This window comes from Lathyrus oleraceus, chromosome 7 (assembly GCF_024323335.1).
Source record: "Lathyrus oleraceus cultivar Zhongwan6 chromosome 7, CAAS_Psat_ZW6_1.0, whole genome shotgun sequence".
Lineage (NCBI taxonomy): Eukaryota > Viridiplantae > Streptophyta > Magnoliopsida > Fabales > Fabaceae > Lathyrus > Lathyrus oleraceus.
In genome coordinates, this window is record NC_066585.1 from 154,398,350 (window position 1) to 154,470,438 (window position 72,089).

At 37.9% G+C, this 72,089-nt stretch overlaps 2 protein-coding genes across 4 annotated transcripts; both read right to left on the reverse strand.

Moving 5' to 3' along the window:
* Positions 1-9,784: 9,784 nt before the first annotated feature.
* LOC127105758 (uncharacterized) lies at positions 9,785-12,577 on the reverse strand. Its single transcript, XM_051042960.1, has 9 exons — positions 12,438-12,577; positions 12,075-12,322; positions 11,780-11,991; positions 11,252-11,687; positions 10,935-11,142; positions 10,728-10,835; positions 10,506-10,655; positions 10,349-10,418; positions 9,785-10,039 (listed from the first exon to the last, which is right to left on the reverse strand). Exons 2-9 carry the CDS (start codon positions 12,305-12,307, stop codon positions 9,969-9,971), a joined length of 1,488 nt encoding a protein of 495 aa, XP_050898917.1. The 5' UTR covers positions 12,308-12,322; positions 12,438-12,577; the 3' UTR covers positions 9,785-9,968.
* Positions 12,578-28,607: 16,030 nt separating this feature from the next.
* Positions 28,608-44,182, reverse strand: LOC127105067 (E3 ubiquitin-protein ligase UPL1). Of its 3 annotated transcripts, none has more exons than XM_051042233.1 (15): positions 43,921-44,182; positions 42,613-42,708; positions 42,285-42,491; positions 34,078-42,036; positions 33,668-33,979; positions 32,945-33,146; positions 32,288-32,846; positions 30,970-32,107; positions 30,649-30,795; positions 30,289-30,369; positions 29,868-30,093; positions 29,651-29,790; positions 29,357-29,463; positions 29,078-29,247; positions 28,608-28,987 (listed from the first exon to the last, which is right to left on the reverse strand). In XM_051042233.1, exons 1-14 carry the CDS (start codon positions 43,951-43,953, stop codon positions 29,145-29,147), a joined length of 11,310 nt encoding a protein of 3,769 aa, XP_050898190.1. In that variant the 5' UTR covers positions 43,954-44,182; the 3' UTR covers positions 28,608-28,987; positions 29,078-29,144. The 3 variants fall into 3 exon arrangements, with proteins under 3 accessions (XP_050898190.1, XP_050898189.1, XP_050898188.1); XM_051042232.1 differs by having other exon boundaries at positions 28,608-28,984; positions 32,288-32,849; XM_051042231.1 differs by having other exon boundaries at positions 32,288-32,849.
* Positions 44,183-72,089: the final 27,907 nt, after the last annotated feature.

Below are 72,089 nucleotides of genomic sequence, written 5' to 3' on the forward strand. Positions count from 1 at the left end.
CAGACTATTATAGTTATTCCAAGCAGCATTGTCAGGTTCAGTACCATGATGGAATACCTCTCATTCCGAAGGGATTTCAAGACATTGTCCCAGTTGAGTGAGTTCCATAGAAATTTCCACATTCTTGACCTTTGCAATAAAAGCTAAATCTCCAAATTCATCTGTTCCGAACTTAATAGAGGAATAAAACTCTCTTATCATATCTGGGTAATAATCTCCCATATCTGAAACTAGTTTGTCTACGCCAGAGTTTCGCAGCAAGGTTTCAAAATTAAAACTGTGAGACGGAAAAGCTCGAAAATTAACGTATTTTACCGACATTAGAGTCTGAGTCCGGACAGCATAGCTTAACCGCCTGGACTTTACACTGCCAGCTTGTTGCTCTTGTTGAGAAGTCTATTCACCCACTTTCTTCTTTCCCTTATCTTGTTTAGGAGGAGCCATGGAATTTTGAGAAAGTTAGGGTTTTGGAGGGGTTTTCTGGTTTTTAGTTGGATAGGGAATATGGTGAGCTGATAGTGAGAGTGTTGTAATAGCTTTGAATGATGAATGGTGATAATGGAGCTAGTTAGGGTTTTGGAAGGGGAGAAGGAGGGTTTTGGTAAGGAAGATGAATGAAGCTTGGAGAGAGAGAGCTTAATGTTTGAAGTGATTAATGAAAAATTGAATAAATAAACAATAAGCACTTAGAACACATAAAGTAGTGAGTCACGTGTATTTTTTTAAAAGTAAAATAAATTTCTGGAATGAACAGTGTTAATCGATTACTTAATGGGGAGTAACCGGTTACACATTGTGCAAAACGCGTGAGAAAACTGAAAAAGTGCAGGGTAATCGGTTATCCATAAGGGAGTAACCGGTTCCACAGAAAGGAAAAATGTGATTTTAGACAAAAAACTTCAGGGTAACCGATTATCCATAGGTGAGTAACCGGTTACACAGAGTGAAAATTCGTGAGTTTAGGCAAAAATGTACAGGATAACCAGTTATCCAAAAAGAAGTAATCGTTACACAAAGGCAAAAAAACAACACAAAGAAAAAATTTCAAAAGAAAAATTTCACAAAATTAAGAAGGATTAAGAACTTGTGTACCTTGGCCTCATGTATAGTGAATAATTGTGAGATAGTTATATGTCACCTTCATCCAGAATGCCAAGTTCTCTTCGAATCTTATAGAATGGTTCTTTTGTGAGCGGTTTTGTGAAGATACCAGCTAGTTGATTATGAGTATCGACAAAGGTAACTTCGACATCGCCTTTAAGCACATGATCACGAAGGAAATGGTGTCGAATGTCTATGTGTTTGGTCCTTGAGTGCATGATCGGATTCTTTGTGATATTAATCGAACTTGTGTTGTCGCATCGGAGTGGTATGCATCCAAGATCGATTCCATAGTCACTTAATTGTTGCTTTAGCCAAAGATTCTGTGCACAGCAACTGCCCGCTGCTATGTATTTTGCTTCAGCCATACTAAGAGCAACACATGCTTGTTTCTTACAGGACCATGAGACTAGAGCATTATCAAGTATGTGAGACGTTCCACTAGTACTTTTTCTATCTATTTTACAACCTGCATAATCCGCGTCAGAATAACCAATTAATTTACAAACACTACCTTTAGGATACCATAATCCAACGTTGGTTGTTCCCTTGAGGTACTTCATGATTCTTTTGACCGTCGTGAGATGTGACTCCTTTGGATTTGCTTGGAAGCGAGCACATAAACACACGTTAAACATTATGTCAGGACGGCTTGCCGTCAAATATAGTAAAGGACCAATCATACCTCGATACTTCGTGATATCAATTGACATACCCGATTCGTCTTGATAAACATACGCTCCGGAGCCCATTGGTGTTGACATTGCTTTACAACCATCCATTTCAAATCTCTTTAGCAGCTCTTTGCAATATTTTGATTGGTTGAGAAAGATTCCGTCTTCTAGTTGCTTGATTTGCAATCCAAGGAAGTAGTTCATCTTTCCCATCATAGACATTTCAAATTCACCTTGCATTATCAACGCAAATTCTTCACATAGTTCTTTGTTGGTTGAACCGAAGATTATGTCGTCTACGTAGACTTGAACGAGTAAGGTATTCCCTTTTATCTTCTTGATAAATAAAGTCTTGTCTACTTTGCCTTTTTCAAAACCTTTTTCACATAGAAAATTGCTTAGACGATCATACCACGCCCTTGGTGCTTGTTTTAATCCATAGAGCGCTTTCTTCAATTTGAATACATGTGAAGGATGCTTGAAGTCTTCAAAGCCCGGGGGTTGTTTGACATAGACTTCTTCGTTGATGTAGCCGTTTAAGAAGGCGCTTTTGACGTCCATTTGAAAAAGTTGAAAATTCATTGAACATGCGTAAGCAAGTAATAAACGAATAGCTTCTAACCTTGCAACCGGAGCGAAAGTTTCCTCAAAGTCGATTCCTTCTTCTTGATTGTACCCTTGAGTGACCAATCTTGCTTTGTTTCGAACAATTATCCCATTCTCATCAAGCTTGTTCTTAAACACCCATCTTGTTCCAATGATGTGTTTACCACTTGGTCTAGGAACAAGTTCCCAAACTTGATTTCTCTCGAATTGGTTTAATTCTTCTTGCATAGCAATAATCCATTGATCATCTTCTAGAGCTTCATCAATTTTGGAAGGTTCTATTTGCAAAACGAACGCCATGTTTAAGCATGCATCCTTGATATTCAATCTTGTAGCGACACCTTGACTAATGTCGCCAATTACTTTGTCAATGGGATGATCTCTATGAGTCCTTCATTCCTTAGGTAGATCATTTTCATTTGACTCTTGTTGAATTGGTGCTTCTTGATTCTTGTTTGAAGTATCTTCTTTAGGAATTTCTACAAAATCATCATCATCATCACAAACAACAATTTCCTCTTTCGATGGGTTAGATTCGTCAAACTTAACATGCATGGATTCTTATTTTATTATAAATTTTGTATGCCTTACTTGTAAGAGAATAACCAAGAAAAATACCTTCATCCGATTTTTCGTCGAACTTACCAAGGTTGTCTTTGTCATTGTTTAGGACAAAGCACTTGCATCCAAAGATGTGAAAGAAAGAGATGTTGGGTTTCCTTCCTTTGAAGAGTTCATATGGAGTCTTCTTTAGGATAGGTCTTATGTTAACTCTATTGCTTATAAAACATGTCGTGCTAACCGCATCCGCCCAAAAATACTTAGGAAGATTTGAGTCGCTAAGCATTCTTCTTGCGAGTTCCATCAATGACCTATTCTTTCTTTCAACTACTCCATTTTGTTGTGGAGTCCTTGGAGCCGAGAAGTTGTGAAATATTCCTTGATCTTCGCAAAAATCTTCAAAGGAGGTATTCTAGAATTCTCCACCATGATCGCTTCTTATGGAGGCAATTGTTAATGATTTCTCATTTTGAATCTGTTTTGCATACTTCTTGAATGCTTTGAATGCATCACTTTTCTGCACTAAAAAGAAAGTCCAAGTATATCTAGAATAATCATCAACAATAACTAAAGCATATAAGTTACCTCCGAAGCTTCTTGTTCTTGATGGACCAAATAAGTCCATGTGTAACAGTTGTAGTAGCCTATAAGTGGATACCACATTTTTGGATGTGAAAGTTGACTTGGTTTGCTTCCCCTTTTGACATGCATCGCAAAGTCTATCTTTGATGAATTTTATCTTTGGAAATCCAATGACAATGTCATGTTTTACTAACTTATTCAAGTGCTCCATGTGAATGTGAGCAAATCTCTTATGCCATAACCATGAGTCGTTGTTATTTGCCACAAGACACTTAACCTTCAAAGAAACATCGTCAAGGGAAATCATGAAAATATTATTAATTCGCTTACCTATAAGCATTACCTCTTGTGTGACTTCGCCTTCAATTAGGCATTCATCTTTTGTGAACCTTATTTTGAATTCTTTGTCACAAAGTTGGCTTATGCTTAAGAGATTGTGCTTTAGTCCTTCGACATATAGCACATTTTCGATGGATATGAAATTTGGTGCACCTACTTTGCCTATGCCAAGAATTCTTCCTTTGTTGTTATCTCCATAGTAACATAACCCTTGGCCTTAAGCTTTAGATCTGAAAATTTGTGCACATCACCGGTCATATGCTTGGAGCACCCACTATCCAAATACCAAAGATTTGTTGTGGCCTTCAAGTATACCTACAAAACAAAGTTAAGTTTTGTTAGGTACCCAAATTGCTTTGGGTCCTTTATAATTAGTACCTTTTTCAACCCATACATAATGCCCTTTTGCTACACTAAAGTTTCTAATGTAGCAAGCATTAGGTGTATGGCCAATAATACCACAATAAAAACATGTTGGTTCAAAATTGCTTTTATATCTAGGAACAAATGACTTTTTCTTTGTAAACTTTTTCTTTTCAGGATGTTGATGCACAACTTTTGGTGTGTTGACTCTTTCTTTTGGAGGTTGATCCTTAGGCCTTACAAAGGTAGTTTTACTTGTACTTGGTTTAGAAAATTTGGAGTAACCAAGTCCACTTTTGTCATTTGAGTAACTTTGTTGGCTAAGAACCCCTTCCAAACCAATTTGTCCTTTTTCAAACCTTTCAATGACTCTTTTCAGTTGGACAATTTGGAACGAGAGAGACTCGCACTCTAGACATACAAAATTATTCTTTTCACTAATCATCTTTTGTTTCTCATTTTCAAAACTTTCAATCTTTTCTTCTAAGGAAGAAATTTGTTTCTTTTGAGATGATATAGTTTTATAAAGAATTTTGCATTCATTTAACAATTCATTAATTGCATCTTGTGCATCATCATCAAAAAGAGAAAAATTATTACTAACCTCTTCTTCATCATCGGAATGATGTGAAGCCATTAGCGCCAAGTTTGCACATTCCTCGCTATTTGATCCGGATGAAGAACTAATTTCATTGTCCTCCCATGCAAGATATGCCTTTTATTTTTGAAGTCCTTCTTGCTCTTGAATCCTCCTTTCTTTGAAAGTTTTGGACATTCCGGCTTTATGTGGCCTTACTTTCCACATTCGTAGCATGTTACATCTTGCGTAGATGTGGTGGCCTCCTTCTTTCTGAAATGTCTATTCTTTTTAGCCTTAAAGGATTTATCATTTTTGTTAAAGAACTTACCGAGCCTTTTAACAAGGAGCATGAAATTCTCATCTTCCTCTAATGTGTCATCATCTTTGTCTTCTTTTGAGTCTACCTTCAAGGCAATCCCTTTAGATTTCTTTTCTTGGCTTTCATGTTTCTCAAGCCTACCAAGTTCTAACTCATGTTCTTGAAGTTTGCCAAAGAGAGATGTTGACGTCATTGTTGAAAGACTTTTCTTTTCGGAGATAGCCGTCACCTTCGGTTGCCATTCTCGAGTCAATGATCTTAGTACTTTAAGATTGAGATCGTCATTTGTAAATGTTTTTCCGAGAGCAATCAAGTGGTTTGTCAAGTGAACAAATCTCTTTTGTAGCGCCACGATGGATTCTCCGGGCAGCATTCTAAACATCTCATATTCTTGACTTAATGTATTCAACCTTGATCTCTTTACTTCGGCGGTGCCTTCATGTGTCTCCACTAAGGTGTCCCATATTTCTTTTGCCGACTTGCATTGAGATATGTGGAAGAACTCATCCATGCTTAAAGCATTTTGAAGAATGTTTATTTCTTTATTTTCATTTAAGGTTTTTTTCTTATCATCTTCATCGTACGAACTCTTTATCTTTAGAGTACCAACGCCATTGATCACACTCGTAGGATTATGTGGACCATCTTCAACGGCTTCCCATATGCCTTCTCCTTGGGATTCTAAATGTGCCTTCATACGGATCCTCCAAAAATCAAAATATTCTCCAGAAAATAGTGGTGGTTTGTTACTACTTCCACCGTCTTTAAAAATCGGATTCGTGCTTGCGGAAGCCATGCGGATCTTTTAGGAACATGTTACCTATAACCTGCTCTGATGCCAATTGTAAGTTTAAGGAGTGCCTTAGAAGGGGGGGTGAATGAGGCACTTAGAGTATTTTCCGGATTTTTGACGGTTTATGACTTTTACTTTCTGAGTTGCTTATGTGATGAAAAGCGGTAAAGAGCGGAAAGTAAAGAACACAGCGATGTATAGTGGTTCCCCTCACAGATTGAGAGTACTCCACTCCCCTTTCAACACGAAAGAGAATTTCACTATAATGTTAGATTCCTAGATAAGACACCTTAAGGTCTTTCTATCTATTCTAACACACCAAGAACAATCCTCTTGTATTTACAATGTTTAAAGTCCAATCGAGATTCAATTTCTCACAAATGGACCTCTTGTATCCACACACCGGATAACAAGGATAACACCTTACAAACCTATCCTTAACAATCCTAAGAATAAGTTGTAATCAAAGAATATAATTATGAATAATTTGTATAAGATGAGATAGTTGAAAATTGAAGTATATCAATTAAATAATTGATCTTCTCCTTTGTAACACTCAAATCTCACAATAATTGTACAAGTGTTCTTTGTATGAAATGAAACTATAATGCTGAAAATGGAAGTTTATGCAAGGTTTCACTCAAAAGAAAATTTGGATGAACACTTAGAAAGTTTGAGAGAATGTGTGTAAATGATTTAACTTTTTTTGCAAGGAGGTGATTTTGAAATCTGAAAAATGATGTTTATATAATGTCTAAAACACCTCCTCAAATGAATGCAATAATTCAAAGGTTGTCATGTTTCATGATGAAGAAAACATAAGAGTTTCTATTAAGAGATGCATACATTTTTCATTTTGGATCAGTGGTAATCGGTTACCTTAAATAGGATAACCGGTTACATGCATTCAACGTTTAAAAATATATTTGAAATTTGCTTGAGGTAACCGGTTACCTTAAATTAGATAACCGGTTACATGGTTCCAACGTTACAAAAATATTTGAAAATCACACAGAGTAATCGGTTACTCTAAAGCTGATAATCGGTTACTCTTTCACAATTTTGAAAAATAACTTAAAGAGTGAAGTGCGGTGGTTTGTTTGATGCATAAAACTATTTTCAATGATTATGGCATGAATGCAACATGTTATGAACACTTGTATAACTATCTAGAGTTCAAGTGTTACCTTATCCATTTGAAAGTCAGTTCTTCATGTGATTCATCAAGACTTGATCATATGTTGGAAACTTCATACACGAGATTGAACCTTGATCAATCTTTTTGTTAATCTGACTTTAGCTATGTAGCAAGGTTTGTCGTCATCAAAATATCTGAGAAGTCATGTCTTCACAGTAAATAGTGGAATTGGTTCTCCTATTGGTGATTCTCTTATGTTTTTTATACTTGTGATATAGATTCAAATGATTTATTTATTGTTTTTTATGGACTGCAATATAGGAATTAAATGGTCTAGAATGGGGTTGAATGGACCCGTCTCTTTAACCATTTTTAAAAATTTGTTCTTATTCAAAACCAGAGTTAACAAAAACATAAGTGGCATATGGAAGTAAAATATAACAATCGATATGAAAGATTATAACAATCGAATATCCATAATTCAATCAATATTCAACATATCTGAGATGAAAAAATTTGTTTTGACAAGCAATTTTATTGGTCATAATACAATTTTGTGAATATATCAAAGATTGTTTAATTCAAAATTAAAGTCTTTAAGATTATGCTCAAGAAATAGAGTAGTCATTGAACTAGATGCATCACATACCTAACCTTATATGATAAAATACTATAAGCAAGATAAAAAATCTAAATGACATTTTAAAGATGAATAAATTTAAAGCATGTGATAAATGCAAAAAAAAACATTTAAAGAGATAGGAAAAAGAAAAGTGTACGTCAGATGTATAGTGGTTCAGCTCATTCGTCTTCGCTAGAGCTTTGTCCACTCTTTAATGGTTTCATCATTGAAAATTGTAAGATCTTCCACTATTTTCAAAGTTAATATGCAAGTATTTTGGTACAACGGATGATCAACAATTTGAACATTACAAGTCGAATGCTTTAGCCAACACATATCTAAATTGATTTTCTCTACTCAAACTGCTAATATTTAAGATTTTAAGTGATGTTGATCCAACGATCTTAGATACAATAGTCATGCTTCAAACCTCTGTTATACACCAATCTGTATTCTAACCAACTAATTCCTTGTCTGGGATTGTTCAACACAAAAATTATTGGACAACTCCAAACTTCGTTCTAAGACAACCTTTACTCAGATCCACCAAAGTATTCGATGGAGTAACGAGAATTCTTCTCTTGTTGGATAATCACCATCACATGGCATAGACAAAAAGCGATTATTTTTCCTGATACACACAAAAAAAAAATCACAAAAAAACATTAGATTCCCTAATGTACCTTGGATCTACCTCTCACACTCAACCTTTAGAGTTGAGCACCACAATAATAATTTTTTGGTACAAGGATGAAGATGATGAATGATATCTAAAAAATCTTACACAATACAACTAAAATTTTAGAATATCAACATTCTAACGAAGTTTTTCTCAATTTTGAATTAAGGAGAATTTGTGTTTGTAAATAGAATAACTCTCATAGTTTTTCTCGAGTTTTTTTGAAAGTATGAGTGTGGATCTCAGTATATCTCGCTTTGGAATAATCTCATTGTGAGACTTTTTTTTCTCTGTGAATACCCCTTGGCCAATTGACAAGGTTAACCCACTAACTCACTTGATAATGAATAATGACTAACTGTCTTCCTCATTAATTGATCAACCTTAGAAGGAGACACTAAAAGGTTTTAAATATGTGCTTGAGGTTAGGTAAAAAAAGATCAAGAATAGACAAAATAATTTGAGTCAAATCATGAGGTTACGATTTGAATCAAAGAAAGAAATGATTTAAATCAAGGTAGTAAAACAAGAAATTTTACACTTTGATTTAGACTAAGACTTATGATTATGATTCGAGTCAAGATAAGGCGTGATTTGAATCATAGTTGTATTTTAAAATATTCTAGATTGTCATGATTTGAATCAAAACTTCTTGTGATTCGAGTCAAGGAGTGTTGTGAGTCGAATCGCACACATCCCTGACTCAAATCAGGTTGACATAGTCAAATTCCAAATTTTAGTTAGATGGTTGATTCGAATCACCAAAAGGTCTTATTCAAATCACCAAAAGATATGATTCAAATCAAGCCTCACAAAAAACCTCGATTTAAATTTTTTAATTTGTGATTTATGCTACACTCAACACTTTGACTTAGACCAAATTATTTAGGCTAAAAATACATTGTCAAGAGTCCAAAACTAATTGATGCCAGTGTGGCTTAAAGGTACAAGTTTAATCAAATAATCGGAATAAAAGAATTACACACAAATTACAACAAATTAAAAATAGTAGAGTTTTATTAGCTTAGTCTTATGAGAATCTCATTATTTGTTAAAGAAATAATGGAAAGTAAAAATTGGGCCTAAGTTATGAGTGAGAAAATGAAAGATTAGCTGAAAAATGATACCTAGATACTTGTTGAAAGGCAAATAGTTCGTTAAATGCAGATTGATTTATACTGTAAAACACAAATCAAATGAGATTTTTGGTCGTTACAAAGCAAGTCGAAAGATTATACTCAAAAATAAAGTATTGATTACAATGAAACACCTACACACTGAGAGATAAATATTATTCAAATCTTATCTTCTTTTGTTGCTTACTCTAGATGGGCCTTATAATAGTTTGATGTTAAATTTGTGTTATTGCATGAAAACTAAGAGGAGAAAATGTATAAGGAGATTCTACCGAATTTTAGTTCCATGGATGAAGCCAAAGCCAACTAGATGTGTTAATTATTGTTGTCTTCTATTTCCTTTTTTTACACCAACACCTTCCCTTGATTTCTATAAATCCTGACCCCATAAATTAGCACTAACGAATTTCTCAGAATCATGTAATGTAACATATCCAGTCACCATGCCAAATGATAAATCAAATATTCAAGAACTCTATACTGATCTGGTACAAAATTTATTCCGGAGCGCTTCTTCCAGTTTACGGAAAATTGCTGAGAATGCTCCTGCAAAGAGAACAACACACAACAAATAACTTATTCACTCATTCTAGAGGAGACATTGCCTTTTGAACTTAACCATTTCAAATATCAATTTATCAATACCAGAAACTGGTTTACAATCAGACCGACATTTTTTTTAATGCAGATGAAACCCATGTTCGAAAGCTTAAGCATTTCACTTAGCCAAGAAGGACGACTCAGCAAACACATGGTAATAATACATTCCTCAAAAGCTATTTCTAGAATTAGTTATACTCTAAAATGCTACTAAAATAATGAAAAACAGTTGGGGGAAAGCAATTTGGAGAAAACCTGATAATGGGCTGTTCTTATCTTGTACTGAACCTTTCACCAACAGTGTCCCAGGGATTTGCTGAAAAACCTGCAGATTGGAAAGAAAATCACCTAATATCAACATGAATCTGCCGAGTAAAATTATTTTTTAAGCTGGCAAAAAGTGCAAGCATACCGATATACGAAGGCCTGATCTATCACAAGAGATATTAACACTTGATCCATTAGATATATTCGTCTCTGTAGGTTGATAATCAGTGGATTGATCGATAATGGGCATTTCATTCTTCAAGATTGAATTGCAGTCATCTTTTGTTGCCACAACCTATCAAAATTGCAATCACGCTTAACAGACATCACAATGAAATTAGATAAGAATGTGAGAAACTAGCCTTACATCCACCGTGAAAGAGGAAGTGTTCATAGTGCAGGAGAGACCATGCAAGGAAAAGTAAGACTTGACATCTTCCAACACATTAATGGCCCCATCCTTGCGTTGAAGACCCTGCAAAGTAAATTTGCATAATAACATAAATCAATAGGATCAATGATAGAGTTTTGGAAAGAGTGTAGTGCTAGCATTGCTCAATGGTAGATACTAAACCTCAAGCATGAAGGACATGGTATTCTTGTTTGGCAAAGAAATCGATGACTTCTGCTGCACAATAGGCAAGAAAGACCAAGCAAGCCCCCATCGGGATGTCCTGCCCTGGACAAATTCAGTTGTCTTCACTACAGTGACTCCAACTTCCCAAAGTTTTGATGTAAGAAACTTGAGGTTTGATTTTCTACCTATCATTGAAGTGAACCACCTATGAACACGCATTGAAATAAATGAGCACAAATTTAATTTAATACAAGTCAATATCAACACATAAACATGAGAAGCAGAAACGCTACCCATATACAAAAAAACTATACCTAAAATTATGCTTCAGTTGAGTACTATCTTCAATAATGCGAGTAATGAAGGCCTTCTCACCACCAGACCAAACCATTTCTTCAGAAGTACCACCACAAGCAGTTTTGGGATTAAGTCCCGCTTCCTCCAAGCTTTCAAAAAATGGAGGATTACACATACAAAAATCAAACTTCTCATCATCCCTAACTACACCGACAAGTATGGGAGGTCTGTGATAATTCTTACTCTGACATGAATTCAACTCAAGAGGCAAATCCAGTAAAGGCTCCACCTCCGTGCCACTAAGGACCGGCTCTTCATCCTGCAACAACCCTTCCACACAGGAAGTAGTTGCACTTGCATTGCTTTGTATCCTCCTAATTTCAATCAACTCAGAAACATGTGGATTACTGTTAACATTTCTCTCCGCCCACTCAATTGCAACATCAGTTACATCTGCACCCAATTAAGCAAACTTCAAAAAAATCTAATTTTTATTATATTTTTTCACATCAACCACAAGATAAAAACTAAAACAACATACACACCTGAGCCTACAAAACTCCATCCCAAAAGGGATGCACCAAGAAGTGGATAAATGCAATTGGCTCCAGTTCCTATATCAAATCCTCTGACCTTACCATCATCACCCCATGAAACGGTATTCGAAATGATGTTAGATGAGAGAAGATCTTGAAGCCAATGAATGTAATTAGACCTATTGGGTACAGTGGGACAAAGCTGTCCATCAGGAATCCACCTAGTAAAATGCAAACACAAGATGACCCATTATGGTAAATAGATTTTTTTTAGGTTAAGAATCACTATGAAATGGAAAAATACCAGTTGAGAGAGTGATCATGGAGGAGTAAGACACGGGTGAGTTCGCGAGTGGCGTTGAAATCAGTCCAATCGATTCTAGGGTATCCGTTATGAGAGAATTGAACAAAAGGTTGGAAGGATGGGTAGAGAGAAGCTAAATGAGCGAAATCAGGTGGGTTTTCAGAGTACTTGTTGTTGGGGTGAATGGTGGGTCGATTTTCTTGTCTCTTTCTCTTTTTGTTTTTGCTTCCCATTTCTCAAAATCAAAGCTTTTTTGGATTGAAGAAAAACAAATAGTGTATGTCAATGTGCTGAGAGAAAGGATTTATCAATGGCGAAAAACAAAGAGCGGAGTAGTATATGAGAATTTAGAGAGAGAAGTACTAGTAGTAGAGTGTAGCGACAACGGGAAGATGAGTGAAGAGTGAGATCGTCCACCACAATCACCACCATGAGAAGAAGGTGAAAATTGGTCGGTAAAGGGAACCGGTGACAATGAGAGGGTAGTGGAGTAGTGGATTATTGGATTTTTTTTTTTTTAAAATTGATGATGAACTATAAAATCTAAATTAATTTTGTGTTCTTCAATTAGATTTTTCTTTTTCTTTTTTTAAATTGATGATAAACTATAAATCTATTTAATTGAGTTTTTTTTTATATTTAAATATCTTTTGGTATTTAAAAATTGATTTTTTTAGTGGAATAATTTTTTTAGATTATACTAGTAATTACTAATGATTTCCTTCTTTTTTTTCTCTTTCACACCACTCTTTGTAGTTTTTTTTTCAATGTTATGTTTATTTTTTGTATTTTTATATAAAAACTATTTAATTTATATAAAAAAATATTTCATATTATATAGTAAATTATTTTTTAAAGTAGTTTAGTTATTGAAAATTATTTTTTAAAGGCGAACAAATGGGATATCGAGGATTCGAATATGCATCAATACACTTAATTTTTTGTCGAGTTATAAATTGAATTGATTTAACGGACCAAATCACTTTTCTTTCTATTAAGTATTTTATTTATACTTTGTCTCAAAATAAATATTTATTTATAATATTAATATAAAATTTAATATTTTTTTATTACTATACTCTTATTAATTATCTTTATTTATAGTTATTACATAAATCGATGAAAGTGATTTAAGAATTAATAATGACAATAGAGAAAAGAAGAGAGAGATAACGAATAATATTTTGGATGCCATAAAGAAATTCTAAATTTATATGAAAAACTTGTGATAAAAATTTGTGACATAATACTAAATCAAAGAAAGATTTCGTCTTCAAGATGTTATCAAAAACATCTTCATGTTAGATAAAATTTTAATTAGGATGATTTTCTTTTATAAATAAAATACTTTCAAGCAAAGGCAAGTTATCTCTAACCTTTAAATTTGAAATACTATGATGCACGGAGATAAATTCCAAATTAGAAGAATGTAAGAAGGTCTGGTAGCTGATTTTCAGGAGGTTAGTTGGAGGAAAATATCATCTGGTAATGTTACTAGACCCAGAGCATTATTCACCTTGTGGATGGCCTACCATGAAAGAAAGGTAACCAAGGATAGACTTGTTAGGTTTGGTATGATAACAAATGACAATTGTTATTTCTACGAGGATAGAGAGACATTGAATCATCTCTTTTTCCAATGTAATGAGCTAAAAGAGATTTGGAACAACATCTTGTGTTGGTTGCAGATGGGCCATTCTCTTGGTATGTGGAGTGATGAGATCAAGTGGATAACTGGCAAGAGTAAAGGCAAAGATTGTAAAACTAGTATCCTCAAATGTGTTTTTGTAGAGACAATCTATGAGACACGAAATTACAGGAATTCGATCAGTTTTAGGAAAGACCCTAATAAGAGCACAATAGGATCCAAAATCATTGACATTATTGTGTATAGATGTTGGGTAAAACTGAAATTTAGGAAGTTCATGGGTAGACTTATGATGCCTTAATAGGGTGGTCTTGTGGTTGGTTTGGTTTTCTTGTTCAGCTGGATCTCCCTTTGGGATCGCTTCGTTGTAATCATTTTTTGGTTGAAATTAGGATGATTAATATTTAACAATTTTTTCCATTTTGGAATCAGAAATGGAGAGAAATGCAAAAGCTGCGACGGAGAGAAGCTTCCGATGAGGTGGAGAGAGAGGTGTATCTACAAGGTTAGCATTCTAACGCTAAAGTAAGTATGTGAAAGAGTAGAGAGTATTCAAATTGTGTTTGAAACTTGTTGCCTGATTTGGCGTCATTCCCTATTTATAAAGGAGAGAAACAACGGTTTCGCTATCTTTCAGGCGTGGAATGTGGGGGGCTATTGGATACGCTTGAGGCGTAAATCTATCGTAATAAGGTATATGATAGTCCTATGATAAGGAGAAGATTCCAGAAACATAACTATGTAGTTGGTCTAGAGGCTTTGACCTTGAACTGGTAATCTGAAGGTGGTTGGTCTAAGAGAAATATGGTGGGTCCAGAACAGTTGTCCCCCAAACCCTTATGCTTGAGTAGTAAGGTGAGGGTTTAGAGAATTTCACACTCGACGATCGATCATCCTTATTTCTGGCTTCACTGCTTAGAACGCCAAACGTCTATATAGGACTGTCATTATTATCATTCTTGAGAACTGAAACACTTGAGTGTTATGTGAGAGGGATACAATCTTTGATAAGTCATCTTTCATTTTGTATTGCCATAACATAAGTCTAGGAAGACCTAGAGGTGTTTTCACTTGGATCTTTCTTTTCTCCTTCTTCTTGAGCGGTTATCTCTTTCTCTTTCATCATTTTGTTTTCTTTTATTTGAGAAAGTTAACGCAATATGGATAAGAGATCGCGGAAGAATGTAAAAGGGAACCAGAATGACTCAACATTTCCATGGGAAATGTTGATATTTGTAAATATAGTGTTAAGAATATATGTATATAGAATAGTCTCACATCGACTATATCATGTAATTAGCTGTAATATCTCTATATATAATAAAGTCTTCGTGGTGCTTTTCAAAATTCACGGTTTATTCAAATGTCTCTTAGTCTCTTGTATTTCAACATGGTATCTAGAGCCTGCTAAGAGGTAATTCTTTCTTCGTCGTGCTATACCCGGTTGACCCACTATCTTCCAGTGAGATTTTTTTTCAAACCGTGTCATCACTCCGGTTTGCCTCTCACTTTTCAAAATTCTCCAATAACCATCTGACTTGCCTCCCTCCGATCCGGCCGTTACCCTTTTTCCGCCACTGATACGCGCGTCTGGCGGCCAATTCTGGCCGTTTTTCCGCCAGTCTACTCGCCTCTCCCCACCCGTTCCAGATCCGGCCTTCATTTTACTTTCTGACTCACAAAAAATGATGCTCTAATGCAAACAGCCCCGATTTCACTTTGTTATTTTTTTGTCTATGCCATGCGAAACACTAATTTTGGTTTCAGTGATTCGCTTAGCAAACTTCTGCTTATCCCATGTGAAAAGTTAATCGCCTGATCTAACTACAACATATGGGTTGGTGCTGTCAAGATATGGTTTCATGGTCAGGGATATGAAGATCAATTAACCACAAAAGTGGATATTGTTCTTGCATCCAAACTTGCTAAATGGAAGCAAACAGTTGCATCTCTTGGCAATAATAATAATCGCTTTCGAGGAGGTTCATCCAACTCCAAACCTCGTCCCAAGTGTGACCATTGTAACCGGCTTGAGCATACTATTGACCGTTGTTGGAAGTTGCATGGCAGACCTCCACGTCAGGTAAATGCAGCTCAAACCGGTCACCCAGACACTCTGCAGACTTCACCTTCTCTTCAGAACTCTATGCCAAGCTACGAGGATTTTCTCAGGTGGTGTCAGACTGATCAGAAATATGGTTCCACCGCTTTGGTTGCACACACTGGTAATCCATTTGTTTGCTTCTCTCACTCATCTCCTCTTGGTCTTTGGGTCCTTGATTTTGGTGTGTCTGATCATGTTACCGGTGATAAAAATCTTTTATGTTCCCTCTCTACATCTGGTTTCTTACCTATTATAACTTCTGCCAATGGTTCTCAAAATTGATCCAAAGGGATTGGTACTTTTCAAATTCTACCTTCTCTCTCTGTTACTTATGTTCTCTATGTACCTAATTGTCCATTTAATTTATTTTCAGTAAGCCGTTTAATTCGTCCTCTTGATTGTAGTGTCACCTTCACTAATAATAATGTTACCCTGCAGGATTGGAGTTCAGGACAGATGATTGGCGTTGGATGTGAGTCTCAAGGCCTTTATTACCTCTCAGTGTTATCTCGGACATGCTCATCCAAAGATTTTTCACTCATTATCCATGCTCGATTAGGTCATCCCAATCTTTCCAAACTACATAAGTTGGTGCCAAATTTGTCGAAGATATCTAATTTACACTGTGAATCGTGTCAGCTAGGGAAACACACTCGTGGTCAGTTTCCCAATCGAGTCAATAAACGAGCCTCGTCCCCTTTTGCTTTAGTTCACATTGATGTTTGGGATCCCTCGTACTGTTTATACTCTTGAGTCTAGGTATTTTGTCACCTTTATTAATAATTTTTCACGTTGCATGTGGTTATTTTCAATGAAGAATAGATCTGAATTATTTTCTATTTTTTAACAATTCTATTAAGAAATAATAACTCAACTCTGTGTGTTTATCTGTACCTTAAGAAGTGACAATGCCTGTGAATATTTATCCCAACAATTTCAAAATTTTATGTCACGCAATGGTATTCTCCATCAAACATTGTGCCCGCATACACCTCAATAAAACGAGGTAGCCGAACGCAAAAATCGGCATCTCGTAGAAACCATTCGGACCCTACTTCTCCATGGTAATGTTCCACTTCGGTTTTTGGGGGATGTTGTGCTAACTGTAACACCCCGAATATTTTGGATTAATTTAAATATTATTTTAATAAGATTATTGGAAGGAAAAAGGAATTATTAAATAATATTGGGAAATATTATTATTGATGTTATTTATTTTAATATTAATTAAATAAATAAAATAAATGGAATATGAAGAGTGGAAGGGTAAAAGTGGAATTGGATATAAGAGGCCAAAGTGAGAACTCAGAAGTTTTGTCACGTATTTTGCCTCAGAGTCAGAGAAAGAGAGGAACCGCTGAAGAGAAAGAGAAGGAAGAGGAAAAGGCCAAAGATTGCTCAGAGCTTCCTTCAATCCAAAGAGGTAAGGGGTCTGAATCTTATTAAACGTTAATATGCGAGCAATTTCGCGATATCTGTTGGATCGTTGATAGATTTTGGGAATTTTAGGGATATTGGGAAAGTTGGGGTTTTTGAGGGAAATTATCCGATCTGTGAGTTTTGTGACGTTATATGTATTGTAATCGAAGTATGTTGTGTATATATAACTGTTGAATGTTGATTTTGGATTGTTAGCCGTGTGGTGTGAGTTATAGCGAGCAAAGAGGCAAAGCTGCGCTGGTTTTCGTAGCAGGGGAGTTCTGTTCGCGCGCGTTCGCGGCGCGAAGCTCAGTTCGCGGCGCGAACTGAGCAGGATTCAGAGGAGTTCTGTAATTCACTGTTCGCGACGCGATCCTTCGTTCGCGGCGCGAACTGAAGCGAAATTGATTATTCGCGACGCGAACCTATGTTGGCGGCGCGAACTGATAAATCCAGAATCTGATGTTAATGAGTTTGGAGTACGTTGAGTTGCGAGACTCTTAGTAGGTCGCTGTAATTGTATTATAACAATTAATAGTGATTATATGATGGTGTATGAGGTGTTTATGATGATTACATGTTGAATGTACATGTTTAATAATAAATGTGTTATGTAATGATGTGAAATCGATGAAATGTTGTTGTTGTTTTGTTGAGTTGTATATCATGTTATTAATGATGATGATAACATGACTATATGATGTTGTTGTTGCTATGATGATTATGATGCATGTTTGATGTGCATGCATTCATGAAAGGCCGATGCCTAGTGATGAACGGACTGAGTTCCAATGATGATGTTGACTCCGGGCTTGTTGAGAGGCTTGGTTCCTTGCGGGAACTCGGATTCTATGGTGGTGAATCTGGGAGTGGTGATCCTGTAGTGGTCACAAAATGGGTATACCGAGTCGTGTTGAGTCATGCATGGGTGTGTGCATTGCATTTGATATGTTGTTTTGCTGATGTTCATGAGTATGTTGATTATGATGATTACGATGAGCTGTGTTGGCATAGGGGGAATATATTATGTTTATATTTCTGTCGTTATATTATTATTTAATAATGTAATTCTCACCCCTTCTGCATGTGTTTATGTTCATCTATGATGAGCAATGTGCAGATAAAGAGGAGTAGCTATTGTTGAGGTTTGAAGAATAAGTGTAGAGTTATTCTACAGAGTCGAGTCAAATGCTCTGGTCATGTGACACCGGGGTTATGGGATTCGATAGAGAATTGATTATTATTACGTTGTTTATGATGACTATTATGTTGAGATGTTTGTTGAGACGATAATGAAACATTATTATGAATTGTTATATGTTGAAAGATTATAATTGTGTTGTTGTCCGCTGCGAAGTTTTTATTTTAATAAATAATATGTTTTATGTTGTGATATGATAAAAGTGTTATGTTGTAAGAAATGTAAACTCTTCTACATGTTGTACTCTGATAATCTATTTAATTATGTCGTTTGGGGTAGAAGGGTGTTACATTAGTGGTATCAGAGCATAGTCAGTCCAGTCGAGTCATAATGTGATGTTTTCCCTGTTGGTCGATTAGTGTAAATGACACTGTCGATATTTAACGGTTGTAGTGGTGTCGTGCAGAGTATGGCTGGAGAAAATGACCGTGCGATTGCTGAGGCTTTGGCTGCTATGGCGCAGGCTATGCAGGCGCAGCAGAATCCGCCGGTCGACGAGTTTAAGAATTTGGGAAGGTTTCTGAAGAATAACCCTCCTACATTCAAAGGGCGCTATGATCCAGATGGTGCTCAGATTTGGCTGAGGGAAATTGAGAAGATTTTCCGGGTGATGACGTGTACTGAAGCACAGAAGGTGCAGTTTGGTACGCATATGTTATCTGAAGAGGCTGAAAACTGGTGGGATAATACTCGACAGAGAATTGAAGTACCAGGTGCTGAGATGACTTGGGAAAGGTTCAAGACGGCCTTTCTGGAGAAATATTTTCCTGCTGATGTGCGCTGTAAGAAGGAGATGGAATTTCTAGAACTGAAGCAGGGTAACATGTCTGTTGCTGACTACGCTTCGAAGTTTGAAGAGCTGGTGCAGTATTGTCCTCACTATAATAATGCTGATGCTGAGGGATCCAAGTGTGTCAAGTTTGAGAACGGGTTGCGTCCCGAGATCAAACAAGGCATTGGTTACCAGGAGATTCGTAGGTTTCCTACATTGGTTAATAAGTGCAGGATATTTGAGGAAGATAGCAAGGCTAGGACTGCTCATTACAAGAGTCTTAGTGAGAAGAAGAATAAGGACCGTGGTAGTCCTTATGCATCTCCGAATGGTAAAGGTAAGCAGAAAGTGGTAGATGAGAAGAAGCCAAGTGGGGGAGGATCTTCCATAGCTGGTAAATGTTTCAAGTGTGGCGAGCCAGGCCACCGTGCTGATAGCTGTACCAAGAAAGTGCTGAGATGTTTCCGATGCGGTCAGACTGGTCACAGAGTTACGGAATGTAAGGATGCTGGTCCGACATGTTTTAATTGTGGCGAGAAAGGCCATATCAGTTCGCAGTGCTCGAAACCGAAGAAGGCGGCTACTGCAGCTCATACTACTGGTAGGGTGTTTGCTCTGAGTGGGGTTGAAGCTCCTAAAGAAGATAATCTGATTAAAGGTACTTGCTTGATTAATAATGTTGAATTGCTTGCTATTGTTGACACTGGTGCTACTCATTCGTTTATTTCATATGAGTGTGCAACTAGGATTGGTATGATTATGTCGTCCCTAGGCGGAAGTATGGTGATAGATACTCCTGCTAATGGTTCTGTGAAGACTTCTGTTGTCTGTCGAGGTTGTCATTTAACGATCTTTGAGAGAGAGTTCGTGGTTGATTTGGTGTGCTTACCCTTGCACCAAATTGATATTATTCTGGGAATGAATTGGCTAGAATTCTATGGCGTGTCTATCAACTGCTATAGAAAGACGGTGCAGTTTTCTGAAGTTGGTGAGAATGATGAGGCAAGATTTCTATCTGCTAGGCAGGTGGGGGATTTTGTGAAAGATGAAGCCCAGATATTCGCTTTATTTGCGTCTCTGCAAGCGGATAAGAAAGTAGTGAGTGTAGATTTGCCTGTTGTCTGTGAATTTCAGGATGTGTTTCCGGAGGATGTAAGTGATTTACCTCCAGAACGTGAAGTCGAATTTGCCATTGACTTAGTACCAGGTACGAGTCCAGTGTCGATGTCTCCTTATAGAATGTCGGCAACTGAATTAGTTGAATTGAAGAAGCAGCTTGAAGAATTGCTTGAGAAGAAGTTTGTGCGTCCAAGTGTTTCTCCTTGGGGTGCACCAGTATTGTTAGTGAAGAAGAAAGAAGGTACGATGAGGTTGTGTGTTGATTATCGGCAGTTGAATAAGGTGACTATCAAGAATCGGTATCCATTGCCGAGGATTGATGATTTGATGGACCAGTTGGTTGGAGCTCATGTTTTCAGTAAGATTGATTTGCGGTCGGGTTATCATCAGATTCGAGTGAAGTCAGGGGATATTGCGAAGACTGCTTTCCGTACGAGGTATGGTCATTATGAATACACTGTGATGCCGTTCGGTGTGTCTAATGCTCCAGGTGTGTTTATGGAATATATGAATCGTATATTTCATCCGTACCTTGATAATTTTGTTGTGGTGTTCATAGATGATATATTGATATATTCTAAGACGGAAGAAGAGCATGCAGGACATCTGAGAATTGTTCTGCAGGTGTTAAGAGAAAAGAAATTATATGCAAAGTTATCTAAATGTGAGTTCTGGTTGAAGGAAGTGAGTTTCCTTGGCCATGTGATTTCGGGTGGTGGGATTTCTGTTGATCCTGCTAAAGTTGATGCTGTATCACAGTGGGAGACTCCGAAGTCTGCTACTGAGATACGTAGTTTTCTGGGGTTAGCTGGTTATTATCGCAGATTTATTGAGGGCTTCTCTAAGTTGGCATTGCCGTTGACGCAGTTGACTAAGAAGGGTCAAGTGTATGTATGGGATGCAGCTTGTGAAGCGAGTTTTGTTGAGTTGAAGAGGCGGTTGACCAGTGCTCCAGTGTTGATCTTGCCTAATCCTGGTGAGTCCTTCGTTGTTTATTGTGATGCTTCTTTGATGGGTCTTGGTGGTGTTTTGATGCAGAATGGTAAAGTTGTAGCTTATGCTTCTAGACAGTTGAAAGTTCATGAGAGGAATTATCCTACGCATGATCTAGAACTTGCAGTTGTTGTATTTGTGTTGAAAATGTGGAGGCATTATCTGTATGGTTCCAGATTCGAAGTGTTCAGTGATCACAAGAGTCTGAAGTATCTGTTTGATCAGAAAGAGTTAAATATGAGGCAGAGAAGGTGGTTAGAATTACTGAAGGATTTCGACTTTGAATTGAGTTATCATCCCGGTAAGGCTAATGTAGTTGCAGATGCACTGAGTAGAAAGTCTCTACATATGTCTATGATGATGGTTCGGGAGCTTGAGTTAATTGAACAGTTCCGTGATATGAGTTTGGGTTGTGAAGTTTCCGCTGATAGTGTAAAGTTGGGTATGCTGAAGTTGACTAGTGGAATTCTGGAAGATATTCGGAATGGTCAGCAAGTTGATGTCGCTCTAGTTGATCATATTACTATGGTTAACCAGGGTAATGGTGGTAATTTTGAGATTGATGAGAATGGCATCCTGCGATTTAAAGGTAGAGTTTGTGTTCCTGAGGTGTCTGAATTGAAAAAGAGTATTCTTGAAGAGGGCCATAGGAGTGGATTGAGTATCCATCCAGGTGCAACTAAAATGTATCAAGATTTGAAGAAGTTGTTTTGGTGGGCTGGTATGAAAAGAGATGTTGCTAAGTTTGTGTATGCCTGTTTGACTTGTCAGAAGTCAAAGATTGAGCATCAGAAACCGGCAGGTATGATGCAACCTTTGAAGATTCCTGAATGGAAGTGGGATAGCATTTCCATGGATTTTGTGACGGGATTGCCGAGGACGGTGAAAGGTAATGATTCTATTTGGGTGATTGTGGATCGATTGACTAAGTCGGCGCATTTCTTGCCGATGAAGATTAATCACTCTTTAGAGAAGTTGGCAGGGTTGTATATTGAGGAGATAGTGAGGCTGCATGGTATTCCATCCAGTATTGTGTCTGATAGAGACCCCAGATTTACTTCTAGATTTTGGGAGAGTTTGCAGAAAGCGTTGGGGACTAAGTTGAGGTTGAGTTCAGCTTATCATCCTCAGACTGATGGTCAGACTGAAAGAACTATCCAATCCTTAGAGGATTTGTTGAGAGCTTGTGTGTTGGAGCAGAGTGGTTCTTGGGATAGTTATTTGCCGTTGGTGGAGTTTACTTATAATAATAGTTTTCATGCTAGTATCGGTATGGCTCCATATGAAGCATTGTATGGTAGGAGGTGTAGAACTCCATTGTGTTGGTATGAGTCAGGTGAGAGTGTTGTACTCGGACCTGAGATTGTGCAGCAGACGACTGAAAAGGTTAAGATGATTCAGGAGAAAATGAGGATTTCTCAGAGTCGTCAGAAGAGTTATCATGATAATAGGAGGAAGGCACTTGAGTTCCAAGAGGGAGATCATGTGTTCTTGAGAGTTACTCCGATGACAGGTGTGGGTAGAGCTTTAAAGTCTAAAAAGCTTACTCCGAGGTTTGTGGGTCCGTATCAGATTTTGAAGAGAGTTGGGGAAGTGGCGTATCGGATAGCTTTACCGCCGTCGCTTTCTAATCTGCATGATGTGTTTCATGTATCTCAGTTGAGAAAATATATTGCGGATCCTTCGCATGTTGTTCAGGTGGATGATATCCAGGTGAGGGATAATTTGACCGTTGAGGTGTTGCCAATTCGGATAGATGACCGAGAAGAGAAGACCCTGAGAGGTAAGAAGATTGCTCTAGTGAAAGTTGTTTGGGGAGGTCCAGCTGGTGAGAGCTTGACTTGGGAGCGTGAAGATCAGATGAAGGAGTCGTACCCGGCTCTATTTGCTTGAGGTATGTTTTCGAGGACGAAAACTTCTAAAGTGGGGGAGAGTTGTAACACCCCGAATATTTTGGATTAATTTAAATATTATTTTAATAAGATTATTGGAAGGAAAAAGGAATTATTAAATAATATTGGGAAATATTATTATTGATGTTATTTATTTTAATATTAATTAAATAAATAAAATAAATGGAATATGAAGAGTGGAAGGGTAAAAGTGGAATTGGATATAAGAGGCCAAAGTGAGAACTCAGAAGTTTTGTCACGTATTTTGCCTCAGAGTCAGAGAAAGAGAGGAACCGCTGAAGAGAAAGAGAAGGAAGAGGAAAAGGCCAAAGATTGCTCAGAGCTTCCTTCAATCCAAAGAGGTAAGGGGTCTGAATCTTATTAAACGTTAATATGCGAGCAATTTCGCGATATCTGTTGGATCGTTGATAGATTTTGGGAATTTTAGGGATATTGGGAAAGTTGGGGTTTTTGAGGGAAATTATCCGATCTGTGAGTTTTGTGACGTTATATGTATTGTAATCGAAGTATGTTGTGTATATATAACTGTTGAATGTTGATTTTGGATTGTTAGCCGTGTGGTGTGAGTTATAGCGAGCAAAGAGGCAAAGCTGCGCTGGTTTTCGTAGCAGGGGAGTTCTGTTCGCGCGCGTTCGCGGCGCGAAGCTCAGTTCGCGGCGCGAACTGAGCAGGATTCAGAGGAGTTCTGTAATTCACTGTTCGCGACGCGATCCTTCGTTCGCGGCGCGAACTGAAGCGAAATTGATTATTCGCGACGCGAACCTATGTTGGCGGCGCGAACTGATAAATCCAGAATCTGATGTTAATGAGTTTGGAGTACGTTGAGTTGCGAGACTCTTAGTAGGTCGCTGTAATTGTATTATAACAATTAATAGTGATTATATGATGGTGTATGAGGTGTTTATGATGATTACATGTTGAATGTACATGTTTAATAATAAATGTGTTATGTAATGATGTGAAATCGATGAAATGTTGTTGTTGTTTTGTTGAGTTGTATATCATGTTATTAATGATGATGATAACATGACTATATGATGTTGTTGTTGCTATGATGATTATGATGCATGTTTGATGTGCATGCATTCATGAAAGGCCGATGCCTAGTGATGAACGGACTGAGTTCCAATGATGATGTTGACTCCGGGCTTGTTGAGAGGCTTGGTTCCTTGCGGGAACTCGGATTCTATGGTGGTGAATCTGGGAGTGGTGATCCTGTAGTGGTCACAAAATGGGTATACCGAGTCGTGTTGAGTCATGCATGGGTGTGTGCATTGCATTTGATATGTTGTTTTGCTGATGTTCATGAGTATGTTGATTATGATGATTACGATGAGCTGTGTTGGCATAGGGGGAATATATTATGTTTATATTTCTGTCGTTATATTATTATTTAATAATGTAATTCTCACCCCTTCTGCATGTGTTTATGTTCATCTATGATGAGCAATGTGCAGATAAAGAGGAGTAGCTATTGTTGAGGTTTGAAGAATAAGTGTAGAGTTATTCTACAGAGTCGAGTCAAATGCTCTGGTCATGTGACACCGGGGTTATGGGATTCGATAGAGAATTGATTATTATTACGTTGTTTATGATGACTATTATGTTGAGATGTTTGTTGAGACGATAATGAAACATTATTATGAATTGTTATATGTTGAAAGATTATAATTGTGTTGTTGTCCGCTGCGAAGTTTTTATTTTAATAAATAATATGTTTTATGTTGTGATATGATAAAAGTGTTATGTTGTAAGAAATGTAAACTCTTCTACATGTTGTACTCTGATAATCTATTTAATTATGTCGTTTGGGGTAGAAGGGTGTTACACTAACTGCATGTTACCTTATAAATTGCATGCCCTCATCTGTCCTTAATAATAAAATCCCTCATTCAATCATTTTTCCCAATTCTCCCCTTCACCCAAATCCTCCCCGAATCTTCGGGTCCACGTGTTTTGTACACAAACTCTCTCTTGGTCTTGATAAATTATCAGCTCGATCATTAAACTGTGTCTTTCTTGGTTATCATTGATCCCAAAAAGGTTATCTTTGTTATTCACATACTTTACACACGATACCTCATATCGACCGATGTTACCTTCTTCAAGTTTATTCTATATTTCGAGTCCAGTCACGTAACTCCAAAATCCATTCAAGAAAGTACCCCCACACATTTTTCGGCAGTTATTAATGTCCCGACTACCATTATCCTTCATCAGTCTATGGCTCCTGGCCCCTCCACTTCAAGCATATCAGCATCGTCAACCAAAGCCTGTCGTCCTTGTCCCTGAGGTCATACATGTCCCTGAGGTCATTGTAAACTCTTCTCCGATGCCTCCGCCATCACCGGATCTGATCCTGCAACTTGAGTCTGATCTTCTGATTGCCCTTCGAAAAGGTATACGTCAAACACGAAATCCTTCTCCATATTATATTGATTTATATTATCATCTTCTTTCCTTTTTGCAGTATACTTGTTTGTCTTCTTTGTCTTCTGTTTCTATTCCTAAAACTTCAGGTGAAGCATTATCTCACCCCGAGTGGAGGCAAGCAATGATTGATGAAATTTATGCTCTTTAAAGCAGTGGTACTTGGGAGTTGGTTCCTCTACCCCATGGGAAATCTTTAGTAGGTTGTCGTTGGCTTTATACAATGAAGGTTAGTCCATATGGTAAGATTGATCGATTTAAATCTCGCTTGGTAGCCAAAGGATACACTCAGATTTTTGGATTGGATTATAGTGATACCTTCTCGTCTGTAGTTAAGATGGCATCTGCTAGACTTCTTCTAGCCATTGCATCCATTCGACATTGACATCTTCATCAACTTGACATTAAAAATTCTTTTTTACATGGTGATCTTGAATATGAAGTATATATGAAGCAACCACATGGGTTTGTTGCTCAAGGGGAGTCATCGAATATGGTGTATAGGTTATACAGGTCTCTTTATGATCTTAAGCAATCTTCGAGAGCTTAGTTCGGCAGATTCAACACCGTAGTACAACAATTTGGTATGGTCCGTAGTGAAGTTGACCATTTTGTTTTTTATCGTCAAATCCCAAGGGTGTATTTATCTTATTGTGTATGTAGATGATATTGTCATAACTGATAATGATTAGTAGGGTATACTCCAGTTAAAACAACATCTCTTGAATCAATTTCAAACAAAAGATCTTGGTAAACTTCATTATTTCTTGGGTATTGAGGTAGCCCAATCTAAAGATGGTTTGGTGATTTCTCAACGAAAATATGCTATGAATATTTTGGAAGAAATATGTTTATTGAATGTTAAACCAGCTGATACTCCTATGGATCCAAGTGTCAAACTACTATCTAATTAGGGGGAGCCTCTATCTAACTCAAAAAGGTATAGGAGATTGGTTGGAAAGTTGAATTATCTCACAGTCACTCGTCCAGACATTTCTTTTGCAGTTAGTATGGTAAGTCAGTTCTTAAATTCCCCTTGTTAGGAACACATGGATATTGTTATATGAATTCTAAGATACATCAAATATGCTCCAGGAAAAGATCTAGTGTATGAAAATAAAGGACATACTCAGATAGTTGGATACTCTGATGTTGGTTGGGAAGGGTCACCCATTCATAGACGATTCACATCTGGATATTGTGTACTTGTTGGAGGAAATCTTATATCCTGGAAAAGTAAGAAACAAAACATAGTTGCAGGATCAAGCATCGAGGCAGAGTATAGATTGTCACTGCATTGCACATTGCTTCAAATTCAGTCTTCCATGAGAGGACCAAACATATTGAGATAGATTGTCACTTTGTCAGAGAGAAAATTGAGTCAGGTGACATCTTCACAAACTTTGCCAACTCTAATGATCAATTGACAGACGTGTTTACAAAATCTCTACGAAACCTCATAACTAATTATATATATAACAAGCTTGGTGCATTTGACTTATATGCTCAAGCTTGAGGGGGATTGTTGATATTTGTAAATATAGTGTTAAGAATATATGTATATAGAATAGCCACACATCATTATATCATTTAATTAATTGTAATCTCTATACATATAATAAAGTCTACGTAGTACTTTTCAAAACACACGCTTAATTCAAATGTCTCTTAGTCTCTTGTATTTCAACAAGAAGGTTCTATATATTCTTCTATCGTGTCTGTTTTTGCCAAGGAAGGCAACATAGATAAAGTTTTTCTTGAAGTGGGAGAACCATTGCATTAGGGTTCCACCATCCCTACTGAGGAGGATAAAATATGCAACAAGTATGGCGATTACAACATCCCCTTTATGTATTTCAATGGTGCAAATCCCTCACTTCATTTTAGGATCTCTGAGGACATACTTCTCGTTGATCTTAAATCCAAATTGAATAGTCTCCTACAATATTTAAAAAATCGGAGAATTGTCAAACTCGAGTACTGTTCACCTTCAATTGACAGCGAAGGGAAGATAAGTTCATCATGCTTGACCTAAAGACTGGTGATGATTTGAAGGTTATGTGGAGTACCTTTTATCATTACTCGACGAAGGTTCTAATTGAAATGGATACGACGATTCAAAGATCAGTCAAAAATATTATAAAAATGTTGTAACGTCCTAAATCACTCATTTGAAATGACATGTATTTATGTAATGTTTATCTAAGTAATATTTATTTTGATGTTAATTTATGTTGATTTTCCATTCAATCATTGTTGTTTCTCCTTTTTCCTATTTTAAACTAATATAACATATTCTGGAGATGTATTTCCGACAAGCTCGTGTCATTACAATCATAGCATATTATGGAGATGTATTTCCAAAAAGCTCACTGATTAATAAACCAAAGAATGGTACGGAAGTATATCTCTGAATCAACCCCTTATACGTACAGAGATTCATCTTCAGACCAATTTTTTTATATCTCTGAATCAACCCTTTATACGTACGGAGATTCATCTCCGGACCAAATTTTAAGAGAATAATAATTTCTCAGCAATTTCGTCTGAAGTGTATGTAAAAAAGATACGTTCGGGAATACATTTATCTCCATCTCCGAACACCGTAGGAGCAACCCCTAAATTAAATTAGGCAACCATTTCCCTAAATTCAGAATACTGACTTCATTATCACACCAAAGGAAAAACGGCATGTTAATTGGTGCATCAAAATTGTCCATGATGCTAATTACTTAATGGGCACCATGATATAATTGCAAGCCTTACATGTTGACATAGACTCATACAAAAGAGGGGGGAAATGGAGTATTATTAGAATATTATTATAAATAATGAATCAGATTATTAGAGTATTATTACGGCTGTATTGCAGCAAAGCAAAACTATGTGACTGTTCCATCAAGCCATCACTGGTTCTATGCACTAAATACGCCATCTTTTAAACTCCTCTTTGATTATAGAAACCATTTCTTTCTGGAGAAAAATGTCAATTATGTACTCCAGAATATGTACATTCTCAATCTTATTGGAAAACTGTAGACCTACTTAAAGGCTATTTGGCCCTACATAATACATATAAATTAATATTTGGTGCATGTTTCAACAGCCTGCCGCTGTGCTCCATTGTCAATTCAAAAGCTCTCAAATCTGGGCATGGCAGAATGATACAAGAAAAAAACAAAATTCTAGCCACTTTTACTGCTGGAGCATCTGAATAAATCAACCTCCTGCATCAGAGAATGTCTCATTGTGATGCTATGCTACCAATAGAGCCTTTCCTCGACAGGATAACAGCCCGGATGATCTCCCATCTTCTAAATAAACAAAGAGAAGATAAATGAGATTTTTAAGGACCAAGATTATTTGAACAAAAAAATAGATTTATGAGGAAAGACATGACTGACCTATAGATGACACGTCAAAGTCATGAGGGCAGAACTGCTGTACAAAAACATTATATAAAAATATGGGTCAGCCAAAACCAAACCCTTCACTAGCCTCATGGATGGCAAGTAATAAACGGTCTTGAAGCTGTTCCTTAGAGGTGTACTCAGGAAGATCTAGTTGATTGAAGCTGAAGAGCAATAAAACGAGATAAGGTATTAGGATGAATGAAATTTAAAGTGCCGAGCTAATGTAGTTGTAGTAAGTAACCCTTTTAATATTGAAATATAATTTCTCACCAAGTATGAGCTGATGGAAGTCGATCAGGAGCCCCATATGCCTTGTGAATCTGAAACCTTTGGGGACCAGAGATACCTTGCAAGGCTTTAAAACCCTCTAAAGGAACCTGAAAAGACAAATTAAGAAGGCACTGTCGTTATCAAGGGCATTTAAAAGATATTGCTTCATACAATACAATTACAGGTATGTGTCAAACATGATTACACGATTTCAATATAAATTAAAAAATTATCAATTGGCAATATTGTGAGCAAAATTAAATTAGTATGAGTACAAATTTCTGAGAAAACTACCTTTGACGTTCCGGTCACAAATTGCAGTAATCTGGCCATGTCTTCCTTGTTGAAAGATTTGACCACCTCCCAAAACCACTGAACAACATTTGATGCCACAGTGTAGCCTGTATACTCAGTGTTTGCCTTCAAATCTTCCACTACAAGGAGAATGACATTATTCAGACATTTCATAGAAAATTAGAACTTACTTTAACTATGTAAGAAACCAACTCACAATCAATTTCTGGAAGACCACTTATGAGTAGCTCAAGCTCTTTGTCATTAAAGATTGATATTAGTTCTCGTGGTACCATTTCATTAAAACCTTCTAGAAACGAATTGATTTGAGGACGGATGGCATTTGTCAAGAGATGTTCAGCAACAAGGTCAACATACTCATGCTTTGTTTCTTCTGTAACCCTTATGTTCCTTCCTCCAGGTTTCAGCTCATAATCAGTGACCTATTTCACAATTCAAGGAGGGATGGAAAATGCGATAGTAAGGATAACTCAAAGGAATTTATCATGGGCACATACATTTCAATCACCTCAACAAAAAAAAATGCCAATGGTCGCATTAAAGTTTTCAGAAACTTTTGTTGTAAGTTTTGCTTTTATGCAAAAGACAGGTAAGACCAAAATAAAATCTTCACTTACCTCATTTTTCTCATAAAGTATGAGTTTTTCTTCATCGGCGTCCATGCTAAATGTCAAGTCAGGAATATCACTCACATCATTCTGGTACATAAGAAAAAATATATTAGACCAAAAACAATACATGCAGAAAATAAGTGCACCATGAACTCAAATAAAATTTTATGGCCATTTTCAGCACATCGTTGAAGAGACTACCGAACAGAGTCTATACCGCTTATAGTAATAATAATAGTATCCATACCATAGAGGATAAGAGTTTAGGAGTCACCTCTCAATACAGTGATTGTGATATAATTCTATAATACGTGTGAATTCAAGATAAGTGCTTAAGCTTGGGCAATATTGTAAATCAGTACTCACCTCCAACATCCATTTCAAATTCTTATAGTAATCAGGATCAACCGCTTCAATGTCATGGTATGTAACCTTAACACCAAGTATATGCTTATAGAAAGACCGGGTAAAGTAAACATCCAATAGTTGTCCATCAAACAACGCCTTTCCCACCTGCATGTAAGATCATAATGACAATTGTCAAGGAACAACTAAACCTGAAAACACAAGATGTAATGAGACTTTTTCATTATATTTCTGAAATTTACCCCCATTTGTTTTTAAACTAGGGGGAATATCTACTTTTTGGGTCTAAATACAAACAACCCTAATAGTTAAAGTGCATACCACTCGGCCCACAAACTTGAAGTATGAGAGGTGTTCAGTCTGGTAAACCGAGTTAGGGTTTGGTTGGAATGTTGCATTGTTACCCACTGTTGTGAAAAGTAAAGCACCCTTGTCAAATATGACCCTTGATAGTAGCTGATACCATTCTCTGGTCAGACCACCAGCATCAATACCCTCTTCACCTTGAAATTGCACATTCAATCGCCCCTTAAGATCCTGAGTAGGACGCATCCTTAATTGATTATATGAGTCCTCCAAAATGTAAGCTCGCCTTACACTTATACGCAGCGGCCCAGACAATTGGTGGTCATGTTGTTGCCTGATTCTTGAGCGAAAATGGGCTCTCTTGTTATCAAAGTCAATCAGTCTTGGTGCCTTAAGCATCATGGACAGAGATTTCTCCAACAGACTAGGATTCTGTCGAATGAAAGCATTCGCAAGTCGGCGATGCTTCTCAGCAAACCTTGTAAATGTAACAGCACCATCCGGCTTTCGCTGTGAGTCTCCACAAAATTTTCCACTTACTGAAGCTGAACAACCAGCAGACTCCTTGACTTCTCTAGCAGTTGCATTGTCATGGTCATGCTGCGTAATAGATTCGTTTGCTTGTAGCTTTTCACACAAAACAAAGAAAGCCTCAATAAAAGGCAGGAGTCTTTGTGTCCCAGGAGGAAGAGGTGGTGAAGTAGAGGAACCATGCAAGTTCTCAGCAACATTTATGTTTGGCATGTTAGGAGAGAAAGAGCTCTGGCCAAGTTGTATCTCAGCTGCACTAATACAATTACTCAGTTCTTGCCACAGTGGCTCGAGCGCAGTATTCAAATTCCAAATAATTGCTTTGTCGCCATGCTGATCTAGATCTAGATCACTTTCCATATCCATATTTTCTGGAGTATTAAGTGAAATGAGGGAACTTAGAGCTTGCAGCACTCGTAGAATGGCTGCACCAGCCATAGAACCAGCACTCAAGCCAAGCATATTTGTTTGCTGGAGGGTAACAAGCTCACTGACAGCTGAACCTGTCAATGCATGAGATGATTCTGAAAGCTCTAAAATAAAGAACTTCCTATGAGAGGGAACAATGGAGGCCAATTTCTTCAGCACTTCACCAGCAAGCATGTACATTTTATCCGAAAGCCTAAAAATATCAGATTAGTCACTTTTCTTTACATCACAGCTGAAAAGGTAACAAAAATGCTGACAGGGAATTAAAAAGTAACGGGTGAGACAATATTGAAACAAAATTTCAAACCACATGTTCATGATTAGAGTACTTAATAAAAAGAAAGGAGAGATACAGGAATGTTATGAACAGTACCCTTCACGGCCAAGAATACTGCACACATTCCGCAAATCAGATTGAGGCAACTGCAAGAAGATATTGTACATATCTACATTCTTCTTTCCATTGGAATGACATGGTTTTGTATCGGCGTGCTTATCTTGTTTATTAGAGTCTAACTCCACTAAAGGAGGATCCTTCTCAGCTTCATTAACAGACAAATTTTGGGTATCTGCTATTTCTTTTTCAGATTGAGATAGACTTGCTAACTTTGCTGCAGCAGTTTCAACTACAACTTGAATGAGACCCATGACCTGCTCAAGATGAGCAGTGCTACGTAAAAATAAGGGTTGATTCAAGAGCTTTAAAAAGAGAACAAGGGGAACATCCCCGACATGAGTTTCAGAGGGTTTTGATGAAGGCCCCCCTTCAATAACCTTTTCCTTCCCTTTCCCATTCATATGTGTGATAGATGAATTTGAAGAATCTGCAATTGATTGGTCATAGTGAAACAACATTTTGGCAACGGCCGAATGATTTGTGGCCAAGTAAGTTAGAATCTCAAGGATTCGGCGAAACACTAGGGGAGGAAGTCCTGCTATGAGAAAATGAAAGGCGAGATTAGTATGCAATAAACTATAATATTGAGATAAACATATGAAATTATGCTAAGCCTTAAGTGCAAACAATTACCATCCAACAATTGAGATCGGCCATATACTGTGTTCGAATGACAACCATAAAGCCTCTGGGAATTTAATGTCACTGCTCTGCTTACAGAAACTTCAGTTTCCGGCTTAATCATATCAAGCAAAAGATAAATAAGAGTGGCCCTTGTTACACTATGTGCACATAAGTTTAAAAGGAGTCTCTGCAGAAGGCCTTTTCCAAGGGGCTGACATGATGATCCAAAAACCGAGCATGTTATTAAAATCAGAAAGGTACCATAATACACATTTCAATAAAATATATACTTCTTCAATTTCATAATGAACGTCATTTTAGCAACAAAATAATAATTTCAAAATGAATTTCATTCTCATGTTTCAATGAAGAATCATTTTTTTCCAATTGTGTCTGCTAATTAATAATATGAACACTACTTCCAAAGCATTATATTCCACTTTACATTATGATGGTGAAAATACGCCAACAGTTAATAAGGTTGGTTTAGCAAAACTATCATGTCTTTTGACAACTTCATTGCTTTTCTTAATATGTACGCTAACACTTTAAATAATAATAATCATTTTGAAAAGAGAGAGTATGTACTAAAACACAATGTGAATCTTATTACATGAAAAACTACATAGTATTCAATGCCCCAAACAATTAGGAAAATTAGGAATGTGTCTTCACACTAAGCAACAAAGGCTTGTTAACTAAGACTATCATCATGAAGAGAACCAAACTTACTTGTGCCAAACGTAGAAGCCGGATCAAAGCTTTTAATGCATTTGCATTAAGTAGTGGCTCACCTTCAATCTCTTTCACCTTCAAGGAATCCGTAAGAGCGGACCTCCTGTCTATCGTAACACCAACACCCCGATCCATCAGAGGCCTTCGAACAAATCCCAGGCCATTTCTTCTGTTGTTAAGCCTGTGACTGCTCCCAAAAAGGCTGCGAGCTTGATAATGACTCATTGCTCGGTCCCTCAATATTTGAGCTTCAGCAAGCAATGGAGCGGGTAGTGCAGACAAAACTGCTTCAGAAGAAGTTAAAAGCACCTAGTATAGAGCGAAGTACAAGCATTACAATCATGTCATATCTCCACTAAATAAAAATCACTCAATATGTTACATAACAGAAAAGCAAACATTTAAACCTCTTCACGCAAGTCAGCAGGAAAAGTAGCAATTATAGATGCATTATCCATATCAACTGGATGTCCTTCAGCCTGCTGGGCAACCCTTTGAGCTCTTTGTTGGGCCAAAACCTCAGCTTGAATATCAGGAGGAAGAGCAGCTAAAAACTCAGGATCAATATCTTCTCCAGAAGGTGGGGCATAAACTGAAGGTTGAATAGATTGAGCTTGTTGGGATGCCAAAACTTCTGCCCGTAGATCTTCAGGAAGAGCCTCCAAAAATGTAGGGTCAATCGTACTAGTTCCAGAAGCTTCATTATTTGCACTAGTTTGGTCAGCCTGAGTATCATCCAGAGTAACCCCTGTGTTCTGAGTTGATAACAACACATCCCTCCTGTCTTCGAAAACTGTTGGTTGCCCAGACTGATTACTTTCAGCATCAACACCACCCATATCAACATCAACATCAGCATTTATTGATGGGTCACTTGGATTAGGAGTCTCCAAACCAGAGTCCGGTAACTCAAGATTAGCAGGCTGTCCGGCAACATTAGATGTTCCATTGCAAACCAATGGTATAACTGGCACATTTTGGTTGTTAGTAAGTTCATTAGCAGCCCTTCCGTATTGCACATCAGCACTAGACTCAATAGATGAGTTTACGAATTCCTGGGGTATTGCTACATTATCACTGGGAGTAACATTTATTTCATTTACAGTGCAATCAAGACCATTTGGCATGATGTTCAGTGAAAGCGGTTGAACAGACATAGGCTCGTTAGTATGCAGGCTTTCTTCACCTGTATCTTGACCACCAAAGTCTACATTTCTCTCTTCCTCACAAGTAGCACCATCAACTGAAAGGTTTATTTGCTGAACTATGGTTTCAGCACCATTTTCCTGCTCCAGACCTGCAAACTGCTGAGAAGTAGAGTCAGCCCCAACATTCAATGATGGATCATCGTGTGATGGAAGAGCATCCGACTGTTTCTCTTGTTCTTCAGAATTACGTATTTGCCGATCTGTAGGATTGCTTGCAGGATCTATGGTAACCATCTGAGCTAAAAAGTGTGCCTCCACTGCTTGTGCAATGGCAGCTGCTTGAGTGCCTCCTTGTGGTTGACCATCATCAGTCCATCTACCATTACCCAACACTCTTCTTCCATGTAGGTGTGATGAGCCCATACCAAGAGAATAATCTGTGAGAGGCGGTGGTGCTACACTACCCAGATGTTCTCCAAACAGATTACTTGGCATGTGATCATATGGAAGAGTAGGTCCATCAAACATGTAGAAATGGGCCACGTCAAGATTCCCTGATGACAGGGTTTCTGAATCCCGGGATGCAGAATTACCACCCGTTGACCACATAGAGACAAAATCGCCAGATTGTGGTGGCCTTACAAAAAGAGGATGTTGAAAACCATTTACTTCAGAAGCAGGCCTCTCGAAGGAAGATCTACCTGTTTGGCGGCGACGTTCAAAGCTCTGAAGACGAAAAAGGTCATCCACATTAACCCCATCAAAAGGGTCAGAAGCCACGTCTATAACACCAGCTGTTCCCGGTTGCCCAAGTATCTGCAAGTGATCCAATCCATCTAGAGCTTCCCTCCATCTCACCTCTATGACGCGATTCTCATGAAAATCATCGTCGTCTTCATCAATCATTTCATCATTGTATTCATCTCCCAAATCAGCGTCATCATGATCCTCTGCGTCAGTATCAGCCATAGACATCATGCCCCCGCCATCTTCTGCTATATCCTCGTCTTCATCCACTCCATCCCCATCATCATCTTCATCATCGTCACCGTTGTCACGATCATCACCCATACCATCATCTTCATCACCCATGTCATCATCTAACCTATTCTCAACATGAAAAGTCATTTCGATTTGCTCTGGGTTGCGCAAGACACCATCATCACCCATCTCTTCATGCATAAAGTCCATTCCTAGTTCCACTTGTGGATTTTGGGCTATTACTCCCTCTTCTACTCTCATGTCTTGCTCTCCTGACTGATTTGGATTATCGGCATGATGATCATCTTGAGAGGTTCTTTGATGATGTGCATTATCAATTGTTTCTCTGAGTGCTTCTTGACTGCCCCCATTTGGATCATGGGCCACAGTTTCAACTACAGAAGGTGTTGTCATCTGATCATCAGATCTTTCATTCAAACCAGTAGATCTTCTCTTTTCCCCGTCGGATTTAAGGATTTGCTCACTAGCATTAGCAGCTCTTGAAAGACATTCTAAACCTTTGAGTACAAGAGTCGCAAATTTGGGTGCATCGGGATGATCCAAATCAACCACTTGCAAGATGCTAGTTAAACATTTAATTACTCCACCCTCGATCAAGCTTTTTGCAATATCAGGTGAATATCCAGAACCAGGTAAGCTACCAGATGACGAATTTTTTGATAAAATAGAATATACAAGGTCAACAAAACTAAAAAGCCTTTTATCTGGGGATAAGCTGCTTTTCATAGAATTGCTCTCGAAGTTTGAAAAGGACATCACTTCTTTAACAAGTTCATTTGTCACTCGCTTACGACCTTCACCAGACCGACCACACAAAACTACCAGGAACCATGAAGCCTTTTCAGACAACTTACCTCTCCAATCATCAGGTCCTGCAGATTTGTCAGCAGAAACCGGTAGCAAGCAATGTAGTACATGATGGATAATTCCATTATGTCCAGATGGTTGATTAGATCCACGAAATTGACACATTTCAGAGTCGCGTCTGAGTATGACACTAACTGCATGTCCATACATTAGAACAATGTCACTCAATAACTTAAGGACAAAAGTCACCTTCACCAATTCTGCAGACCTTTGAGACTCAGACCCTAATATCACTGTCTCTGCAACCTTTGATTTTCCCTTCACCTTCATAGTAGGTTCATCTATATCCATTAAAGTAGAGCCACCCTCAAAATCTTCCCTGCTTTTCATCGGTGGGTACTTCAGCACAATCTCAAGAAGTTGATCAACTACTAGAGTAAGATTTACTGGAACCTTTTTGTGGCTTTTCAGATATTTTCCTGATCCATCTTGTGGCCGGCTTTCAGATATTCGGAGACATTCATTTGTAGCCTCAGTACTCGACGATTTTGACTTTTCCTTTTCTTTCTCCTTTGATAAAACTACTATTGTCCTTCCCCCTGACGTCTCTAACTGACAAGCTGCAGCTGCAGCTTTCATGAAAACAGTAGGATCTCTAGATATAACAGGTGCCAAAGAAGTCAAAAAAGATCGAGGAGAAACACGCCCTGAATGGCGATTCCCACTTAAAGTTTGTCGTATCTCCAACTCCATGGCTGATTGTAATGTTTGAGGATCTTCAAGAAGATGCCTAACTATAGCCGAGACAACAGTGTCATACCCAGGGAAAAAAGAATTCCTTGGAAGATTAAAAAGAGCAGTCAGACCTCCATTTTCAAGGAACTTCATAGCCAAATCATGTGTTTTTGTTAACCGAGCACATAACTGTAGAACAGCCTGCATGACCACAGCTGGGACATGTTGTTTTATCAAATCACATGTAATATCCAACAACTTATGACTCTCATCAATAGTTGCAAAGCCAGTCAATTTCCCTAGTGCATTTTCAAAAGCCATGCCAGGTTCTTTTTCCCCCCCAACTATTTCTTTTTCCTCCTGTTCAACTGTGTCGGGAAATTGCAGGGAACCATGTTCCCCAGATGAGTCAGGCATGAAACCAGTTTGGGTTCCTGCTTCCATATTCTCAGTCTTTGGCCTTGACTGCAGCAACTGATCCAATATAAGTAGTAAAGCACTCATGCATTTAGAGAGCGGTAATTCTTTCCCCAACTCGGATCTGCCTTTCAAGTTTGTCAAGATATCTATGATGGTAGATATAATTCCATTCTGAGCTGCAACGTCCCTTGTACTTCCATCCTCAAAAAGAAGTAATGTTATAACATGTGCTAACATACCTAATGCACAGTTCTTCGTGGAAAAGTCCAATGGACAAAGTTTAAGCTGCTGCAGAAGATAAGATATTACTTTTGGACGATCTTCACCTTTGTTTCGGTTGCAAAGTGTTACGAGCAAATCTGACAGCTGAAATGCCACTGAATCACTACTCTGAAACAACCTCACAGATGCAGCAAGTATATCATCAACTGGAGGTTTCTTCATGTGTCCCTCTTCAGTTGGCACGTCAATAGTCTTCTCGACATTGTCAACTTTAGTAGTTTCGGAACTACTTCCTAAGGAAAGGGCGAGGGCTTGTGCAAGTTCGTCATCCTCCTGGACAGGATCATCAGCATGACTAAACAGCCACTCCATAGCCATTTCAACACTATTTGTTTCCACTCTTCTCAGTGCTTCTTCAGCCCTTGCCCTTGAAAAACCCATCTCAACAATAGTTGCAATGGTTGCCTCATCAGGTGGAGGGGGCATGAAACGTTGGTTTGTGCTTCCCAAAATGTTATTTCGATTTCGTTTCACATCTCCAACACCAGAATATACATGTGTAACAAGTGAAATAATTGATGCAATGAAACCGGGACTACAACTATAGAACATGGGATGATTCCAGACCGGTAGAATCACATCCAGAACCTGAGATTGCAGCATACGCACAAAAACTTCTGGATCTCTAGGAACTGGAAAGAGCCCAATTGAGAGGCCAACAGCAACTGGTTGAACAAGAAGTTCTGCCTGAGATGCCGATGTTGGGGACAAAAGCATAGAAGAGTTTACAAAGTACTCAAGCAAGCGACAATAGTTTTGTAATGTATAAAGTAGCCATGTGTTGTGGGACAATTTGACTCCTTCTCCTTTCTTTCCCAGATCAATATCTGATGAGGGGTAAGAGTACGGAAGAGTCCATAGCAACTGACTAGTAGCTTCATATGTTGTCAGTAGCTCTTTAAAAGTTCCGTGTACATAGAAGTTATTAACCATGGCAGTATAACAACTTCTGCGCCTGCTGTCAAATATGAGAGCTGCCATATCATCAACAACCTTCCCAAGATATCTACATTTTACAGAAAGTGATGTTTCAAGTCCAGTATAAGTAGAATGTCCAGAAAAACTCAGGGCCTCAAGAAAATTTGTAGCCAAAACAGTTCCAAGGGCCTTTGAAGCTGAGCCAAGTGAACCTGAGTCAGCTCGACGACGATTTGGTGAAGTGAACCCTTTCACAAGAGCAGTGAAGAAAGAGCGCATTGTTGAAGCCAGCTTGTTAAGAATTTCTAAGGCAAGATCGTTCGGGCTTTTCTTTTTCAAATCTTGGGACGAAGATGCTTCCGGTGGTGCACTAGAAGTTGGTTCAGAATCAATGTTTAAAGCTTCCAAGCGACGAGCAGTTCTTCCACCTCTCATGCGAGATATCCCTTGCCGAGTACGGCGGTGCAAACCTTCTCCAGAACGAACTACAGAAGCAAAATCACGCTCTCCACTCCACAGGGAATGTGAACCGGTCCTAGCAAAAACTGGGTTTGTGTATCTAACTGTCTGCATATTTGTGTCATCATCACTCTCTCTTTCAACAACGGTTGATGAGGGTACTTGTGAAATATCAGGTTCCTGATCATTATTCTTCTTTTCATCTGTCTTGGAGTCATTACACAAAGATATTTGCCAAATTATTTCTTTGTATGTTCTCCCAATATCTTTTAAAACATCAGCATCAGAAGTGCTTAGTTCAGAGACTACAGCAGTTGTTCCCTTCAACAAGAACACAGAGAGAGCCAGGATACCTTCAAGACTAGAGAGGTACTTCAACACCTTTGACTGTTTAGCAGATTCAACTAGAGCAATCTGAGTCCCTCCAACAGAATCTAAGACCTCGTTGGTAGATTTCAAATGTTCCCTTAAGAACGAGCATACATCTCGGGCAAGAGAAACGTAATGTTGTGGGGAAAAGTTTTTGAAGGCAACAGAGATGGTCTGACCCACAGAAATAGAAGGAGGCATTAAAGACAGAGTAAATAACTGGAGAATAGCTTCAATCCCCTTTTTCTCAACAAATATACGACATGTGTCGGCATTCTGAAGAACTGTCTCAAGCAGACGAGCAACATTGTTCACACAATCTGGAAGATAAGACTCAATATTCGTTGCTGACACATCAGGAGATGGCTCATCGATCTGCTCAGTGTTATCTGGCTTTGATGAATCCTTACTATCGGGCAAGATCAAATTCTTGTCCCCACCATCCATTTCCATAGGAGCAGAGCTTGAAGAGCAAGAATCGGGAGACAATGATGGGGGATCTGTGGCAGAACCAATTTTTGAGATGGTTTCCAGAATCTCAACTAACATATCCACTCCAGGTCCACGTAACGAAGAAGCGTGTCTCATTAATTCATCCAGTCCACTAGATAAAGATGCAGGTGTGTCCCCTGTAAGAGCACGCAAATATGTTCTAGAAGTAAACACTTTCACAAAACACCTCAATGAATTTCTATCTTTCACAGCCTGAAGGCCATTACTGTTTAAGCATAAAGCATCCAAACACTGGGGAATGCATGCAATGGCTTCTGAAGAGTTGAGAACATCATCCATTATAGCATCCAAGAAGGCAGACGGAAGACCAGCTGCATCTAAAACAGGAAAACAAGTAGGATCTTTTTGTATTAAATCACTCAGGACAGTAGCAGCAAGCGAGAAAACTCCACCACCAAAAACTTTTGCCCTTCTGAAAATGATACATAAGCACTGAGGCAACACGTTCTCTTCAGATCCAAATATACGAAAAGTGTTTCCAGGGGCATAGGTTCCAAGGGATATAGCACGCAATAAAGCTTTCATCAGCAATTTCCGGTGATAAGAAATTAGTGGTTCAGAATACAGTGGCTGCATATCATCTAGGCAAGCTGAAGAACCTCCAACCAAATGTGCACTTGTACTAGATACAAAATTTTCATCTGGCTGCTTTCCACCATTTTCAACATGAGAGACTTCAATCTTCAGACGAGAGATGGTATCATCTAAACCTCCCAAATCTCTGAACAATGCAGCAGCTGGATTACTGAAATCCATAAAAGCTTCTAAAATGCGCACAGCTTTTTCAACCAGATGCAAGTGCTGAGGATTTATATCTTTCAGTAGAGGTAGAAGAGTAGGAATGAATCCTGCTTCACGCATGGCAGAACATCCTGATGACGACGAAACCAACACGGTTACAAGAGATATAAGAGCTTCAGCAAAATGAACTGACAACTTTGATGTATCATTAATAACAAAGTCAACAGATTTTTGCATCAGGCTAGGTAAAATGCCACGGTGCCCACCAGATGTAAGAGCAGTCAATACTGAAGGTTGACGAGAACGATCTTGGCAAAGAGCAGCTAATGAATGCAAACACAAAACCCGGATTTTTTCCAAAACTGCATCTTCATAGCTCAGTAGTGAGACCAATTCGTTGATAAATCCAGGCTCGGCATTGAAGAATGAAACCAGGTCATCAGCATCACCACTCGCTTGAATCAGAACTATGAAAGCATACAAGCGAATGCATGTGTATTGCTGTCTAGAACCGAAAGAACCAAAAGCCCTAGCGAACCGCAACCTTGTCAACAAAGAAAATCGTAAGCTGGAAGGTACTTTATATTCTGTAACCAACTTGTGCAAAAGTTCAAGATCAGTTTCCACACATTTGTGGACATCACTTAAGTGAATGATTTGTAACCCTTCGATCAGGGGTTCAGCCCCTTTGATGTCACTTTCTGACTCAGTTACTGCATAAAACTCAAAATGAAGGGCACAACCCAATTCATTCGAAATAGGGTCGCAACCATTAGGCACGGCTGATGTAATTAGTCCGAGTCCCTCTTCCTTTCCACCCCATCCTTGTGCAAGAGCAAACAGTTTTGAATTCAAAGAAGTGTCTCTTATGGAGTACTTTCCAATTGTTTTCTTCAAAAAAGTAGCCAAAGTGTCCAGGGTAGCCTCAACCACATCCGGATCAGTAGAAGCAAGCAATGATGAAAGATGTTGCTGCAGATTCAAAGAAACCATTATAAGCATCAATGCTGGTCAATAAAGGATAAATGAGCAAAAAATATACAGGCCTAATAGTAACACGGTTTAAACTTTAAAATTAATGGAAAGATAAATATCTCAAGTCACCACATAGCAGAGAAAAGGGAAAATTAGAAACACACCCAGGCATCAAAACATTGTTGGCTCTCATCTTATTAAGTTGACCAGAGTGGAAAAAGATGATTGTAGGAAAGATGCCATACCTCGTATGAACTGTAGAAATGCTTATTTGTGCAATTATCCAAAATTATTCTAATGACACGAAGAATTTGAAGAACGGCTTCTCTTGGAAACGGAGGATCTGAGTCTAGAAAACCGTCATCAATTTGCAGATCCTTCCTTGGTTTTACATATTTCTCAAAGAATGAATCAAAATGGTTAAAAAGATCAACCCAGTGATGAAAGTCTCCCTGTTCAAAGAACAGAAATACCAATGAATCAAACACATCCCAAAAAACAGATACCAATGAATCAAACACATCCAAAATAACATGAGTTAGTAAGGTAAAAAGAAAAGGACCACAAAGCCACCTTATCAAACTCCCATGTGAAGCTTTTTAAAGGTTCTTGTATGTTCTCAAGTGGAACTGCAGTAACACAGTTGATGGAGCATCTAATTTTTGGAGGCTGCAACAGATCAAACATAGATTGATCAATCAGCTAAAATCTTATATTGTGATAACATTACGGTAACCCGCTAAAAATACACAACTAGTGAAGTAAAAGAGCAAGACTAACTTAAACCGCATACAAATTAAAAAACAAAAGAGTACATAAAATAAAACAATAAATTAAGCTATTACCAACTACGAACAACTGAAACTGACTTCCAGCACACAATACAACAAATGCCTAATTTTCTAAAATATTGAAACGCAAACTTACTTAAAGAAAAATCATTCAATGTTGAGTCCTAGGTCGAAAAGCAAACCTCTCAAAATTTTAATCCACTAGTAAATGATGAATATTACATTGTCAATGAGTTTTTGTCAATAGGATGACATGAGATAAAATACTACAGTAACAACATGCATCAGTAACAACCAAGCCTTACTCCAATGCAACCTATAAAGCACTTACTCCTACTCATACACCTGGCACGATACAGACACTGCTGACGTAAAAAACATATGATACTGATAGACGTATATCTATTTATAATAATTTACAAAATATGAACCTTCTTTTATAATTAATAATGTCTGTTGGCGGGTGCGGGCGGGCATTTAAGTAGAGCAATTTGTTTCAATACATAAATTCGGGCGGGCATTTAAGTAGAGAAATGTGTTTCAATACATAAATTCCAAAACAATATATGATGATAGTCTTTCAGGTTCATTCACAAATTCCGAAAAGCTAAAAATGATGTAATCAAATTTAATTTCGATAACCCCTCATTAATCACCATACATGTGTTTAAGGTGTGTTAAAGCAAATTATAAAAAAATAAACAGCTTTTTCGGAACTTGTATGAGTAGTTGAAACACTTGTCTCAGAAAAAGAACGGGCCTAATCCTAGATATGTGCGTGCTTCATAGAATGCAACAGAAAAAAATAGAAAAGAATCCATGAATCCGTGCAACAGAAGGAACAACAAAGTAAGTCCAAAAGAGAGCATCGTCACACCAATTCGGAATTGATCATTATGCTACAGCTTCATGAACCATGAAAATCACTTTCTAGAACAATTACAAGTTGCAAACCCCCAATAAAATCGGAAGAATGAAAAACATAAACCCCATAACAAGAAGAAAAAAAAAACTCAATTGAAAATAAAAGGGGAAAATAGAATAAAAAAATGATCGGAGAATTGAAATATGCGTGGAAGAAAAAACTAACCACTTCGAGTGTTCGCTTCCTTCGCAACTTCATATTTGGGGAAGAAAGAGCATCTCAGGAATCAGAGGATAGGATTGAGAGTATGGATCAATTCCCCAAACCTACAATCGAGAATTGATCCTTCGATCAGATAGAAGGAATAATCACAACTCTGAAAGGGAATGAGAGGATTAATTGATTGAAGTGGGAGTAGAGAGAGAAGAGAGAAAACCCAACTGAAGAGGAGAAAGAAGTACACAAAATCACTAGAAAGAAAGTACACAGAACAAGTGTATGTTAGTATATATTAATATTGATCATTTATTCATATCAAAAAATATATTGATTATTTATAATATAATATATAAGAATATAATTAGATTTTTTATAAACTATATACATTTTTTACAAGATAAAAATTAAAATAAATATGCACTAACTGTATATAATATTTTAGACTATCAATCAATAAAAGATGTTATGTATTTTGTCAAATCATATTTTTATTTTAAAATATTAATATAATTTAACAAATTTTGATTGAATATGTGTAATATTAATCTATGTATTACCCTTAAACTCAAATAAATATTAATTATTTACAATTGAAAATATATATGATAGAATATATATGAAAATATTACTAAAGAAATCTTTTTGTAAAATATTAAATTTCTTTTCTTATACATATCTTGAATCTCAAATGATAATGAAAAAGTAATATAGGTTCGACTTCGCATGATATATTTTTTTTATGATGATTAAAAAATAATATAGATTTGACTTTGCATGATATATTTTTGAGTTTATAGTATATAACTTAATTGTAATTTTAGTCTTTCTATATTTATTTATTTTTAAATTTTAGTAAATATTTTACTCCAATTCTTTTTTTTTTAAGATTTATGTAAATGTTTTTTAAAATGACATAATTTATTAATAGAATATAGTTATTATTAAAAAAAGAAATAAACTGTTTGCTCCATTACTTTAATTTCATATTTCCTTGTCTTCATTATGACTTGTAGTAGTGAGCGCCTCCCCTCCATATTTTTTCTTCTTTCTCCACATTCTTCTTCTTTTCCTTTCATTAATTTCTCTTTTTCTTTCGTCATGACTGAATCAAGGCATTCATTTGTCTCAACAAATCAATACGGTCTAAAAAGAAGAAGGAATGGATGTTGGTGTGAGCTTGAGTCACCATTGATGGCATCTTGGATGTACGAGGATCCCAGAATAAGATTGTATGGTTGCGGTAATTTTATGGTTACGAGAAAAAAAGAATGTAACTATTCTCAATGGTTTGATGTAGAAATGAGTAGCCATGCAAAATAAGTGGTTTGATCTTTGAAAGACAAGAATGATGAGCTTATGGACTTAATTAGGGACATAAAGAAAAATGAAGAATTGTTGAAGATGAAGATTAAGTTTATGATTTTTCTTTTAGTTTGTCACTAGTGTTTGTATTGTTATTGTGTTTGCATTGGGTGCAACACATCTATTGAGATGATGTAATTTGTATGTGTATTAATGAAATGAGATGTTTGGTAATTTCTTTTAATTTTGACATAAACTTGACTCAAACTTGTATAACCTGTAACAAACCTTTAACACAATTTTGTAAATCATGTAACATAACATAATATAATTTGTTACTTTGAACCAATTTTATAAATCATGTAACCTAATATAACTTGTGAAATGAGACGTAAGTTATACCAAAATATGATATAACATGTAACATTAAACCAATTTTGTAGTGCAAAGTTTATTACCTGTAACATGCTTCCATGCAACTTGTAAGATGTATTAAGCATAATATAAGTTATAAAACTTATTTATAACTTGCAACTTGTAAGCTTTATTTGATAAGCAAATTGAATCCTATAACATATTTGTTGTAAGCCAACTTGTATTCCATGTTGCACGTGAAATGTTGTAGACTAGCAAACTGAGTCATATTTCATGTAGCAGACTAGAATATTAGATCATATTACAAGTTATACATGAATCTTGTAACAACTTGTAAGCTATATTCAAACCCGTGCATAACAGGTTTATAGCTGAAATTCTGGTATCATATATGAGATGTCGAAGGTAATGTCACGACACTAATATCTGATCAATACAAACAGGATAAAGATAAAGAACAATAATGCAAGAGACACAAGCAATTGTTAACCCAGTTCGGTGCAAACTCACCTACGTCTGGGGGCTACCAAGCCAGGAAGGAAATCCACTAAAATAGAATCAGTTCAAAGACTCTCAGTAAACAACACCAGTTACAGTCTTTTTCACCTAATCTCTACCCGTGTGACTTCTACATAAGAACTCTTAGATATGAGATCCCACTCACTCCCCCTCAATCACACCAGTGATATAAACAAGAATTACAATGAAAAGAAGATACTCTTCAAAGACACACACTTGATCTTACTTAACAGCTTCAATCAAGTAGACACACACTCATGCTTAAAAGCTTAGAGTGACAAATTACAACTCAAAAATCAGACCAATTCAATCATCTATGGATGAATTGAATGGCTTACAATTCACACGACCACACAAGACTTAAACCCTTATTCTCTCTCAATATTTCGTTCCTTATTTCTTGTGTATCAAATCAGGTTTTCCATGTCCTTTTTATAGAAGCATTTGGCTGGGCTTGGACATCACAAACCCTAAAACTATTTTCCATTCAAATCTTCTCATGACAGTTGATTAGATTTCTTTGGAAAATAAGTTAATCGCGTTGTAATTACTGATTGATAGCGTGTTCAATTAACTCATCAACCATACACAAATTTGCATTAAAAATGCAATCACATAATACAAAACGTTCAGACTGAATGTTCTGTATACAGATGTCATGACATCGAGTCTGACATCCTGGAAAAATCCTGCATAATTATATTTTAAACATCCAGCAGGTACAAGATATCTTATGTTAAGACATCACATGTGACAACTTGTGAACACTCTTGGTTTTACCAAAATTGCTGCCAACACTTAGAACCAACAAACTCCCCCTTTGGCAAATTTTGGCTAAAACATATATCAGTCCATTTGTTCACAAGAGTAAACGCATATTAGCAGTTAAGCAGCCGCAGAAGCAATAAACACATAATTACTAGCTATAATAGCAACTAGTAATGCACACAATAACCACATAGGTACTTCTTCTCCCCCTAAGTCTGTTCAACACAGACATCTCCTTCAACAACAACAACACCTGTAACATTCAGAGTCACCCTCTGACTTCAACTCCAACATCACATGTACAACACAAAACATTATTATGTTCAGGCATCTCCTTCGACATCACAGAACATCATCCTGTGCAACATCATCAGTTGTCATCTATTTAGCCTAGCTAGCTACATCAGCACATAATAATTGCATCTCTCCACATCTCCACACATTAACTGCAGCTCTCCACATAATAACTTCTCCCCCTTTTTAGTCAAAATAGACCAAAGTGACCAATTAGACAAAATAAATGTCAATTAGTCCAGCAGAGAATGTCACAAAGGATGTTATAACATATAAAATGTTAAACATAAATGTCAGGTGGTACAAAACCATAATTATACACAACTGCAATAGCTGAGATAATTAGAAATCCAGGGAACTCATAAAGAGCCCAAATATTACATCATGGCATCAAAAAGACTGCCAAAAATTACAAACATCAAACAGAAAAACATTAAATCATCCAGGCATTCAAATCAGCATCCAGAACACACATGTCATCATAACAGGGGGAAACCATCAACACCACAGCTTAGTCTGAGGAGGTAGCATCATCTTCACCTTCAGATCCAGAACTTCCACTAGATTGATCTTGAGAATTAGACCTCTCACTTGAGGTGTGGGCATCTGTCTCCTTGGCTTCACCAACCTTATCCATCTCTTCTTGATCCAAGCTACTAATGAGAACCTCTAAAGCCTCTTTCCTAGCCTTGGCCACCCTAATCCAAATTTCCAACTCCTTACAAGTTTCCTTTAATTGAGCAATCAGGCCACCTTGTGAGGCTAGCTCCTTCCTTGCAGATGTCATGACAATGTCATTGACATGACTGTCTTCAAATAACTTGTAATGAATGGACAATGGAGGCTTCCTTCTACTGGGGATATCACTTGTGTTTAGAATACCAGGTTGTTGGATTAAAATAATTCCACAAATGATTGAGGGAAAGGCGATTGACAACTTTACTGCATTAGTGGAGGCATGTCTAACAATTTGTTCAAACATGAACCTTCCATAATCAAAGTTGAGTCTGGTTCCAATAGCATAAATTATCCTTCCAAGAACATTAGAGATAGTTGAGATATGGTTTGTTGGCACCCAGTTGGCTGAACCTATCTTATGCAAGATAACATATTTTACAGTTAATTTGCCAGCAGATAGATGCTTTTTGCTTGGCTATTCCTTGACTTGGCCAACAGTGATTGTCCTACAGACTTCATTGTCTGTGGCCTCTAACTCAACAACTCCTTCAGTTCCTCTTCCTAGGAATTTATTGATTATAGTTGGGGAGAACCTTACACACCTTCCTCTCACGAACACCTTGCAAAATTCTTTGCTATTCTTGTCAGAAATATCCTCTGGGATATTCACCATAAACTCCTTCACCAGACCTTCAAAACATTGGGGCAATGCACTAACTGTTTTCATCAAACCAACAAACTTGACCAATTCCATAACCTCCTTCACTTCCACAGCCTCCTTCCCTAGCTCCCTTTCCACAACAACTCTCCTCTGTATAACAAATTTCCACTTGGCTGCACCATCTTCTAAATGAAAGGAAATATTATCCAGATGCACAGCAGCAACCTTAGCTGGAGATTTTCTAGCAGTTTTCTTTTTAACAGGAGAGATGTATGGAACATCGTCTTTGACATCATCTTCAGAATCAGAACTTTCTCTGACCTTTCTCTTCTTGACTTCCACTTTACTCCATGATTTTGAAGGACCTACAAACAACAGCCTTCTTACTAGTTCTGGTTGTCAACATCTCAGTCACAGACTTGCCTTTCCTGGTCTTCATTTTCTTTGTAACACTTGGTTTCAAGTGATGAACCAAGGTGTCATCTTCCTCATCTGAGCTCTCTTCCTCCAAATTAATCACCTTCTCAGCAGTTTCATGCTTCTTAGACTGAGAAGCATTTACAGGTTTCTTACTAGCCAAGGTTTTACCTAGAGAACATAGTCCCCCAGCAACAATGTCTTTCTCTGACCTAGATGAATCATCATCTTTCTTATTTTGAGGTTCCACCTCAGGTGAGGGGTCCCTTCTAGATAAAGGAGTCGAAACTCCTTTGATTGAGTGTCCTTCATTTAGGATCCTTGTTATCAGGTTCCTAATGACACGATCTGTATAATGCATGTCATCCTTAGGTGGAGGGTTATCAAAGTTGTTACCTTGATTGTTTCCTGCCGTGGAAGATGGACCAGGGGCGTCGCCTGGGATTACTGAAAGAGGAATAACTTCCAAAACGTCTTCATCCAGAAACTCCATAGAGGGAGTTTTTGCTTTGTGAATGGGTTTTGAACTAGAAGATGAGGGATGTTGTGACATTTTGTTGAACTTGTGAGAAATTTTTTGTTGCACTAGCAAAGATGGTCAGAACAGTTTGATGAAGATGGAAGTGGTTGTGTTGAGGTAGCGTGTGAAAATGGTATATATGCTAGTTCCAATACTAGGTAATGATTTATCATAAATGGGGCACTTTCTTTTAAGTCGGCAGACAATATTTTTATTCCCTTTTCCACTCCGAATTAATTGCTATAAATTCTCATGAATACAAATCCCCAATTTCCCTCTTAAACATTCAAACTGATTAGCATTCAAAGCCTTTGTAAATATGTCAGCTATTTGCATTTCAGTAGTAACATGCTCTAGTGTTATGATTTTCTCTTCCACAAGTTCTTTGATGAAGTGATGACGAATATCAATGTGCTTTATCCTGCTGTGCTGGATAGGATTTTTGGAAATGTTTATAGCACGCAGGTTGTCACAGTACAATGTCATGACATCTTGGGTGACATTGTATTCAGTCAACATTTGTTTCATCCAAACCAGTTGAGAACAACTACTCACGGCTGCTATGTATTCAGCTTCAGCAGTGGATAGGGACACACAATTTTGTTTCTTGCTAAACCATGATATCAAATTGTTCCCCAAGAAGAAACATCCTTCTGATGTGCTTTTCCTATCATCAGCACATCCATCCCAGTCAGCATCACAGTAACCAGTTAGCATAGATCCAGATCCATGAGTATATAACATCCCATAGTCACTGGTGCCATTGACATATTTCAATATTCTCTTCACTTGGTTTATGTGACTGACTTTTGGTTCAGCTTGATATCTAGCACAAACACCTACAACAAATGCAATGTCAGGTTTGCTTGTTGTGAGATATAACAGACTTTCTATCATGCTTCTGTATAGACTTTGATCTACACTAACACCATTTTCATCTTTGGAGACTTTCAAATGTGTAGGAGCAAGTGCCTTTTTATGACTTTCATTCTCCATGCTAAACTTCTTAACAATGTTCTTGGCATATTTGCTTTGAGATAGAAAGATAGAATCTTCCATCTGTTTGACTTGTAGCCCAAGAAAGTAGGTCAGCTCTCCAACAAGGCTCATCTCAAACTCAGACTTCATTTGTCTAACAAAATGTTTGACCATCTGATCTGACATCCCACCAAACACAATATCATCTACATATATTTGTGCCACCATGAGTTTTCCTCCTTCATTCTTCACAAATAGGGTCTTGTCAATACCTCATTTCACGTATCCATTGTTAGTGAGGAACACGGTGAGTCTCTCATACCAAGCCCTAGGAGCTTGCTTCAAACCATATAGGGCTTTCTTCAATCTGTACACATGTTTTGGAAGATTTGGATCTGTTAGGCTGTTCAACATATACTTCCTCATTTAAGTAGCCATTCAAGAAGGCACTTTTACATCCATTTGGAATAGTTTGAATTTCAGAATACATGCCACTCCAAGCAATAGTCTAATGGACTCAAGGCGAGCTACAGGAGCAAATGTTTCATCAAAATCCACTCCTTCAACCTGAGTATATCCTTGTGCTACTAATCTTGCTTTGTTTTTAGTAACCACCCCTTGTTCATCAGATTTATTCTTATACACCCACTTTGTACCTATGACATTTACTCCTTCAGGTCTAGGAACCAGTTCCCATACTTCATTCCTCTTGAATTGACCTAACTACTCCTGCATGACATTGATCCAGAACTCATCAGTCAAGGTTTCCTTGACATTCCTAGGCTTAATCTTGGATACAAAGCAGCCATGTGAGATCACTTCCCTTGATCTAGTTGTGACCCCTTTATTTGGATCTTCTATAATGAGATATTTGGGATGATCCTTTTGAACTCTGATGGAGGGTCCCTTGTTGATTTTGTTATCTTCAGGTTCAGCTTGAGGAGGTTCACTCTCCTTATTTTTGTCTGAGAAATCAGACGGGGGATCATTCAGAGATGTCTCAACATCGTCTGTGACATCAGTCTGTTGGTCATCAACCACAACATTAATTGATTCCATCATTACTTTAGTTCTAGAATTAAAGACTCTATATGCTCTGTTGTTTGTTGAGTAGCCCAGAAATATTCCTTCATCACTTTTGGGATCCATCTTCCTTCTTTATTCACGATCAATCAAAATATAGCATTTACTACCAAACACATGGAAGTATTTGACTGTAGGTCTTATTCCTTTCCAGACTTCATATAAAGTTGTAGGAGTCCCTTTCTTCAAGGTCACTCTGTTGTGAACATAGTAGACTGTGTTCATGGCTTCAGCCCAAAAATGGTAGGGTAATTTCTTAGCATGAATCATAGCTCTGGTTGATTCTTGAAGGGTTCTATTTTTCCTTTCCACCATACCATTTTGCTGGGGAGTAATGGGAGATGAGAACTCATGATGATTTCCTTCTGAAGAACAGAATTCAACAAACTTGTTGTTCTCAAATTCCTTCCCATGATCACTTCTAATTTTGATAACAGGACTTTCCTTTTCTCTTTGAAGTTTTAGACAAAGCTCTTTGAAGACTTCAAACACATCAGATTTTTCTCTTATAAAATTGATCCAGGTGTATCTGGAGAAGTCATCAACCACTACATAAGCATACTTCTTCCCACCAAGGCTTTCCACTTGCATGGGTCCCATCAAATCCATATGGAGGAGTTCCAGAACTTTGGAAGTGGTGTCATGTCTGAGCTTCTGGTGTGACATCCTTATTTGTTTTCCAATATGACATTCCCCACGGACTTTTCCTTCATCAATCTTCAAGTTAGGAATTCCTCTAACAGCTTCAACAGATATAATCCTCTTCATACCTTTAAGATGCAGATGGCCTAACCTTTGATGCCATATCTTCACTTCTTCTTATTTGGCTAAAGTACACATTGAAGAGTAACCAGTTTCTTGAGAACTCCACATGTAACAGTTTTCTTTAGACCTGACTCCTTTAATGATCACTTCATTTTCTTTGTTAGTAATCAGACATTCAGTTTTTGTGAAGCTTACATTTAAACCTTGGTTACACAGTTGACTGATACTTATTAGATTTGCAGTTAATCCCTTAACAAGTAGGACATTGTCAAGGTCAGGAACTCCAGGGCAATCAAGCTTACCAATCCCCTTGATTTCATCCTTTGCTCCATCACCAAAGGTTACATAGCTTGTGGCATGAGGATGAAGACCAGTTAACAGGTTTTTGTTTCCAGTCATGTGTCTGGAGCACCCACTGTCAAAATACCAATCTTCTTTGGCTGAAACTCTAAAGGAAGTGTGAGCTATTAGACATGTAACATTAGTCTTAGGAACCCATTGCTTTTTGTTGATAGGTCTGTGATGTTTGGGTCTAGGTTGATGATGAACATGACTATGATAGCCATACAACTTATAGCAGAATGGTTTTATGCGACCAAATTTTCCACAGTAATGGCATCTCCATCTTTGATGTTTCCCTTTCTGTTGTCTTCCTTTATGATGTTGTGACATATGATGTGATATCTCTGGTTTGCTCCCAGTGTGACTGCACTTAGTTTTGGATTTTGGTTTGCTACCAGAGTGGCTGCACTCAGGCTTAGATTCATTGAACCCAATGCCAGACTTGTCTCTTGTTATTTGTCTAGTCTGGAGAATTTTGTCTAAGGTGTCAGATCCATTGTTTAGCATTCTTACATACTTGGTCATCTCATCCAGTTTAGAATTCAAGAATACAACTTCAGTCTTCAACTTGGAGATGGTTTCCACATGTTCTGCCTTCTCATTCTCCAGTTGTGCTATCACTTTCTTCTGACTTTCAACTTGTCTACACACTTCTGCACTTCTGTGACACAACTCTCTGTAGGTAGTGGCCAACTCTTCAAAGGTTACTTCATCATCACTTGAATCTTCATCAGAACCCCATCTTCCAGTCAAGGCAATCACAAGATTTGCAGACTCTTCTGTTTCACTTTCATCAGACCAAGTGGCAGTAAGACTCCTCTTCTGTTTCTTGAGGTAGGTCCCACATTCAGTTCTAATGTGTCCATACCCATCACATTCATGGCACTGAACTCCTTTTCCTTCTTTGGGCTTTTCATCTGACCTTGTTCTTCTTCCAATATTGTTGGATTTACTGATGTCAGATGCGATGTTCTTGATATTAGCCTTAGATCTTACATCCATATTTTTCATAAGTCTGTTGAACTGTCTTCCCAGCATTGCTACATCATTTGCCAGATCTTCATCAATATCTTGGCCACCTTCCTCCTCTTCCCCTTCAGTGTTTGACATGAAGGTTATGCTTTTGGCTTTCTTTTTAGATCCATCACACATTCCCATCTCAAATGTTTGGAGGGATCCAATTAGCTCATCAACTCTCATATTTGAGATGTCTTGAGACTCTTCTATGGCTGTCACCTTCATAGCAAATCTCTTAGGGAGTGACCTGAGTATTTTCCTTACTAATTTTTCATCTGACATCTTCTCTCCCAGGGCTCCTGAGGCATTAGCAATTTCAAGGATATTCATATGAAATTCATGAATATTTTCATCTTCTTTCATCCTTAAATTTTCAAACTTGGTAGTGAGCAATTGCAATCTAGACATCTTCACTCTAGAGGTGCCTTCATGAGTGATCTTGAGAATGTCCCAAGCATCTTTAGCCACCTCACAATTGTTTACCAATCTGAAGATATTCTTGTCTACTCCATTGAATATAGCATTCAATGCTTTAGAATTTCCAAGGGCTAGATCATCCTCCTCCTTGGACCATTGTTATTCAGGCTTCTTATCAGTTGTAGCTTCTCCTTCCTTAGTAACTACTGGATGTTCCCAACCTATTAATGTAGCGTGGTATTCGTTACCATTAGAGATATTGACTAAATCCAAGGTAAACCATACAAGTCGAGTCGCCATCGCACTTCTATTTATCCAAAGGAATGGTTAGAAAGCGAACAAAAACCTAAAAGTTTTATCGAATCAAAAACTAGTAAAAGAGAGTCAGAGATCTGGGTAAGGGGGTTGGTTATGCAATGGAAAGGTGTTAGGCACCCAAAACATCCTAGGTACTCCTAGGGAGCCCTTTTCACACTTGTTGTAAGGTTGTTGTTTTGTGAAAGTTTATTTGTGCAAACATGATTGAAGAGATGAGAAAAGAATATACAAGTTTATTTACATTTTGTGTTTGAATGGATAAACCCATTGCCTACGTACCATCTTAAAAAGATTAGGATCAAAACCTCATAGTTCGGGGTAAAAATCTCAAAATGAGTTGGTGAATTGATTTGGTCCAAAAGCCTTAAGGTCTTTTGTTATCAAAGGGAGAAAACTCAACCTAAAACCACAAATCCACCATGTGAGGATAGCTTTAACATGCTAGTGAGGGGTTAACCCTATAATAAGCATGGAAGACTCGTTGTCCATCACTAAGGATAAAGGTGAGTATTATATATACCTCAAAGATAACTCAAACCTAATAGATAAAGGTTATGAAAATTTTGATTAAGGAAGTGGCCATTGAAACCACAAAAAGACATTTGAATGGATTATATTTACCAATTAGAAGTATATACAAAATGGTCAAAATAGACTTAAAGATTCAATTCAAAATAAGTGTTATGAAAAGAAAGTTTGAAAATCAAAAGCATAAGGCTTAGGTTTCTAATGTTGAAAACAAATGTTAAATGTTTTGCACAAAAAGTTTTGACTTGGGTTAGAGTGGAGAGAAGAAGAAGAAGGGCTAAGATCCTAAGTATGCAAGAGGTAAGGGATAAGGGAACAAGACCACAAATGGAATTCCTCTCTTAAGATCATAGTGATGATCCAAGTAGCTCTCATCCTTTGGAATAAGCAACCACATAAGCATAAACTCAAGCAATCAACAATCAAATGAACTCTTGGAAAGCTCCTCAATGTATCTTGGATCCCTCTCTCTTAGAAGCTCATGGTAATGGTTCCTCAATTTGGATCAGGTGGAATCCCTAGCACAAGAACACACACATTAAAAGATTCTAGCAAACAAACAAGGAATGGACAAGAAGAGTTTAGAAGTTGGTCCTTTCAAAGTCATCTTCAATATTAAGCATTCTAAAGGCCCAATGCCTAGTTGCTCTTTGACTTTTATAGCACTCTAAAGGCCCAATGCCTAGTTGCTCTTTGACTCCAAATTTGCATAGGGAAAGTCCTAAAGTCTAAGTCCATTTGTCCATTTCTTTGCATTTGGTGCACAACAAACAGACAAACACAACCACAAAAGATAGATACACAATTATATGCCCAAGTGGGCAAAAGGCAAATGGCATTGACATAAACATGTGCTCCAATGAGCAAAGGAAAAAGCAAATGAATAATATGTGCAAGAATGATAAATTGCATAAAAGTAAAGTGCATAAAGTAAATGTTAATTGTTAATGGTTAATGGTTAATAGTTAGTGTGCCATAAGGCAAATTTAGCGCTATGTTAAGCAATCGTAATTGGACTTAATGTAGAAGTTACAACTATCTGAGGCCGGTCAATAATAATGTAGGCAACAACACAAGTTAGAAGTCTTGATTAGTGAACCAAGTTCCAACAACTTGCCATGCCAAAAAGAAGAAGATAATTGATCTTGTATTGGTTTAAGTCTTTTGCATGATTTAGGAAGCAACCTATCCTTAATGCAAAGCCATTCATTTGATCAATTAATCAAGATGAATTAGATTTGAATCAAGGAAGATTAAGCCTCCCTAATCAATGCTAACTCATCAACCTTCAACTCATTGATCAAAAAGAAAAAAGAAGAATAAGAAGAAAGAGATGAATAATGGAAAAAAGAAATGGAAAGAATAAAGTGCATGAGGTGAAATCAAATGTACTAATCCATATGTGTTGACCAAATGACATTGAGAGTCAAAGTCAAACAATGAGAAATCAGAAATGAGATGAAGATTGGAGGTCAAGCAATAAACAAAATATTTTTGGCATTTTTAATATTAAAATAAACTTGCATTAAAAAATAAAAGAAAGGTCAAACTTCAAAATCACTTCAAATCAACCTTGAAAGGTCCAAGTGATTTATCCTAAGTTCAACAAGGTCAAACAAAGTTTGACAAAAAATTTCAGTATTTTTAAAAGTCGGAAACTATTTTTAATCACTTAAAAATGGACAAAAATAACCTAATTGAACTAAAATCTCAAATAAATCTCAAATCAATTAAAAAATTGATGAGAATATTTTTCGCAGATCCATCATCATTCAAATACGTTAGGAAAATATTTTTGTATTTTTTGAATATCAAAAACTATTTAAAATGAATTAAAAATAACCAGAAAATATCAAATTCACAAAAAATATCAAATGACAAAATAAAAAATATTAAAAATCAAAATTAGAAACTAGAATTTATTTGGAGAAGAATGCAATTGGTCCCATAATTTTTGGATTTAAAATGAAGAAGATATGAATTTTTGAAAATAATGGAAATAAAAGAAATAAAATCAGAAAATGAAAAATAACAAAAATCAGGGAGCGTTGGATTGTTTCTCATTAAATGACGTGGAAGATCCAATGGCATTGGCAAGCGTGCGCACCATGAACCTCAGTCAATGAGAAGTATAATGAATTAAATAAAGTCATGAAATCCAATGGATCTGATTAGATCTGGACACATGATCCAACGGCTGTGACTTGTTTTGGCAAATGGACGGCCACCGGAGCCACCTTCTTCTCCGGTAAGCATGAAGATTCCGGTGACAATTGCAGGTTTTCAAACCTTCATCATTTTGCACGATCCTTATATCAAAATAAAGTTGGGGTGATGTACATCACCCCTGTAACCTTGAATCACACTCAAGATTCCTATAGAGTAAGAAATCTGAGATGGAAGATCTAGGTATGAAAAATGCAGTTCAATAAAACACAAAATTGAAGCTACCACTAGCTTGCCTCTCAAGTGAGGACTTCAGAAAACACAATGGCCAGGCAAATAGATCAAAGAGTAATGAGTTTCGAAGAGAAAACCAGTTGATGATCAACCTTGGATTCTGGAGATTTGAGCTTGCTTCCTTGCTTCCTTTGGCAAAACAGAAGTGCAATGGACTAAAGGATGAAGGTCTAGAAGCTTTAGATCTAAAGATTCAACCAGATGTAGTTGAATTTTAGATCTGAAAAATTTGAAGAAAAGTGAAATAGCTTCTTTGGTGAGAGGTTAGGTTTTCAGTTCAGCAGCATTTCAGGTTGATTCATGGATGAAATTTGAATGGAGTAAGGCTTCTATTTATAGATGGAATGGCAGGGCAAGTGTGATTCAATCCGTGTGCATGGAATTGGACATTCATTGCATGGGCTTGCATGATCACTCAAAAAGCCCAAATTTAATGCCAAATGCAATCTGAAATCATACCAAAGTGAAATGGACGTGTAATCTGAATGGTAATTGCTTGTGCATGGAATTTTTAGGTGTTATGCATAATTGAACCAAAAACTTCTCCTCTTCGAAAATACCATTTGCCAAATCCAAACATGATCATGTGAGTAATGGTTGGAAAGTTTTTGATGCAAGGAACAATTTTTATGTTGGGAAAAAATCCATTTGAAGTGTGGAAATTGTAACACCCCGATAAAATATGATAATTATTTAATTTAAGTTAATAGAATATTTATTAATTTAATTAAATAATTGGAATATTATTGGATTATTATTATTGGAATAATAAAGTTGGAATATATATAAAGGGTTCCATTTGGTAAAAAGGGTTTTTCACGTGAAAACCAGAGAAGCGACAGAAAGTGAGAAAAGGGCAAAGAGGAAGAGCAAGAGAACAAGGGTTGAAGAAGGGAAAAGCTTGAAGTTAAAGGATTTGCCGAATTAACTCAGGTAAGGGGGGTTTATCGTCGTTTAATGGGTATTATGGGTTAACATGTAATGGGTAGTAATAAGCCATTGAATTGACCCTAATTGGAATGAGGAATGCTGTAAATGGTGATGAATAAGTTATGTTAAAACTGTAATTGAATCTATATGTGGGTGAGTCGTAAATTTCTGGACGTGTAGCTTTTTACGGAATTGAAATCGGAGGTCCGGAAGTCCTCCGACGGCGAAAAATGCGGGGGATTCTGCATTCTGTTCGTGTTAGCGCAGGAACAGCTTTCTGTCTTGCGTTAACCAGTTAACCCAGGGTGTTAACCGGTTAACACTGTTATGAATTATGAGAAATTGCTGTCTGTCTTGCGTTAACCGGTTAACCCAGGGCGTTAACCGGTTAACACTGTTAAAATTTCCAGAAAGCGTGTTCTGTGTTGCGTTAACCGGTTAACCCAGGGCGTTAACCGGTTAACACTGTTGGAAAAGTGAAAAATTGATATTTAAATATTGTGGACATATTTGATGATTGGCCTATATTGGTGTAGGATATAGTAGGGATCATTTCCCGTTGTTTTGAGCAGTATAGGTATTAGTAGAGTGTGCTAATACTGTGATTTATTATTTGGCATGACATGATATGATTCTGTGATGGATATGCTGATAATGTATGATGGTATGCATAATGCTGTGAATATATCTATTATGTATGCAATTGTGGATGGACTGTTTATGGCTTAGAGTGTGAGCATATATCCATTGTGGATTGTTGTTGATGGTTGCATGCTAGGTGATTTAGCGTGCATAGTATGGCCTTTATGGTGGTAGCTAATTCCCATGGTGAGGAATTAGTGAGTGAGTTATTGTGGATTGTTGTTGATGTTTGCATGCTAGGTGATTTAGCGTGCATAGCATAGCCCTTAGGGTGGTAGCTAATTCCCATGGTGAGGAATTAGTGAGTGAGTCACTAGGTCTCAAATGAGTGGGACTAGTGAGCTTGGTAGCCGTATCTGGGTTTGATCGGTGAGGTTGAACTATGTGTTCACGAATAGTCGGTACCGCATGCATGGAGTCTCATTGCATAATGTATGTATGACGTATAATATGAATGAATATATTCCAATATTACACGTGTGTTTTGTGTTGTGTTGTGTTGAGTATGATTATGAGTTGATGTTGCCGTTGCTGAATGTGTGATATGATTAGGGTGATGAAATGTGTTAATTTACATAGCATTACATGATATTTTATAATGCTTATTATATCGATTGAGGAACTCACCCTTACAACTATGTTTCAGGTAACGAGCAGTGATTGAGTAGAAGCTAGTGCTTGGAGTCTAGTGTAGTTCCTTAGTGGGTCATGCTCTGGTAGATGTAACATCGGGACAGGATGTTTTACTTTGTTTTCATTTTGGTTGTTGAACAACTTTACATGTAATGTGTTACATGGTTTGCATGATTGATTTGATCTCTATCCGCTGCGTATTGTGCAATGTTTTATTTTGATTAATAAATGAGCATGACAAGTTATTATGGTGAATGGTGTGAAGTGTCAAGTGTGACACCCTTAAATTGCATATCTACTCTGATTTATATTTTGTTGAATTAATTAATTATTGGGGTATTTTAGAAGGGTGTTACATTAGTGGTATCAGAGCATAGTCGGTCGAGTCGAGTCGTAATTATTCTGTTTCCCTGTATGTGATAGGTGTTGTGTAACCCTATCAGTACTTATTGTTTTAGCTTGTTGGGTTCTCAGAATAGAGATGGCTGGAAGAGGTAGAGACGATGCTGCGATTGCTGAGGCTCTGGGTATGCTAGCTGAAGTACTTGGAGGGAATCCGAATGTTGTGGGATTGGGAGCTGCTCGTCAACTGAGTGAGTTCCAGAAGAACAATCCTCCAATGTTCAAGGGAGCATACGATCTAGATGGTGCTCAGAAGTGGTTGAAGGAGATCGAGAGGATCTTCCGAGTGACTGAGTGTGCCGATAACCAGAAGGTCAGGTTCGGTACGCATATGCTGTCAGAGGAAGCAGATGATTGGTGGGTTGCTGCCCGCACTGAGTTGGAAGCTGCTGGGAGTGCTGAGATCACTTGGGCGGTGTTCAGAGAGAGATTCCTGAGGAAGTACTTTCCAGAGGATGTCAGAAACTTAAATTAGAGATATCTGAGATGCATGGGAGTATGGTGATTGATACTCCTGCGAAGGGTTCAGTGACTACTACTTCAGTTTATTTAAATTGCCCTTTGAGTATTTTTGGTAGAGACTTTGGGATGGACCTCGTGTGTCTTCCACTAGTGCAGATTGATGTTATCCTGGGTATGAACTGGTTGGTGTTTAACCGAGTTTATATCAACTGTTTTGATAAGACTGTGATCTTTCCCGAGATTGAGGAAGGGAAGAGTTTGTTTCTATCAGCAAGGCAGGTGAATGAGGCAGTAGCAGATGGGGCAGAGTTGTTTATGCTGTTAGCGACTTTGGAGGCTAAAGATAAACTGGTGATTTGCGATCTAGCTAGTGGTGTGTGATTTTCCTGATGTGTTTCCTGAAGAAGTGAATGAATTACCGCCAGAGCGTGAAGTTGAGTTCTCGATTGATTTGGTACCTGGTATTAGGCCGATATCAATGGCTCCGTACCGTATGTCTGCTGTTGAGTTAACTGAATTGAAGAGTCAGCTGGAAGATCTGTTGGATAAGAAATTTATTCACCTGAGTGTGTCACCGTGGGGCGCACCAGTGTTATTGGTTAAGAAGAAAGAAGGTACTATGAGGTTGTGTGTGGACTACAGGCAACTGAATAAAGTGACGATCAAGAATCGGTATCCTTTGCCGAGGATTGATGATTTGATGGATCAGTTGGTTGGTGCGAGTGTGTTCAGCAAAATAGATTTGAGATCGGGGTATCATCAGATACGTGTGAAAACTGAGGATATTCAGAAGACTGCTTTCAGAACAAGGTATGGACATTATGAGTATTCTGTAATGCCTTTTGGTGTGACTAATGCGCCTGGGGTATTTATGGAGTATATGAATAGGATTTTCTATCCGTACCTAGACAAGTTTGTTGTGGTGTTTATTGACGATATTTTGGTGTATTCGAAATCTGAAGAAGAGCATGCTGAACATTTGAGAGTGGTTTTAGGAATTCTACGAGAAAAGAAGTTATTTGCTAAACTGTCCAAGTGTGAATTTTGGTTAGAAGAGGTTAGTTTTCTTGGTCATGTGGTTTTTGTTGGTGTAAGCCCTAGAGGCCAATACATTTTGGTACTTGTATCGAATAATAAAAGGCATTCTCTTTATTATGGTTGATTAATAAAGTCCCTGGAATAGATAGTCCGTTTAATGTATTAAGTGTGACTTAATCATGAGAACACATTAAACATAAGGAAACTATTCCTAAAGTATCCGTAGTCGAGCTTTAGTGTGAAGTGGGATAACATTAAAGCATTAAGACTATTATGTTTGTAGACTGATGATCACATCTCATGGATCATGGATAAAGAGTTATCAAGTCTTAAACATAGGTATGAATATTAGGAGTAATATTTATACCGGATTGACCCGCTATGAGAATACTATATAGAAAGTTATGCAAAGTGTCATAAGTTATTCTCATGGTGATAATAGTGTATTCCACTCTCCGACCTGAAACCACTATGGATCCTAGATGTAGAGTCGAGTGCTTTATTGCTGATCCAACGTTGTCCGTAACAGGATAACCATAAAGACAGTTGATGGGTACTCCACAAAGCATGTTGAGGGACATGAGTGACCTAGATGGAATTTGCCCATCCTGCATAACAGGATAAATGTCTATGGGCCCAATATTGAACTGGACAAGGATGACACGGTCTATGCCTTGTGTTCAATATAGACATAAGGGCAAAAGGGTAATTATACACATAATTATTATCACAGAAGGAATTGTTAGATCACTTGACATTTTCGTGTCTTGGGTAGCAGTGATGTGTTGCTAGATACCGCTCACTGTTTATTATGTTAAATGTGTGATTTAATATAATTGCCAACGTCACGAAAACCTACAGGGTCACACATGTAACACCCCGATTAAAATAAGAGAATTATTTAATTGAGTTAATATTATTTTATTAATTTAATTAAATAAAGTTGAATTATTGGATTATTTTTATTATTACTATAGATGTTATTTATTTTGATAATAATTAAATAAATAAAATAAAGGGAATATGAAGAGTGGAAGGGTAAAAGTGGAAATTGGATAAAAGAGGCCAAAGTGAGGACTCAGGTTGTTTTCACGTGTTTTGCCTCAGAGTCAGAGAAAGGGGGAGAAACGGAAGAGAAAGAGAAGGAAGAGGAAAAGGCCAAAGATTTGCTCAGAGCTTCCTTCAATCCAAAGAGGTAAGGGGTCTGAACCTTATTAAACAATAATATGCTGAAAATGGTGAAATATTGGATGAACGAAAATGGGGATTTTAATCGAAGGAATTCGTAGAAATTATATGCAATGATGTTAGAATTTGTGAAATCGAATAGGGAACTATTTGTATTAGATGATATGAGTGATTTTGTGTGAAAATTGGACTGTGGAAGGATGAATTTGGATAGATCCCGTAGCAGAAAAAGCCATTGCAGATCTGGAAATCTGGTTTCTGGTCATACGCGTATGGCACTAGGTAATACGCGTATGAGATTGCTGGTACGCGTATGGCACTAGGCAATACGCGTATGGATGAGGAAGATGATGTTTTGAACGTGTTTTGGTCTCTGTTGGTACGCGTATGGGAATGTGATACGCGTAGCATACGCGTATGGACATGGGCAATACGCGTATGGATTTGGTCAGGCGTGGGTAATACGCGTATGAGCATAGGCAATACGCGTATGGGCAGACTGTGGTCTTTCCTGGGCTGTTGTTGTGCAGTTTTGGTTGCTTAGGCTGAGCGAGGTAACTTAGCTGATGCATGGTATATGAGGGATCATTTCCCGTTGCTTTGAGTGGTATAGATATTAGTAGAGTGTGATAATACTGTGTTTGATTATGTGGCATGATGTGATATGCTTTTGTGATAGGATGTGTTAATGATGATGATAACATGACTATATGATGATGTTGTTGCTATGTTGATTATGATGCATGCTTGGTGTGCATGCATTCATGAAAGGCCGATGCCTAGTGATGAACGGACTGAGTTCCAATGATGTTGTTGACTCCGGGCTTGTTGAGAGGCTTGGTTCCTTGCGGGGAACTCGGATTCTATGGTGGTGAATCTGGGAGTGGTGATCCTGTAGTTGGTCACAAAATGGGTATACCGAGTCGTGTTGAGTCATGCATGGGTGTGTGCATTGCATTTGATATGTTGTTTTGTTGATGTTCATGACTATGTTGATTATGATGATTATGATGAGCTGTGTTGGCATATGTGAAATATATTTATGTTTATATTTCTGTCGTTATATTATTATCTAATAATGTAATTCTCACCCCTTCTGCATGTGTTTATGTTCATCTATGATGAGCAATGTGCAGATAAAGAGGAGTAGCTATTGTTGAGGTTTGAAGAATAAGTGTAGAGTTATTCTACAGAGTCGAGTCAAATGCTCTGGTCATGTGACACCGGGGTTATGGGATTCGATAGATAATTGATTATTATTTACGTTGTTTATGATGACTAACATGTTGAGATGTTTTGTTGAGATAATGTTGAACCATTATTATGAATTGTTATATGATGAATGATAATATTAATGTTGTTGTCCGCTGCGAAGTTTTAAATAAATAAATAATATGTTTTATGTTGTGATGCGATAATTGTTATGTTGTAAGAAATGTAAACTCTTCTACATGTTGTACTCTGATAACCTATTTAAATATGTCGTTTGGGTAGAAGGGTGTTACATTAGTGGTATCAGAGCCTGGTCAGTCCAGTCGAGTCATAATGTGATGTTTTCCCTGTTGGTCGATTAGTGTAAATGACACTGTCGATATTTAACGGTTGTAGTTGTGTCGTGCAGAGTATGGCTGGAGAAAATGACCGTGCGATTGCTGAGGCTTTGGCTGCTATGGCGCAGGCTATGCAGGCGCAGCAGAATCCGCCGGTCGACGAGTTTAGGAATTTGGGAAGGTTTCTGAAGAATAACCCTCCTACATTCAAGGGGCGCTATGATCCAGATGGTGCTCAGATTTGGCTGAAGGAAATTGAGAAGATTTTCCGGGTGATGACGTGTACTGAAGCACAGAAGGTGCAGTTTGGTACGCATATGTTATCTGAAGAGGCTGAAAACTGGTGGGATAACACTCGACAGAGGATTGAAGTACCAGGTGCTGAGATGACTTGGGAAAGGTTCAAGACGGCCTTTCTGGAGAAATATTTTCCTGCTGATGTGCGATGTAAGAAGGAGATGGAATTTCTGGGACTGAAGCAGGGTAACATGTCTGTTGCTGATTACGCTTCGAAGTTTGAGGAGCTGATACAATATTGTCCTCATTATAATAATGCTGATGCTGAGGAATCCAAGTGTGTCAAGTTTGAGAACGGGTTGCGTCCCGAGATCAAACAAGGCATTGGTTACCAGGAGATTCGTAGGTTTCCCACACTGGTTAACAAGTGCAGGATATTTGATGAAGATAGCAAGGCTAGGACTGCTCACTACAAGAGTCTTAGTGAGAAGAAGAATAAGGATCGTGGTAGTCCTTATGCATCTCCGAATGGTAAAGGTAAGCAGAAAGTGGTAGATGCGAAGAAGCCAAGTGGGGGAGGATCTCCCGTAGCTGGTAAATGTTTCAAGTGTGGCGAGCCAGGCCACCGTGCTGATAGCTGTACCAAGAAAGTGCTGAGATGTTTCCGATGCGGTCAGGCTGGTCATAGAGTTACGGAATGTAAGGATGCTGGTCCGACATGTTTTAATTGTGGCGAGAAAGGCCATATCAGTTTGCAGTGCTCGAAACCGAAGAAGGCGGCTACTGCAGCTCATACTACTGGTAGGGTGTTTGCTCTGAGTGGGGCTGAAGCTCCTAAAGAAGATAATCTGATTAAAGGTACTTGCTTGATTAATAATGTTGAATTGCTTGCTATTGTTGACACTGGTGCTACCCATTCGTTTATTTCGTATGAGTGTGCGACCAGGATTGGTGTGATTATGTCGTCCCTAGGCGGAAGTATGGTGATAGATACTCCTGCTAATGGTTCGGTGAAGACTTCTGTTGTCTGTCGAGGTTGTCGTTTGACGATCTTTGAGAGAGAGTTCGTAGTTGATTTGGTGTGCTTACCCTTGCACCAAATTGATATTATTCTGGGAATGAATTGGCTAGAATTCTATGGCGTGTTTATCAACTGCTATAGTAAGACGGTGCGGTTTTCTGAAGTTGGTGAGAATGATGAGGCAAGATTTCTATCTGCTAGGCAGGTGGGGGAATTTGTGAAAGATGAAGCTCAGATATTCGCTTTATTTGCGTCTCTGCAAGTGAATAAGAAAGTGGTGAGTGTAGATTTGCCTGTTGTCTGTGAATTTCAGGATGTGTTTCCGGAGGATGTAAGTGAATTACCTCCAGAACGTGAAGTCGAATTTGCCATTGACTTAGTACCAGGTACGAGTCCAGTGTCGATGTCTCCTTATAGAATGTCGGCAACTGAATTAGTTGAATTGAAGAAGCAACTTGAAGAATTGCTTGAGAAGAAGTTTGTGCGTCCAAGTGTTTCTCCTTGGGGTGCACCAGTATTGTTAGTGAAGAAGAAAGAAGGTACGATGAGGTTGTGTGTCGATTATCGGCAGTTGAATAAGGTGACTATCAAGAATCGGTATCCATTGCCGAGGATTGATGATTTGATGGACCAGTTGGTTGGAGCTCATGTTTTCAGTAAGATTGATTTGCGGTCGGGTTATCATCAGATCCGAGTGAAGTCAGATGATATTGCGAAGACTGCTTTCCGTACGAGGTATGGTCATTATGAATACACTGTGATGCCGTTCGGTGTATCTAATGCTCCAGGTGTGTTTATGGAATATATGAATCGTATATTTCATCCGTACCTTGATAATTTTGTTGTGGTGTTCATAGATGATATATTGATATATTCTAAGACGGAAGAAGAGCATGCAGGACATCTGAGAATTGTTTTGCAGGTGTTAAGAGAAAAGAAATTATATGCAAAGTTATCTAAATGTGAGTTCTGGTTGAAGGAAGTGAGTTTCCTTGGCCATGTGATTTCGAGTGGTGGGATTTCTGTTGATCCGGCTAAAGTTGATGCTGTATTACAGTGGGAGACTCCAAAGTCTGCTACTGAGATACGCAGCTTTCTGGGGTTAGCTGGTTATTATCGCAGATTTGTTGAGGGCTTCTCTAAGTTGGCATTGCCGTTGACGCAGTTGACTAAGAAGGGTCAAGTGTATGTGTGGGATGCAGCTTGTGAAGCGAGTTTTGTTGAGTTGAAGAGGCGGTTGACCAGTGCTCCAGTGTTGATCTTGCCTAATCCTGGTGAGTCCTTCGTTGTCTATTGTGATGCTTCTTTGATGGGTCTTGGTGGTGTTTTGATGCAGAATGGTAAAGTTGTAGCTTATGCTTCTAGACAGTTGAAAGTTCATGAGAGGAATTATCCTACGCATGATCTAGAACTTGCAGCTGTTGTATTTGTGTTGAAAATGTGGAGGCATTATCTGTATGGTTCCAGATTCGAAGTGTTCAGTGATCACAAGAGTCTGAAGTATCTGTTTGATCAGAAAGAGTTAAATATGAGGCAGAGAAGGTGGTTAGAATTACTGAAGGATTTTGACTTTGAATTGAGTTATCATCCCGGTAAGGCTAATGTAGTTGCAGATGCGCTGAGTAGAAAGTCTCTACATATGTCTATGATGATGGTTCGGGAGCTTGAGTTAATTGAACAGTTCCGTGATATGAGTTTGGGTTGTGAAGTTTCCGCTGATAGTGTAAAGTTGGGTATGCTGAAGTTGACTAGTGGAATTCTGGAAGATATTCGTAATGGTCAGCAAGTTGACGTCGCTCTAGTTGATCATATTACTATGGTTAACCAGGGTAATGGTGGTAATTTTGAGATTGATGAGAATGGCATCCTGCGATTTAAAGGTAGAGTTTGTGTTCCTGAGGTGTCTGAATTGAAAAAGAGTATTCTTGAAGAGGGCCATAGGAGTGGATTGAGTATCCATCCAGGTGCAACTAAAATGTATCAAGATTTGAAGAAGTTGTTTTGGTGGGCTGGTATGAAAAGAGATGTTGCTAAGTTTGTGTATGCCTGTTTGACTTGTCAGAAGTCAAAGATTGAACATCAGAAACCGGCAGGTATGATGCAACCTTTGAAGATTCCTGAATGGAAGTGGGATAGCATTTCCATGGATTTTGTGACGGGATTGCCGAGGACGACGAAAGGTAATGATTCTATTTGGGTGATTGTGGATCGATTGACTAAGTCGGCGCATTTCTTGCCGATGAAGATTAATCACTCTTTAGAGAAGTTGGCAGAGTTGTATATTGAGGAGATAGTGAGGCTGCATGGTATTCCATCCAGTATTGTGTTTGATAGAGATCCAAGATTTACTTCTAGATTTTGGGAAAGTTTGCAGAAAGCGTTGGGAACTAAGTTGAGGTTGAGTTCAGCTTATCATCCTCAGACTGATGGTCAGACCGAAAGGACTATCCAATCCTTGGAGGATTTGTTGAGAGCTTGTGTGTTGGAGCAGAGTGGTTCTTGGGATAGTTATTTGCCGTTGGTGGAGTTTACTTATAATAATAGTTTTCATGCTAGTATCGGTATGGCTCCATATGAAGCATTGTATGGTAGGAGGTGTAGAACTCCATTGTGTTGGTATGAATCAGGTGAGAGTGTTGTACTCGGACCTGAGATTGTGCAGCAGACGACTGAAAGGGTTAAGATGATTCAGGAGAAAATGAAGATTTCTCAGAGTCGTCAGAAGAGTTATCATGATAACAGGAGAAAGGCACTTGAGTTCCAAGAGGGAGATCATGTGTTCTTGAGAGTTACTCCGACGACAGGTGTGGGTAGAGCTTTAAAGTCTAAAAAGCTTACTCCGAGGTTTGTGGGTCCGTATCAGATTTTGAAGAGGGTTGGGGAAGTGGCGTATCGGATAGCTTTACCGCCGTCGCTTTCTAATCTGCATGATGTGTTTCATGTATCTCAGTTGAGAAAATATATTGCGGATCCTTCGCATGTTGTTCAGTTGGATGATATCCAGGTGAAGGATAATTTGACCGTTGAGGTGTTGCCAATTCGGATAGATGACCGAGAAGAGAAGACCCTGAGGGGTAAGAAGATTGCTCTAGTGAAAGTTGTTTGGGGAGGTCCAGCTGGTGAGAGCTTGACTTGGGAGCGTGAAGATCAGATGAAGGAGTCGTATCCGGCTCTATTTGCTTGAGGTATGTTTTCGAGGACGAAAACTCTTTTAGTGGGGGAGAGTTGTAACACCCCGATTAAAATAAGAGAATTATTTAATTGAGTTAATATTATTTTATTAATTTAATTAAATAAAGTTGAATTATTGGATTATTTTTATTATTACTATAGATGTTATTTATTTTGATAATAATTAAATAAATAAAATAAAGGGAATATGAAGAGTGGAAGGGTAAAAGTGGAAATTGGATAAAAGAGGCCAAAGTGAGGACTCAGGTTGTTTTCACGTGTTTTGCCTCAGAGTCAGAGAAAGGGGGAGAAACGGAAGAGAAAGAGAAGGAAGAGGAAAAGGCCAAAGATTTGCTCAGAGCTTCCTTCAATCCAAAGAGGTAAGGGGTCTGAACCTTATTAAACAATAATATGCTGAAAATGGTGAAATATTGGATGAACGAAAATGGGGATTTTAATCGAAGGAATTCGTAGAAATTATATGCAATGATGTTAGAATTTGTGAAATCGAATAGGGAACTATTTGTATTAGATGATATGAGTGATTTTGTGTGAAAATTGGACTGTGGAAAGATGAATTTGGATAGATCCCGTAGCAGAAAAAGCCATTGCAGATCTGGAAATCTGGTTTCTGGTCATACGCGTATGGCACTAGGCAATACGCGTATGAGATTGCTGGTACGCGTATGGCACTAGGCAATACGCGTATGGATGAGGAAGATGATGTTTTGAACGTGTTTTGGTCTCTGTTGGTACGCGTATGGGAATGTGATACGCGTAGCATACGCGTATGGACATGGGCAATACGCGTATGGATTTGGTCAGGCGTGGGTAATACGCGTATGAGCATAGGCAATACGCGTATGGGCAGACTGTGGTCTTTCCTGGGCTGTTGTTGTGCAGTTTTGGTTGCTTAGGCTGAGCGAGGTAACTTAGCTGATGCATGGTATATGAGGGATCATTTCCCGTTGTTTTGAGTGGTATAGATATTAGTAGAGTGTGATAATACTGTGTTTGATTATGTGGCATGATGTGATATGCTTTTGTGATAGGATGTGTTAATGATGATGATAACATGACTATATGATGATGTTGTTGCTATGTTGATTATGATGCATGCTTGGTGTGCATGCATTCATGAAAGGCCGATGCCTAGTGATGAACGGACTGAGTTCCAATGATGTTGTTGACTCCGGGCTTGTTGAGAGGCTTGGTTCCTTGCGGGGAACTCGGATTCTATGGTGGTGAATCTGGGAGTGGTGATCCTGTAGTTGGTCACAAAATGGGTATACCGAGTCGTGTTGAGTCATGCATGGGTGTGTGCATTGCATTTGATATGTTGTTTTGTTGATGTTCATGACTATGTTGATTATGATGATTATGATGAGCTGTGTTGGCATATGTGAAATATATTTATGTTTATATTTCTGTCGTTATATTATTATCTAATAATGTAATTCTCACCCCTTCTGCATGTGTTTATGTTCATCTATGATGAGCAATGTGCAGATAAAGAGGAGTAGCTATTGTTGAGGTTTGAAGAATAAGTGTAGAGTTATTCTACAGAGTCGAGTCAAATGCTCTAGTCATGTGACACCGGGGTTATGGAATTCGATAGATAATTGATTATTATTTACGTTGTTTATGATGACTAACATGTTGAGATGTTTTGTTGAGATAATGTTGAACCATTATTATGAATTGTTATATGATGAATGATAATATTAATGTTGTTGTCCGCTGCGAAGTTTTAAATAAATAAATAATATGTTTTATGTTGTGATGCGATAATTGTTATGTTGTAAGAAATGTAAACTCTTCTACATGTTGTACTCTGATAACCTATTTAAATATGTCGTTTGGGTAGAAGGGCGTTACAACACACAAAGGACGGATTGATGAGAGATAGAGTAACTAAGGAATACCGTAAGGTACGGTGCCCTTAAGTGAGTTATAGAGCATCGTAAGGTACGATGTACTTGAGTAGAATACGAAATATGGTAAGGTACCATGAGCTTAAGTGATTTTGGGCATATTATAAGATATGGGCCAAAATACACTTAAGTGGGCTTTTAGCTAGAAGCCCACACAAGTGGTTCTATAAATTGAACCCTTGTGCAGAAGCAAAAATTTGCGGTTGCATTCTTTTCGTTTTCTCTCTTTCTCTCTCTCTCTCACTCAAAGCCTTCATTCATACCAGCTAGCACTGAGATTGAAGGAATCCGTTCGTGTGGACTGAGTAGAGACGTTGTCATCGTTCAACGTTCGTGATCGTTTCGTGGATCTGCATCAAAGGGTTTTGATCGTTACAAGAGATCTGCACCAAAGGTTTCAATCGTCACAAGAGGTAAATATTCTATCACTGATCATGACCATTCGTAAGGATCTCTAAAGGAGAAATTTTAATTTCCGCTGCGCTTTGGGTCGCCAATTCTCCTTCAGTTTCAAGAGGTGGTGTTGCTGTTGATCCTTCTAAGATAGAAGCGGTATCTAAGTGGGAAGCGCCGAAGTCAGTTTCTGAGATAAGGAGTTTTCTTGGACTTGCAGGTTATTATAGGAAATTCATTGAGGGATTTTCTAAGTTGGCATTACCGTTGACGATGTTGACTAGAAAGGGGCAAGCGTTTGTTTGGGACTCAAAATGTGAAGAAGGTTTCCAAGAGTTAAAGAGAAGGTTAGCTACTGCTCCTATTCTGATATTACCAAGTCCGTCAGAACCATTTGAGGTTTACTGTGATGCTTCATTGTTGGGTTTGGATGGTGTTTTGATGCAGAATAAGCAGGTTGTAGCTTATGCTTCGAGACAACTGAAGGTTCATGAGAGGAACTATCCGACACACGATTTAGAGTTGGCAGCTGTGGTATTTGTTCTGAAGTTATGGAGGCATTACTTGTACGGGTCAAGATTTGAGGTTTTCAGTGACCATACAAGTTTAAAGTATTTGTTTGATCAGAAAGAGCTGAATATGAGACAGAGGAGATGGTTAGAATTTCTGAAGGATTATGACTTTGGTTTGAATTACCATCCGGGTAAAGCAAACGTAGTGGCTGATGCATTGAGTCGGAAATCATTGCATATGTCTATGTTAATGGTTAAGGAATTGGATTTAATTGAGCAGTTTAGAGACTTGAGTTTGGTGTGTGAGAGTACTCACAATAGTGTTAAATTGGGAATGTTGAAGTTAACGAGTGGTATTCTGGATGAGATTAGAGAGGGTCAGAAATCCGATGTGCTTTTGGTTGATAAGTTGACTCTAGTGAATCAAGGTCAAGGTGGTGAATTCAGAGTTGATGAGAATGGTGTTTTGAAATTTGGTAATCGGGTGTGTATTCCGGATGTTACCGAACTTAAGAAGAGTATTCTTGAGGAAGGACATCGTAGTGGCCTGAGTATTCATCCTGGGGCTACGAAGATGTATCGTGATTTGAAAAAGTTATTTTGGTGGCCGGGAATGAAAA

What these genes read in the sequence shown, in the direction of transcription:
- LOC127105067 (XM_051042232.1), bottom strand. Translation starts at nt 43,953, where the DNA reads ATGAAGTTGCGAAGGAAGCGAACACTCGAAGTG. An exon ending in CTGCTGACTTGCGTGAAGAG is followed by an intron (nt 33,980 to 34,077) that starts GTTTAAATGTTT and finishes GCTCTATACTAG; the next exon opens with GTGCTTTTAACTTCTTCTGA. An exon ending in CCGATCTCAATTGTTGGATG is followed by an intron (nt 32,850 to 32,944) that starts GTAATTGTTTGC and finishes ATTTTCTCATAG; the next exon opens with CAGGACTTCCTCCCCTAGTG.
- LOC127105758 (XM_051042960.1), bottom strand. Translation starts at nt 12,307, where the DNA reads ATGGGAAGCAAAAACAAAAAGAGAAAGAGACAAGAAAATCGACCCACC. An exon ending in CTTCCTCTTTCACGGTGGAT is followed by an intron (nt 10,656 to 10,727) that starts GTAAGGCTAGTT and finishes CAATTTTGATAG; the next exon opens with GTTGTGGCAACAAAAGATGA. An exon ending in TAAGAACAGCCCATTATCAG is followed by an intron (nt 10,040 to 10,348) that starts GTTTTCTCCAAA and finishes TTCTCTTTGCAG; the next exon opens with GAGCATTCTCAGCAATTTTC.